This window comes from Ixodes scapularis, unplaced genomic scaffold (assembly GCF_016920785.2).
Source record: "Ixodes scapularis isolate PalLabHiFi unplaced genomic scaffold, ASM1692078v2 PGA_scaffold13__105_contigs__length_92229423, whole genome shotgun sequence".
NCBI classification, from domain to species: Eukaryota; Metazoa; Arthropoda; class Arachnida; order Ixodida; family Ixodidae; genus Ixodes; species Ixodes scapularis.
The window spans coordinates 67,623,696-67,695,519 of NW_024609839.1; the positions used below are offsets into that span (position 1 = coordinate 67,623,696).

At 45.2% G+C, this 71,824-nt stretch overlaps 2 protein-coding genes across 2 annotated transcripts; both read left to right on the forward strand.

Moving 5' to 3' along the window:
- Nucleotides 1-22,849: 22,849 nt before the first annotated feature.
- Nucleotides 22,850-36,567, forward strand: LOC8030783 (guanylate cyclase soluble subunit beta-1). Its single transcript, XM_002402763.5, has 8 exons — nucleotides 22,850-22,925; nucleotides 26,796-26,896; nucleotides 28,342-28,616; nucleotides 29,842-30,536; nucleotides 32,081-32,318; nucleotides 33,298-33,438; nucleotides 35,461-35,618; nucleotides 36,368-36,567. Exons 2-8 carry the CDS (start codon nucleotides 26,815-26,817, stop codon nucleotides 36,501-36,503), a joined length of 1,725 nt encoding a protein of 574 aa, XP_002402807.5. The 5' UTR covers nucleotides 22,850-22,925; nucleotides 26,796-26,814; the 3' UTR covers nucleotides 36,504-36,567.
- Nucleotides 36,568-39,325: 2,758 nt separating this feature from the next.
- On the forward strand, nucleotides 39,326-59,606 carry LOC8030785 (acylglycerol kinase, mitochondrial). Its single transcript, XM_029986545.4, has 14 exons — nucleotides 39,326-39,637; nucleotides 39,696-39,815; nucleotides 39,962-40,037; nucleotides 40,201-40,293; nucleotides 42,572-42,604; nucleotides 42,693-42,793; nucleotides 43,210-43,279; nucleotides 48,359-48,510; nucleotides 49,328-49,385; nucleotides 51,723-51,867; nucleotides 53,965-54,074; nucleotides 54,983-55,050; nucleotides 59,271-59,364; nucleotides 59,463-59,606. The coding sequence occupies exons 1-14, from the start codon at nucleotides 39,528-39,530 to the stop codon at nucleotides 59,589-59,591; spliced, it is 1,359 nt and encodes a 452-aa protein (XP_029842405.3). The 5' UTR covers nucleotides 39,326-39,527; the 3' UTR covers nucleotides 59,592-59,606.
- The last annotated feature ends 12,218 nt before the right edge of the window (nucleotides 59,607-71,824 follow it).

Here is a 71,824-nt window from a genome sequence, read left to right on the forward strand (position 1 = left end):
AGCGCATGCACAAAGCGTGAGTCTTCAGAAAGGCAACGCGCCGTCAGAAGGCGTAGACAGTCTTTTCGGCTAACCGCTCCGGTGCCCCGTAAACTTTTTCTGCCGACTTTACGTTATCTCCTTCACGGATAACGCCACCCATGGCCCACTGACGTAAATGTCTGCCAACGAAGAAGTAAAGAATGCTTCAATTATTTCGCGTTATTCTGTCTCGCGGTGTCTGCCCACAACAACCGCGTCACCAAAAAAAGGGAGACACGAACAATCCCTGCTATCTAGGGGTAGGAGCTAGTCCCCCCTTACTACATACATTATTATTACTCTCCCTGAGGTGACAGGCCTGTTAAAGAGGCAGCCGGCTAAAACCTTAGACCTCTTGGCTTCGTCGTCTGACCATGTCAAACGAAGGGTGTGTACCTACATCAACGCGGATGTAAAGAGCCGTTAAGCGTGTGCGGGTAGCACCGCGATATTGTTATAATTTGCGGGCTTTTAAATTGGCACGCGACGCTTGTCAGAGGCTCAGAGCTGATGCGCCTGATGCCTAGTCCTGTCTCTGTGGTACGTCGCCGAGCTGGGAGGCGCTTTAATTTAGCTCACCGTTGCTCCAGCAGCAGCACACGTATTTCACGGGCTGTCGCTGTGATTGAGTCGCGTCCGCGAAGACCGTTGGCGCGCCTCGCTTGTCACGTTAGACCGGTCAGGCCGAACAATTCGGTAGGGTTGAGAGGTCCACTTGGGAGCGAATGCACATTGTGATGCATATGTGCGTATATATAGGTATAGAGTTTGCTTCTGCAACTTTGCTGCTGGATGGACAACGCCATACTAACACCAACCAGTGTTGGTTAAAGGGATGGTGAACCGAAATTTAGATTTCATAAAAACAATGCAGGAGATGTAGGCGGAACGCTACAATCCCTACAACACTACTCGTAAGGCGATATCTCGAATGGACGGCCGTATTTTTGGAAAAAGTGGTCGAGATTGAACCAGGTCAACGAGGCGCGTGACGTGAAGATACCTTGTTTCCACCTCTCTTCGCTTCGCCCCCTCAAGGCAGCGAGGCGGTGAAGATGCGAGGCCGTTCCTTCTCCTTCTCGGAGAAACATGACGTGAACATTTCTGTCAAATGCGCCTCCTTTTCTTGAAAAATACGGTCATCCGTTAGAGATATTCCTGTATGAGTGATGTTTTGGTGTTTGTAGTATCCCGTTGCATGCTTTTGCCGCGTGTTTTATAGAATCCAGATTTCGGTTCAGCAGCCCTTTAAAGGGATACTGAACCGAAATTTCGAGCTCGCTAAACAAGGTTGGGCGGATAGCCGGGAAGTTGCAAAACCAAAAAAAAAAATATCACTTTTACTCGATATATCTAACGGATCGCCGTATTTTGTGGAAAAGAAGTGCGCGATTGAACCCGGCCGACGAGGCCCACTAGACAAGGCACGTCACGATTCCCATTCTCTCTTCTCCTCGCTACGTCCCGTCAAGCTCATTCTCATTCTCAAATTTTCCCGGAGGACAGTTACGTCAAAGAACTCGCTTGATCGCGCACTTCTTTTCCAAAAGTACGGCCATCCGTTTGAGATATCGATGGGCGAGTGATGTTTTGGAGTTCGTAGCGTCCCGTTCAACAATTCTGCAGCCTTACTTTGCGAAATCCAAATTTCGGTTCAGTATCCCTTTAAAGTACATCTCAAAAGTACTTAAAGTTAAGTACAAAGTATATCAGAGGTGATGTACTTCAAGTAAAGTACTAAGTAAACTGGGCGCAGTGTACTTGCAGCAAAGTACCATAAATACAGTGTATTTTCAAATTAAAGTACAAGCACTTTTTAACACAATCTTTCATGATGCCCTTTCATTCCACTATTCAGTGATTTTTTAACTAGTATGCATTGCCACATGGGCCATCGGAAGTGCGTGACTTATTTTGGGAAATTTCGGCATATATTGGGTAAAATAAAGTGTTCACAGAGTAGTTTTTTTCGAAAAGGGCGGCCAAACTCAGAAATTCCTCCAACTTCTGAATTTGGCGCCGCTTGCATTGGCTTGTTGCACCAGGGGGTTAAATAGACTAAGAGAGGGCATGACGGTAGCCCCGTACCTTCCGCAAGCAATTCTCTCGTGGATGAGTGTCCTCTCCTTAACGAAAAAATAGTGAGTTGTGCAGGCGAGTTGGTGATAATTAATCATAATATGACACCTGAGACTATGGTGCAGAAAAATTAAAGAACTTTCAAGTCGAAGGAAAAGACAATAGAGGAGAATGTATCAAAACATTGAGACGGTCTCCTTTGTCGTATTTTTCTTTGACTTTAAAGTTTCTTCTTTTTTCCGCTCCCCGGCCTTAAGTGTTAAATTATGATTAAATCCCCTCTCCTAATATTTTAACCTCCTCGCTTGCGCTGGTTAAGCGCGAAATAGCGAGTGTTCGAAAAGCTACGGGAGGAGGAGAGGAAACTTTTATTGACGTAAAATGGAGAATTTCTTAGAGTGCGCTCCTCGTTGTGGCCTAGGAGGCGATGACCTCCTTAGCCCTTTCCACCAATGCGCGTTGCACCTCAGGGTCGGAGCTTTGGAGCGAGGTTCCCCGCTCATCATGGGATCAGATTGGGGGAAAAGAGTCTTGTCGGCACGCCCAGATTATGTAGGGCAGAGTGGCTTTGTCTCCACATAGGGGGCATTCCGATGTGGGGTACAGTGAGGGGAAGATGTGGGTGATGGTGGCGGGGTTGGGAAAAGTGCCCGTCTGGAGTTGGCGCCAACTATGTCCCTGCTCCAGGGTAAGGGACTTGTCGGCTGGCGGATAGACCTGACGGGAGAGGACGTAGTGTGTGGTGATTTCATTGAAGCTGGATAGACGGTCCCTGGCGGATCTGGCCCCGTGGTAGGAATAGAGCAGACTAGGCTCTGCCCGCATGAAAAGCTTCGGGAAAGCCGCCTTCCATAACAATCGGAGCGATGCGTCGTCTGCTTGCGTTCCTCGTGGGGGGGTATCCCTCTCAGTATTTCTTCAGAGTTGACAAAGCATCCTTTTGTTATACAAATTTAACAATACAAAATTTTAGGAATGTACTTCGAGGTTGGGAGTTGTACTTTTTCGTTGGCAAGTACTAGAAAAATTACTTAAAGTAAAGCACAAGTTCATACTTAGAGAATGTACTTCAGGTAAAGTACAAGTCTAAACCTAGTACTTTAAGTACAATGTACTTCAAATACTTCCCAACCCTGACACCCACACAGTGTTTCCAAACGAGCCCGCTTCGCCCACACCAGGGGTGGGCACTACGCGTGTGCCGAGACCGAATTCAAAAGGAGAGAAGAGCCTGCGCATGCGCAGTATTGGACAGCAGCACCACCGCAGTGGCGTGACGTCGGTGAGTTGAGTTTGTATATACTCCGTTTCACTTTAAGGCCGACCGCAGCCGATGCTATATACTATTCGATGGAGCAGCTCCAAACGTCTGTCGTCATGGCGCTCGTCATCTTGACGCGTTTGCTATACAACCCGGCTAGACCAATCACGCGCAGTGAGTGCGCCACGATCCTGCGTCACTCGCGTCGCAGAAAAAAACCGGCGTCGCGGTGGCGTGCGCTAAAATCCATGATTGGTCGATAGGGTCACGACGTCACAACCACATGACCTCGCGCGGGAATTTTGAACAACCCACAACACTCGCGTGAAACGTGACGTCACGCGTGCACTTAATCAGGCGGGATTTGAACCCACGACCCTTTGGTTGCGAGCCAGACACCCTACCGACTATAGGCCACGCGGGGCAGGCGCTACACGGCTTGGGGACAAGCAACGAAAGCGATGTTGCGGTAGCACTACCGCGCTACCGGTGGAATGGTGTCGTCTCGTATACCTGAGGACGGAGCTGCGACGCGGTTAATTCTCATAACCGTCGTGTTTGGCGTCGTGAATGCCACGGACGACCGCCACCAGTGCTCGGTGATCCGTGCGGTAAGTCTGTAAGCCCGGTGCAAGTTTCTAAAACCATCACAGATTACGCGTAGCAGCTAGGTACTGCCGAAGTGGGATTTCGCATGACGCGAGTAATGTTTGAAAACAAGTATTTCAAGCAGACGACACAGAAGACTCTCTCTTTGTCAAGTCTTTACTGGCGGGTTCCCCTTTTTTCTTTGTCTCCGCGCTGCGCGGCCGACGGGAAAACCCGACTTCCCTGGCCTCGCGCCTAGAGCGGAGAGGAGGGTTTCTCCATTGCGGTGACGACAACCCACGAGTTCGAAATCTCTGCAAAACGTCGCCCGTTAAGCTATCGTTTTAAAGAATTATTTGAAGCCCCAGATTGAGCGCGTATTTTACAAAAATATTTTTTTCCACTGAACCGTTGTTTGCGGAATGTTTACGCCGGCAGACGCAATTTAGGTGAAGGGAGCTCTGCTTTAGGGTTTAGCCTGTTGACTTAAGAATCATTATAACCCGATGGAATATAATTATAGACAGGCATGCGAGTGTGCATAATAGTATGACCTATTGGAGGTGTGTATACGGGGATCTTTGTAAGATTAGACTCAGGGTGTCGAACCGGAACCGAACCGAACCGAAAACCGGAACCGAACCGGTATTTTTTCCGGAACTAAACCCGAACCCGAACCGTTATATTGTTATCGCGATAAACCCGAACCGGAACTGAACCGGAAAAAAAATAACGGTTACCGGCTCATGTCAAAACGGTTCGGCCACGCGCTGTTGACAATGAATGTGCTATCAATGCCATTTGTTTTTTAAGTGCCGTCAACTGACACACACCTCGCTTACATATTTTTCTTCTCCACTCAGTCTTAGGAATATAAACGCTGCATCCATGAATCTTGACAAACGCTGCATCCATGAATCTAGACATAGGAACCAGTATTGCGCTGGTCGCGGTTGCACGGAAGAAAGAGAATTGGAAGGCTGGGCAAAAAAAAATAAAAAATCGCGTCACGGGATTTCATTTTCCTACAATCTCGTAAATCCTAAATGCTGCTGCGTGCTCATTTCATAACACGTTTCTAGAACGCGCGAGTTTTTGAAGCTTGCTTCCATCGGAATGAGAAAAGAAAAGGCTGCGGAGTTTGATAATAATGCATCCGGTTTCGTATAGGCACTTAGAAGCTAACATATTTGTGAGACAGCGAACTCTTCTATTTTAATATTTATCCTATTACGTCCTTCTGGCGTTGCGTTCGGTGAAGTGTTTTTCATATTCCGTATCTTGTTTAATGAAAACTTCTTTAAGGGTCTAATTTGAGTTACCGAAGGCTAGTTCAAATAAAGAAAGCTGTACTTTCTCCTCACTGTTCCTTCCATTGCTTACACGCCGAGGTGGCGGGATAGTCAGCGAGTTCTACTTGCAAGTGGGTTTGTAAGGAGGTCGCGGATTTTACAGCTACTGCGTCGGACCCAATTAGATGAAGTCCGAATGCGTAAACGTCGGTGAGGTAACCTTTGAGTGCACATAAAGAAACCATTCCTGGTAGAAATCCCTGAGCCTTACACTACGATGTATCCCGTTTCGTATGTGCTGATCTCAGATGTTTTATTTGTAATTTATTTTGGTGTTGCAATTTGTCATTTTTAATTTCCGAACCGGTTCGCGAACCGGTTCGCGGATCGAATTAATCGAACCGGAACTGAACCGGAACAAAATAAATTTACATGAACCTGAACCGTAACCGAACCCGTATTTTTTTCGGTTCGACACACTGATTAGACCGATAATGCACGTTAAGTTTGTCCGTGATTTAAGCTAACTTTGCGCCGCAATGCAGGGGTTTCTCCAGGAATCAAAATTAAGGGGCGGGGGGGGTCTAAATTTAATGGGGGGGGGGGGGGTTAGAAGGGGGGCAGTGAGAATAGAGAGGTCGTCTTGAATTAAGGGGGTGCCCTCGGAAAAACAAGGGGGGGGGGGGGGAGAGTATACTCCCGTAAAGGGGGGGAATCACTGCCGCAATGGTAATTCGTGCAAATAACCTATCCGATTGCGCATTTTATAGCCGGATGAGGAACGAGAAATTGTCGTGCATATACAGTCACAAAAAAGAAAAAGGAAAAGAAATTCAAAAAGTATGATTGAAAGGCTAAAAGATTATCAATGCGTGGTCAACTACGCACTTGACACGAAATTGGTTATGGGAGGAATGCGAATTGGGTGAATAAAGTTCTTATGGTCACCGAGAACTTCAAAAGTGAAGGGCGTGGCAAGTTCCGAGCACCATATGATTGTTCGTTATCTCATGATGTTGTGGTATTAGCCAGTACGGAGCGCCCGTTCGTCTGATTCTTGCTCTGAGGTTGCGGTGACATCAGAACTCCGAACTCTGATCGCCTCGATTGGAAGGATAGTGGGTAGGCCTCAGGGCAGCTAGCATTGAGGTCTACCCACTATTCCCCCAACCAGAGCCAATCAGAACACTGCGTTCTGACGTCAGCGCAACCCCTGCGCAAGAAGCAGAAGAACTTGCTCTTTGCATACCTTCTACCAAACATTTTGTATCATTTATTTCGTAGCAGTCTGCACGAACATTTTGTACCGCGTTCGGTAAGGTTTTTTTGTCACTTTTTCATTTTCACGATTTCCCTTTTCTGGAAACAGAATTACACCCTTTTGATTATCGGTATCAAAACAGATCCCCCTTGGACACCTCGGACGGCCTAAGCTAAGTTCCGGCATCCCAGCGTAAAACACGTCGAGGAAGCCGCTGCATCCTGGTTGATCTCCGAGCCGCTTCGAAACCGTTGCGTCTTCTACACCATAACTTACTCGGTATTTTTATCCCCCGTTGCTGCTTTAACCGTCGCCTCGCGTGTTTTCATCCCCGCCTTCCCTGGCCCTTCATCGTCCATTGCATCCGCCACCCTCCGGGCTCCGTCGGACGCGCGCACCCTCTTTTAGCGGCATTTCGGCAGCCAGTCGGTCAACACTGGGGCCCATTGTCCTTTGTTGACCCCCGCCATTTTGTGCACCTAATCAGAACCGCGACTGCGGTGGCTGAACTGCCTCTCGTGATTGCCACGATAATTGAATAAGCCTTAATATGGTGTTTGTCGGTAGCGACGTCTGATGGAAGCTTCAAACTGTTTGCGAACATTATTACGCTGATGTGCATGCATTTTTTTTTATCTCTTCGTATCGTTTGCGCAATCGCGGAAGCAGAATGGGTGACATGGTTTCCAAGAAGGAACTTGGTTTCCTTTAACAGATGTAATAAATTTAATGGTATATCTGCTTACAGGAAGAGTATATGTGACTGATGGGTGTGTCTTACATGTTCAATGACTCTATGTTAACCTTACGTCGGGCACGCCACCGCGGATTATAGAAGACTTGGACTATAGAAGATGCCATGCCCCGAAGCCGGGGTCACACTGCTTATACATCCTAGAAAAGACAGTCTGCATACAGATTCGAACGCGAGTCACCGCTAGATCCGAGCTTCGAATGTCGCGTGGCAATGAGTTCAAGGAGGAAATTTGGGCACGCGGCTTTCGAACTGCAGAGATATTAGCGGCGAGATGTTTTGGTGGCGCCCTCCTATGGTTCCCCTTTGTGACGTCATTACCTTGCGAACAACAAGTTCGATGGTGCTTGTAAATAGCATGGTGGAAGCCTGAAATCATTGCGCTCTCAAAGCAACACTGCCAACACCGTCAAAATTAAAGTTCTTTCATTCCTCTTATTTCCGTCGATGGTATACCCTTTCCGACGTCATAGTCAGCTTTTCGGCCAATCGTGGAAGGCCAACCACAGCGACGCTTTCGGTCGCGCACGTCGCCAATTGTGGTTTCTCGTGTTTGCAGACTGTCTTTTGTATGACGTAGTAGGAGTGTGATCACGGGTGAAAGGTAGCTTTACACATTTGCGTTCGACTGTGATCGACTGCACTGCGACCGCTCGTACTAGGCTCACGACGAGATGACCCGCTGGCGCCATCAATTGGGTATCCCTAAAACATTTCCTGTGTGTATATTGCTCGTTGTTCTTTCACCATGTGCTTTAAATAATTCTCAGTGATATTAGATAGCATTTTTTTTAGCTATCGCGTAGGTTTGATCCATGATATACTGAAAAACCTTAAGTCGGAAGTTACACGCATTGGCGCTATAGTGTGCTGTCTCGTCGTAAGAGGTCGCACAAGCAGTCGTAGCGCAGTCGATCACAGTCAAACGCGAATGTTTGAATCAGTTATAAGCAGGTGTCACGGGTTCGCCTTTTCGCAAAGGCACACAAAATTAGCGTGACTATTTCTAGACTATATAGACCACTCTAAAAATGACATTTCCAGTGATCTTTTTCAGAAAACTCGGAGGTTCTATTACTGTAATTTGCTGAAGAATATCGGCAAAAGACGAAGGCAAAATAAAACAACAACAACAACAACAACGTTTTGACTTAAAACTGAACACTGCAATGCTGGTCAGGGATGCCGCTAGCATGTGAGATGTCATGTTCAGTGCCACACTGCAGCCGTCGTTTTGGCGTTTTGCGATGAACGAGTTTCCTAGCCTCTTTATTCGTGCACTCTTTTTCATCATAACTTCACACAGGGCGAAAGCTGCAGCCCCCGGCGAGACAATCAGAGCGATGGATAGAAACACACAACAGTTCCACGCAGGAAGAGGGTATACCCCGACAGGTATACGTTGTCACGTGACTAGAGAGTTTTAGTAGAGCTTTCCGATACCTTCGGTACCCCCGATAACGATACGATGCATGCGCAAAGGCGGCAGCGGGTATCGTTACCGTAGTCATCATTTGAACGATCTACTCAAACTCTTTAATGAGTCGCGGAGGAGGCTGCAGAGATAGCGCAACTCCCATTCCGACGCCAATCGTAGTTCGGTCTTTAGCCGCTGCGTGAAGAAGACCTGCGCATGCGAAGAACTTTAAGAAGGACTCTTCCACAATCACGCTTTGCGGTATTCACGCATCCTAACTATCCCCCACCCTCTACGCCAAGACAATTTTGCGAATTCCACGCCAATCTTCGGTACAGTTGCTCAACGCCCTAAGCCAAAATATGTCCACAGCACCCCGCTCCCCCCCCCCCCCCCCCCCCCCAAACGCCTTCCCCCCTCCCCTTTTTTTTTTTTTTTTGAGAGGAGGAGGAAGGGGAAGACTTTGTGTACACGTAAACGCATGCCAGGGTAGAATAGGTGTGCATTTCGGACCAGAACGGTCTACACCTTTGGCTAAGCCCAGCATAGCGCTGGCAGCTTCCACGCCGTGGCTATAAGGGTGGCCGCGATCTAGGGCGACAGGTATTACGACTGGGCGTTTCGTGCAGGGGATGCACTCTTCTCCCTGCGGGGGCCCCCCCACAAAAGTCAGCCGGGGGTCACGGCGAAGGTGACGTCGAGAAGGCGACGTCTTCCTGTTGTTGGGGGCCTGACTGGCCGCCCCGTTTTCGCCCTCCGCGGACCGAGGTGTGATGGACGTGCAGCTATGTAGTCTTCGAGGCGCCCACGTCTCCGCACCGTTGAAACGGGTTGACCTGCCTTCTTGCGGAGCTCCTGGCCTCGGAGGCTCCACTGTGTGTGGACGCTTCGGGAGTGTCTTCTTAGTTATCCGCGAAGACGTGTGCCGTTCACACTGGAAGAACTTTTACACCCATAGCTGCGGTCACACTGCTAATACATGTCATTTGAAAGACAGTCTGTAAATACTGTCTGAGGCGTGTCTTTTTGCATGTCGGTTCTATAACGGTGGTCATACAAAAAAAAAATTGGCTGCAGACATGCCCGAAGCATGCATATATGTACCAATGTAACTAGAACAACTAAGTTTGTAAACTGCCTGCTTTGAAAAAAGTGGCTTCGGTTCGTACTTGAGAACCGAACTAATGGCGATCGCCCTCCATTTCTCCTGCAGTGGCCACTCCGGGAACAAGATGTATCGGTTCAGGTCGAGTCGCGCAAGGGCCAGTGGAGCCATCTCGCGTAGTCATTCCGCAGTAGCAGTATAAATGAACTTTCATGTTTTGACTCGTCGCTAAAGGGTTGCTCTGTTATCGTATTTAGCTGGGTTTTGGTGGACGCGAGCGGTCCGGGTCGCCATGATTAGATTATTATCGCGTTCCGGCACTGCGCTTTCTACTCGAGTGGTAACTTTGGTGCGCCCCCGAGTTTCCCACAAGCTTCAAGTCCTTCTAAAATTGAGTGATATAGTGGTTTTCGATTATGTCGAGCATGTTTCTAATTAAAGCCATATTATTATTTTTACTAATTAAAAAGTTAATTAAGGACGTTTAGGCAAAAATTAGCCACCCACATAATTTCTCCCTGGCCGTATAACTCACATGCACAAACCGCATTAGTGCATCTTTTACGAATGTTTTGTTAAAAATATGGTCGGGTTAAAATGGAACACCCGGTATATGGCGCCCGCGGAGTGCGTCTTCGACTGGTGTGCATATCCTCCTGTGCCGCCCATGCACCGAAGCTCAACAGTGATTCCGATGTGCCAAAAAAAAAAAAACGAAAAAAAAAACGTCACAGGAACCGGCGTGTCATGTTGTCGGACGTCGCAATCCTGGCGGCATGTTACAGAAGCTCTGACAGAGAACACAACAGAGCGCGAGCGTATCCGTAGTCGCCGCGTCCCAACTCCTCGACTGCTGAAGGTTCCGAGGATTTGCCAGGTGGAGATCGACCTGCAGCTCAACCAGGCGTCGGCAGCATCCACCACCTCTGTTGCGCCTTTGCCAGCATTGCGCAGGCGACGGCATGACAATTCTATGACGTCATGAGGCCGAAATTGGAGAACCACATTTCTGGACGCTGTAAACGCGCTAGTCCGAGGCGCGCTTTTGGCACCATATATTGATGGCAAAGGAAATTCCTCCGTTGTGCAAGGTGGAATACCTCTAGTTACATCTGAGACATCCTGAGGGACGTTCAAATCATTGGCAGTGCTAAACTCATGTTTGAGTCAAATAGATTTGTGGATAGTATACTTGAGGCACCGAAATAAGCATACCGTTTTTGTTGTTCAGCGGAGATCAATGCGACTCGGTCGGGTTGCCATTGCTACGTAAGGATTTTGCCATTGACGAGGCTCCGGTAAAGTACCAAAATTGGGAGGTTTTTTGCTGGAAGCCACTGAGCACCATGTTTCACACGCTACCATGCGGCGGGTGGTCTTACAGAAGATGTTCTCACAACTTCGTATTTCGTTGAAGCATTTTTGAAGTCTCGATAAGTAGACTGCAACTCACAAGCTCCAGGCAGTGCTATAAAAAGCACAAGAGAACGACAACTGAGTCACTGACGGGGTGAAAACGGCAGAGTGGCCATCCACTTGTCTCACGTCCAGCGCGAGCTTCCAACCTTCAATAACACTTCGGCATTTCGTGAGCTCCGAGCATGCATGCATGCACGACGAAAACCAACGAGCGCGTGGCAACCGTAAGACACGCTCTACCTTTCTCATCTTGTCGGTGACCATAACTTGTTTGCATAATTCATTCATCTGAGTACTCGCTCAGGGAACACACTTCTATAAAACGACGTAATCCATCTGCAATGCAGCTTCCTTCAACACTCGTTCAAAGGAAGTTACAAAAAATCCAATGAGTTACGCAACTTAACCAAACTTCCCTCATGAGATATCTAAAGCACCGCACGTGCAAGTCAACCCTGACTATATGAGCTCTGCCACCGCACGTCCGCATGCATCAGACCCGCTTATCTAGCTTCTCGATTACAAGCCACAACTTCTCTCAAAACCAACCACGTCCCTCGGTCGGTCAAGAAAGAAAAAAAAAGGTACCCGTCTATAGTTTTTGCGACGCGGCACCGCACACAGTGAGTCCCCACAACAACGGAGCCACCCGAGACAATGAGCCAGCCGCGATAAGCGTCTTCACTCTCACCGGCGGACGGGCCACTCTTGCATATGTATATACGCATACCGCTTGACGCACACTTAGAAAAAGGGCTTCTTCCTACAGCGCTATTTCTGGTCCGCTACAGAATCGGTCCATCCAGACGAGCTGACTCCGCACCGGGCCACTGATGCCTTCGTGCCCTGCACTTGTTTTCTGTTCGTTCTTTTTAGGAATGAAGAAGGGGGTGGGTAGGGCTTCTGGTCGGCTAGTTATCATAGACTAAGTGGACCAGCTTGCGGAGTTGTTCATATAGAAGACACGCGAACCCGCTTTGGCGACGTTGGGTCCTTTGTGCGATTGGTTTCCTTGTGCCGCGGGGACCGGAGTTGTTGAGCCCAGTGTGTGTCGCTGCTCGAGGGCTTGTTGTCGAAGTCTTAATTGGCGTCGTGTGTCTGGCGAACGGAGGCTTTGCAGTCGACATGAGCATCGCTTGGCTTTTCTTTGGCGTGAGGCGGAAAAATAATAATAATGGCAGAAGCGTGGCGGGCGCCGCGTGTGCACAATGCGCGCGAGCTTTGTCGAGTCCGCGAGCGGTTTCGGCAAGGCTGCGAAACAGTGTTTTAGTTTCCTGCCGGTATTTTTTTATTAATTTTTTTACGAGACGTCTGCGACCTTTCGGTGACAAGGAGCGGGTGCAGACCGGCTGTAGAACGCGACAGTATACTGCGTTTTCAAAATTCCGTAGAGTTTAAGTTTGGCTCGTGCGCGCTGTTTACGCTGCGGTTTCAACTTGGAGTCCTTATGGGAAAGGGGAAGGGTCGGGGCACTGATAACTGAGAGACCATGTAGGAGGAAAATATTACGTTTAGATGCCATTATAAAAATAATTTCAATGTGCCTGCGGGAAAAAGTTTACAGTCTGGTAGCTCCTACGTCGGCCAGTCTATAGAGTAAATAGCTTTTGTTCTTCTTTAACGGGTTTCCCAAATGATAAAGAACGAGTCGGCCATATTATAATTTATATACACAATGTTGCATACTGTTTTTATTCGAAATATTACTGAAAGCTCGTATATAAGAATACAATATAGGCAGACGATAAAGCCAAGCAGTTATCACGTGACAAAATAGACACGAGACAAAATATCAGTAAGATATTTTTTTTTCATACAGCCATTTTCGTGATTAGTTTAGTAATAAAGCTTTTAGCTGGTCGCTGGTTTAGCTATGATTTTTTTCCCACCATAGTGATTGTCAACCTTGTAAAACCCGAGACGTAGGACTAAAGGAGAGGAAAAAAGGGGACAACACTGACACAGGTCTCAAAATCTGAGGACCTGTGTCTGTGTTGTCCCCTTTTTTCTTCTTTTGTCCTTTCGTCTCGGGTTTTACCATGTTGAAAGTTCGCCAGCTCGCTTGCATCTTCTCTGTAATTTCTATAGTAATTGTGTTGCGTGTATGCATATACAGCCGGCGGTTAGTCAGACTCAATGGGCGTCTGGTGTTTCAGCTGTAGACGAGCAATTTAACCAATGCGGTACAACCGCTAGCATGGGGTCTTTTACCTGTACCACGCTGTAGTGATATGCGACCGCACGCCGGTGCGATGCTCATCCAGATCGAAACGGGCAGGCGTGGCGATTGAACCCAGAATCCATGGGCTCCTCAGTGCGAGTTTTCACCCCACGTGCTCCGAGCTGGTGTGCTCTAGCCCACTCGGCCACCAATCCCCCACTCCCGTCATTCTGTAGATCCGTATTACGCAACCAACACCGATTTCGGTAACTTACGATTTGCTATTTTCTGACGTGGCCTACGTTCAAGCAGTGTTGTACACGTTCTTCAAAAAAAGGAACGAAAGCTCGTTCCTCGTTCCTTCTGATTTTTGGAACGCGATCCCGTTACAAGTTCCATCTGTGAGAAAGGAACTCGTTCCCTTTGCAGTTAAAACAATGAAACGTATCGTTACATATACGTTACATTCGCATTTTGCTGATTACCATAATTAGTTAGATCAAGCAATTTTTGTTTATCCCATTAAATAGCGGCATACGAATTAGAATGCAGTGATGGTCAGGGCAACAGGAAAAGACACACGACAGCAGGGTTCTTTTTGTTGATATATTCAAATTTAAAAATCTCTGCGTTTTGCCATATTCCTGTTTGGGATGGGCGATTCAGACGAGCCAAATGCACTGTTACCCCACATTGCACGAGCTTTTTACAACAACCTCAGACGTTTCAATCTAACAAAGTACCTTGTTCGAACTTAACAACGGTTGCTTCTCGATGTTGGCGTCTGCAAGACGAGCAAGTGAAGAAGAGGGCACGGTTTTTGAAGGTCAGTCTTGAAAAATACAAGTCCTTCTCTGTGAAGTGTAGATTCGTTGTTCTGTTTGAAGGTTGGGGACAAGGGGAGACGTAAAGATTAATTCTTTCTATCATTTAAGTGACCAATATTCGGGATACAAGGGTGCGTTCGATGTCAGGTAACCTGTCCTTTCGTTGTAACTGTATGTCTGCTTGTGGAAGTTCAGTGATGGCTGTAGTCGGCCTTAGATTTCTGGGTGTATGAGTATTCGTGGAAGAAAAGAAAGTGGCAAAGTATAAAACAGTCCCTCTTTCTGTGTCTTTTCTTTCGACTAAACGTTTTTGCGTTTCGTACCACACTCTCGGGCACTGCAAAAATAATAAATGTCCACTAGCTCTCCTGCACCCGACTGTTACCAAGCGAGGACTACACAAAATAAACCCTAAGTAACCAAAAATTTAACGACACCCTGCTCTTTGTAAAGATATGGTTTGTATACTTTTAAAATTTCCCTCTTAGAAATAAAATACAAATTACCACACTGGGCGGAAAAAAAGGAACGCCGTTCCTTCTTCCGTTTCAGTGAAAAAGTAACGAGTTCCCGTTCCAGTTCCACTGATGAAAAATGGAACGGCGGCGTTCCTTCGTTCCTCCTAAAAGGAACAAGTTCCAGGAACGCCGTTCCTTGGAACGTCGTTCCGTACAACACTGCATTAAAGCAAGAACCGCGCTCTGCACATTCAACCCCAACAAGTTGAATGAGCGTCGTGAGGCCCCAGAATCAAAAGAAAAAAAAAACACACACACACACACACACGCGCAAGCCAGGGGTCGGATAGTTCGCCGACCGGCCGCGACGGGATTCGACGGCGCCGTGATCGCGAATTTCTGGCGCCCACAGATCGATTCCCCGTCTCACGGCCGAAGCCAGCCTCGCCGGAGCAGAAGAGTATATACCTCGTCCGCAGCTTCGGAAAAAAACAGAGCCCTTGCTCTCCCGTAGGTGCATCTTTTCGCTTACAACCTGATCGGCGAACGGACGCAGACCCCTCGAATCCGCCATGGTAAGATCCCTCCTCCTTCCCCATCTAAACGTGTACCTTTCGCGTAATTGTGTGTTGTGTGTACGTCTGAGCAGCGTGAGGTTAGTCGGCCCTGCCATGGGCGTCTCGCGTTTCCGCCGTGGATGAGAAATATAGCCAGTGCAATATTACCGCTAGCCCGGGTACCCTTCAACGTGCATCGCGCAGTATAGTAACTGCACGATCGCACGCCGCACGCCGAAATGGTCAGGGATGGGGTTACAGTTTTAGCGTAAACGTTAAAAGCCCTGTAGGTGATGATAGCACATACAACAGCGCGGTACACAGTGGGAGCGTTTATCCGACGTCGGCGCGCTTTCGCATTGTGTCCGGGCAAGATATACACTGTTTCTAATGTTGACAAAACCGCAGTCCAGCGCGCGACATGTTCACAGACCCAGCACACGCATGTTCGGCGCTTCGGAAAGCGAGCGGAGCACACGCACCATCTACGCACGGATGATGAAAATGGCACCGGCCAGAAGCCAGTTTCTGGGAATGGTCCATTGATGAACGTAAAATTTTGCCGCCTAATTTGGCGACCTGAAGGCACAAATATACCTCGTTAATATGAATCCGGTCACTATGAACACCCGGCTGTGAAGAAGACAACATTCTCGGGCACGAACTGCGGAAATACTTGCATTTTTTGCCTCGTTATTATGGAATACTAATATTATGAACAATTTTTGGGAGAGTTGTGGGGCTGTCCGGTGTTAGCAAGACATGACTGTAACAGATTCTTTTCGTTGTGAAAGAAAGATAAACTGAAAAACAAAAGGCAATCACCCGTTCCTGATAGCAATGTCACGCTCTGTACAACAGGGTGGTGCACCGACCTTAATCCCGAACCGAACCAAAATGACGACCGGTTCGACTACCTGCTTAATGTTGATCAGGACAACACGCTCGTAGGTGGTTCGAAACATACTTCCCGAAGATAGCCTTTATTTCGGCGAGTCACTCGATGTGTGGGGCAACACGAGCTGCGTTCCATTGTCGGCTTTGCGTTTGGTTCTTTTGTTTGGAGAGATTTTAACCAGGGTATCGACAACCTTGGATAAATGCGTAAAAGGTAATAATAAGGAAGGACTCTTAGAAATTTACCTTTTTATGATCACTAATATTTTGGGTTTCTTGGCGGACGACTAGCGATTCCACGACATGAATGTCTTCTCTCAATGCGCAGTTGCTGCTATTGCAGCAATAAAGTTGCCTGTAGCTCACTGCCTATTAAGAATGTTGGATGTTGCGGTGAAGTAGGAGTAAAAAATGGCATGCGTGTAGGTTTACTTTGTCATACCATACATGTCTTGTCATAACTGCGGCTCACATACTGTTCACGGCGTTCGCGGGCCGATTGGCAAATGTATGAACTGCCTCATTCACACTCTCTAAAAAAAAAAAAAAAAGAATCAAGAAAAAAAAAAAAAAAACTCTTGATTAGGTTGTGCGAATCTTTCTAGAATTGAAGTGGACCTTTTCAGTCGAATATAGGTATCTTGTGATTTAGCGTTCGAACGTACTGCATCAGCCAACATAATTTTGCAGCAAATTACAAATTGATATGGACGAACGTACAGCTGACCGGGAATGTAGGGAATCTACACGTTCGTCATCCATTTCACCAGACTTCTTAAATAAAAAAATATATTTCTCCGAAGTAATGTAAACGCCTTTAATGTGTATTGAGTAACGAGACTCTAACCTTCCTATTTTTCTTTGCCACTGTAAGGATTACTAAGTTGAAATTATGACGATGTGAAGCAAGAAAAACAGAAATACCTGGAAACGTTATGGAGACTGATTGTGTTTTTTTATTGCTGGAATGATTAAATAAGCACCTGGATAAAAACAAAAAAAAAAAGACTTGAAGAGAAGAATGACATACTACCTTTGAATTCTACAATATCGTGTCACATTGACTATACAAAATCTTATTTCTCGGGATAAAACTTAATTTCCGGTTTTCCGCCTAATCTAGAAATTGCAATCTCCGGTTCTTTATTGTGCGGTAGGGAATCGGTGGCCGAGTGGACAATAAAGAAAAAAAAAAAAAAAATCGGTGGCCGAGTGGACTCAAGCGCACACCCAGCTCGACGCGCGTGGAGCGAAAGCTTGCGCTGCAGAACCCAGGGATCCTGGGTTCGAGCCCCACCCCTGCCCGTTTCGATCTGGATGAGCATCGTACGGCGTGCGGTCGTGCATCACCACTGCGTGGTGCACGTTAAAGACCCCAGGCTAGCGGTTGTACTGTACTGGCTAAATTGCTCATCTACAGCGTGTGACTCGTCGCAACTTTAATGGCTGACCAACTACACGCTGTATAAATATCCCCACAACCCCCAATCATTACTATTGCGCGATAGTTTTATTATAAGTTTTTTTCATGAAGTTATTTGCTTTTTGGCCACGATGAGGTACTCGTTGGGCTTGCGGTATTTGACAAAGCAAGGTAACACAGTGGCCGACTTCTCCGGAGTAATTTTGTTTTTCAAGAAAATACTTGTCTTCCGGTGCTGAATATTTATGTTTCTCTTTTTAATTGAGAACATATAGAATTTTTCTCGGGTCGATTCATACGCCCCTTCGCGTTCACCTTTCCGTATAGAGTCAGGTATGGCACGCCAAGTTCTCAGCTAGCTGGCTTACTTTGAAAACGAGAGAAATGTATTCTAGTAGTGCCTCTCGAAACCGCGTGCCTATAACTTATTCGTCACTTCACGTTTATTTAATTTTGTTACTCTTTTGCATTTTGGCCCATTTTTCTAGCACATTTGTTTGTTTGTTTGTTTGTTCTTTTTATATTTGTTTATTGTTAAGTAATTTGAGAAGCGGGGCGGCCGGGGAATTTTCTGGGTAAGGATGAGAGAAAAGTTATTCTAAGATACAGCACGCCGAGAAAAAATATATATATTTTCTCGCGCGCTCATGTGTCCACAGGAGCATTTGAGTGCCAGATTTCCCATTATATTGATACCTAAAGAAGAATATTCCAAACGCCGATGAAAGTTTGAAGAGCCGCAGAGACTTTATTAGCCACAGGCGTTTAGGGATTTCCTTTACTCAAATATGAAAACCCCGCAGTTGTAGAGCGTTTTCTTGCATCAGGTCAAGGTACAAGAGAAAGAAAGAGAGAGAGGGGGAGGGGTTTTATCATCTCTCTCTCTCTTTCTCTGGTACCCTGATTTGAAACAAAGACGCTCTCCAGCTGTAGGGTTTTCACGTTTAAGTAACTCCCGAAACATCTGTGTCCAATAAAATCTATTTTAATGTACATTTGAAAATCTTCTGGTTCACTCCTTTCTTCGCGACTACGTATGCGCGAAGTAAAACCCGATAACCTCTCGTTCATTTACTTTTTTTTTGTTTTTCGCGATCAAGCCTTTTGCTGCGTGAGCCAAGTCGGGAACGACGCCCTTTGTTATTGACCGCGATTCTCTGACGAGACCAAGCTCTAGTTCGCCCTGTTCGAAAACAATCGGCATTGTACAATCCCTAAGAAATCGAGAGAATTCCACACCGTGTTGTCGCATCATATGTGCGAAGCGATTTTTCCCCTATCCGCTTTTGATGAAACCTTTATTTGACCTTTCACTCGCGATTTTTGTTTCGTCCCTGACTAAACAAACGTTCTTCTGCGCATCATCATCGTCATCACCATATATTTTGTGGGAACTCGAATGGTTACTATACGAGAGAGTTGGCATAAACATGTAAAAACAAAATCAACACCACCTTGAACCCAATATTAAAACACCGACATCTTTCTTTTCTCGTCTTCCCAACCAGTGACCTTTTTATTATGTTTTCTTTTAAAAAAACGGTCAATTCGGTGCCGGTATATGATTCTTTTTTCGTCTGATGTCTCAGTCAATACGTTGCGACTAAAACGTGTATATACTTACCTTTGAAAAAGGTTCGCCGCCATCCTCGATGAGGCGGCACAGTGTGCTTTTGCGAAGCTTCGGTCAAGAAACCTACTTTCTCAGCGAACCGGGCAAAAGCCGCCGCGAGCCTCTGCAACTTTTGTTTACTTATTTATTTTCTCGAGTCGTGCGGTCGACCGACCGAAACCGTGGGAGTTCGGTGAAAGCGCAACGGATGCTCAGGCATGCCGTCCATTGAACGGCAAGTTTGGGGGGGGGGTGCAGGGGTGCACTTTTCACACGGCGAGCGTGCACGCAAGGCGAGCTTCTCTCTCCTCCTCGCCCAGTTTGCCCAAAGGAAGTGGGTAAATAGATGCAGAAGATGCAGGAGATGCTTGTCTCTATTGAAAAAAAAAAAAAAAAAAAAGGCAGAAGGTGAACAAAGCTTCGCTAAATTAACTGCCGGCTTTGTTTACCTTTTCTTGCGTGTGAATGTTCGCGAGTCGCATACGGAAAATCACTTTTTTGTTTTGGTTTGTTAGCGCTTCACTTTCAATTTTCACTTTGTATTCCACGGTGTTTTACGGCTACGGGGTATTTTCGCAGCTAACGCTTTTGCATGCAGAATTTTAGCATGGCATTCCACACGTTTTGTTCTTACGAGAAACAGCTTCTTGAAGCCTTTAAAAAAACTTTCGCTAAAGATAGATCCCCCTCCCCCCCCCCCCCCCCCCTTAACTTCGGTACGTACCTTAATTAGATCAGGAAACTTATCTTTACAATTTATCTTTTCTGCATTAAATTTTTTTTTTGCGTAAATTTCTTAGTTACGCGAAATCTAGCAACCCTGATATTCACACGCATTAGCCGCATTCCTCAATGGAAGACCGAGTAATGACGACGTGCGCGACGAATAGCGTCCTTATGATCGGCCTTCCACGATCAGCCAAGCGCTCACTACTACGTCCTGAGTAGGATCATTTCTGCTCTCATCGACGGAAATGAGAGCAAAGTCAGACTCTCAATTTTGACAGCGTTAATTTAAAAGCGTGACGACTGGGCTTCCACAGCGCTCTTATGCACCATCGAACTTGTCGCTCGCCAATAATCTTGGTCGGGACATCAAGGATAGGAACCACAGGGCCCGTTTCAAACGGGGCAATTTCTCCCAACAACTTCATGGAAAGCTGGGGAACTGCTCGCCAGCAACAACTGCTTTGAAAGTTACCCTGTCTAGGGCGACCTACGCAGTAAAAAAAAAAAAAAAAAATTAGTTTTAGAAGAAGTTTAATGGGGCCTTTGACTTTTCCATTTTTTACACCTAAAAGTTGTTTTGAGCACCTCCTGAAAGGGTTTTTCGCAAAAAACCTATAAAAGATACTTTTCAGCTCCTTTGTTTTTATACGAAACAGTTCCTTATTGCCCAGTTGGCGTTCTAGTGCGCCAGTGGGTGATATTGTTTGATGAGAAACCGTTCTTCACGAGCTGAAAGAGTTCTTGAACAGTTAAAAAACTTTCAATTAACTTTTTCTATATCTTTTTTTTTAGAGACAAAAGGCCCGTTTTAGACGGGCAATATCCCCCAGCAACTTCAGTTATTATCTACGAAAAGCTAGAGAACATTAACTCGCTATCAACACTGAAATTGCTGGGAAAGTTGCCCTATCTAAAGCTGGCGCCCACTTCAGACACGGCAATTTCCCCTGCAACTTCATTTAGGAACAAGGGAAAGCTAGAGTACAACTCGCTATCAACACTGAAATTGCTGGGAAAGTTGCCGTGTCTGAAGCGGGCCTGTGGGCGCCACTGAAACATCTCGTCACCAATACTGACAGCTTCAAAGACGCAGGACGTGTTGAGTGCTGAGCATTGTATTGTTGCTCTGATGCAAACGAGATCGTGCCATGAGCCGTTTGCATCGTGCCATGAGCCATGAGCGAATCATGAAGCATGAGCGAAAGAAACCACGTCCGGCGTTTCTTCAGCTGGCAGTAACCATACTCCGTTCATCCCTGAGCTGACCGTGCAGTGGGAGCTACGAGCTTGCCGAACCAATCAGCCGCCTGCCTTTCATCACCTGACCCCACATTCTCCGCGTGGCGACGCGGGGGAAGCGCAATCACGAGGCAAATCATAGACGCACTATACTTGTAGCCGTTTATACTGAGAAAGTTTGGCCAGCGTAATAACGTAAAAATACTAGAAAAAACGCGATTTCTTTTGTTAGTAAATGGTGTTCTTGCGGTATTTGAAGGCACTGCTGTTTTCTCAGAAAGAAACATTAGAAACGAATACAAACACAAACACTACGAAGCACCGAACACCTGAATCACAGCCCCATTGTCTGCTCCAGGACCTTATATAGCCTACATATTGAAGGAATTAATTTGGCCGGTGACCACCTCAACATGTATTAAGGTTCCAACTATTTGATCCTCTCCTCAGGAGTCTGTCAAAGGGAAAACAGTATTTGAAGTTCGTGGACGGTATCTCTTACGAAAAAGCATTGGTGCAGCTAATAATAATTCGGCACAGTTGCTAAAACAACATCCACAAAAACGGCTCCTAGAAGAAATATTATTGTTTCTCTGCATAGCACCAAGGCAGTTTCTCCACTTTCAAATAGTTATTTTGTGTTTCTTTAATAGTTGACTATTTAATATGGTCATTAAAGTCGCTATAGGCACTTACAAAGTCAGAACGGCAGGGCATGCCTTTCGAACGCCTGGCCTCCAGCACGCGCCTTATGCCTTCCGTCGTGCTTTGACTGCACGAGCGCGCTCGACGTGCTCGAACGCCGAAGCGTTGTCGAGGGTAGTAGGCTGGCGCTGGAGGCGGGACAAGTGAAGCTGCTTCCCGTTCTCATCTTGTCAGAGACTATTGAAACACTTAGCGACTTTTGACATCTAGTCGAGGTGTACAATGTTCAATAAAAAGTCAACAGAAAGTCTGTACTCTTCTATTGACACTGGCTACAGAGAGTCAACGGCAAATTTTCAATACGAAGTAAACAGAACGTCTGCAGTCATTCTGATGACACTGTCAACAGAAAGTCAGCAGAAAAAAATCAGCATAAAGTTAATAGAAAGTCAAGAGCTTTTATTTTGACTCAGGCTGTTGAAAATCACCAGAGAAGTTTCAACACAAAGTCAAGAAACTTTCTGTTGATCATGTCAACGGAAGCTCAAAGTCAAAAGAAAGTAATCAGAGTCAACAAGAAGTAAACACGTTTTCGATAAAAAGTCCAAAATCATTTTTATAGGGGTCAGACAGTTGCTTTTGACTGCGTTTGACTGCGTTTGACTGCGTTGCGGCTGTGAGGAACCAGGACATCCCTGCTGCATATATCGCGTGCCCAGATGATTCCTTGAATTGGATTCCACGCTTCATACGAGGCACAGACGTGCCGTTGACTCACTTTCGTTTCTCGACGCAACGCAGTCAAACTCACTCAAACGCAAGTGTCTGAACCGGCCTTTAATCTTCTTTCATCGGCATCCACCAAAGGCCGGCATTCCGGGCCTTTTGCCCACACAAAGGTGATGATAGGTATCAAAGTGGCCAGACTGAATTTCGGATAGGGTCTATTGTGAGTGGCATGTTGTAAATGTGCCTTTAGACATTGGTCCGCCGTTGTCCTTTCCTTGCTCGCGGTCTCAGAGTGTCTGTTATCACCATGTACTTCCTTAATCGCCCGCTTTCTAACAAGGTCACGCACGCTGCATGCGCCATGTGTTTTCTCGCAGTACGGGTTTGTGAACCACGCCCTAGAGCTGTTGGTGCTGAGAAAGTTCGGCGCCGAGACCTGGGAACAGATCAAGTGAGTATGATGTTTCTTCTTCCCCGTTCTTTTAACGACATCGCCGAAACATCATTTAGCACTGCGAACCGCGTCTTCCAGCGGCGCGGCGGTCCACGGCGGCACCGCGTCTCCGCCTACCAGTCCACAGGGGGGCTCGATTAGACATGTCCTAATGGGGCCGCTTCTCTTGCGTGGAACACGTCATCATCCGTGACCTTCGCCACCGCCGTCGGAGACATTGTCCAGTAACTATTGTCCGCCGCTCGTGGACAGGTTGATTTCAAGTGCACGGCAAGGTTAGGCTGCAGCTCTCGAGACGTGACGTGTGCGGTTAAGGAAAGTCTTCCTTAAAACTGACCGGCCCTGCCGTTACGCTCGCATAATCGGAGGTTGTTGGTATGCAGTGGTAGAGCTGTAACGTCGGCACTAACGACACTGACTGCACTGTTTGACGCCGAAACGGCTGTGGCAGCGGGTGCTGACGTCATAAATAGACCTCCTTGTGTCAGCGTAAACGTTGCCTGAAATCGTATCGTCAGACATCAACAGAGGCAGCAAGGAAGAATATAAAGGCGCGCTTACGGTCCTAGTAGACAATACAAAAGGCAGTCTGCAGGGGCTCTGAGGCGTGTTTATTGCTTGTATGAGGGTCTTCTCACACTGGTCGTACAAACATTGCCTGCAGAAATGTTCCAGGCCTATACAAGGTGTTTCTTTTTAAGCTTAACATATTTGTTTAAGAAAAAAAAAAAACGTCGTGAAAGCTACAGTAATGCGGTTTGTACAGGTGAGTTAAGCGACCAGGGGGGACATAGTAAAGGGCGCTAATCGTAACGATCAGTTGGTCAGTAAACTCAAATAGGCTAATTAACTTTTTTTTAATTATCAAGCATGAACGTGTGGTTCTAATCAAAAATGTAATAAACGTAATAAAAAAAAAGTCAGCCTTTCTACTTTCATGAAGAAGGAAGAGCAGCGGAGCTTTAGCTTCTGTTCTCGGCGGTGGCTTTCCAGGCGAGCGATGTGCTCTTCTTTCGCAAGAAAATCTAAAGCGCTCCACGCAGTGGAACTTTAGGCGATAGCGGCCTCGCGGCGGCTGCGGTAGCATTCGCGCTGCTGCGCACATTGCCGCTCGTTCCTTTCCCGCTCTTCTTCCTCCGAAGAAATGTTGCCGCGATCTATGAGCGACGGAAGCAACCAGTTGTCTGGTTGCCTAGGATGAACAGCTACCGCCATCTATGAGTGACGGCGGCACCCAGAGTGGCAGTTACCACTCGTACAGCAGGAACAAAGGCTACCGTTGCGCCCGCGCGGTTTTTCCGACTCTTATCACTACCCCAGCCTTGTGTCTGCTCCACGGGTGGTAGCTTTAGCGCGCTGCTACGCTTCCCATGCGCTCAAATTCTTTCTAGAAATGATTCATCTAGTGGTTTACGAAGACGCGCAGCAGGTTTCTAATTAAAACCATATGTATATTTTCACTAATCAAAAAGTTAATTACCATGCTTTAGATGACCATTCGACTTATCGTGACGTTTAGCCCCCTCTATTATGTTCCCCTGGCCGTATAACTAACGTGCACAAAACGGCATTATGTAGCTTTCACGTTTTTTTCTCTTTTTTTTTTTTTTACAAATTTGTTAAGTAAAAAACAAGCACCCTGTATATGGATAAACTAAAAAAAAAAAAAAAAAAAATCAGGCTTTGAAGATGCACGAGGCGCTATCTGCAGAAACATTTGTGTTATGCTTTCGGCGATCACTGTGTCTTTAGTATCATGTATGAGCATTGCGACTACAGCTTTATGTAACCAACGTCTCATGGAAGTTTGTGTCACGAATATTTTAACTTCTCGTGACGTCAAAGGAATTTTGCGCACGTGACGTCAAGAGCGTACATTCGGATTTGGCCGAGCGCCACGATATTGCTTATCCCGTCTCATCAATTTCAACGTCTGCACTGCGGTTGCCCTGTTTAAAAGTGAGCATTATCTTGCACGATTTTTTTTTTTTTAAAACGTATCAAAACCTATAAAGATGAAATAAGCCGTATGTTCATATACCAGTCCTTGTGCCATCCGACGGGTTCCACGTTTATTGCACACATTTGTATCACTTTCGTTCACTAGTGCTCTGCATCGCACAACGTCTGATAAGTCACCAACATGACTGCAGACTTAAAAATGTGATCTGCGCAAGATTACTTAGTGCCTGCATGCGAGGCAATCCAAGTACCCCGGGAAACTCAGAGAGCACCAAAGTTCAAACCCAATAAAAAAAGTATGCACAATAAAAAAAATGCCAATGCGTTTGTTTGCCAGCTAGGCAAATGATGATACCGAAACAACGTTTTAGGCATAAATGGGAAGTTTCCATATGACACCAAGCATAGTGTTTTATACGCTCACATCATATTATTCGTATCACATTGCAGTGAAATTTTTCAGAAGAACCGTTTTCCCGCCAAGTTGTTCGCCAAGCTTTTCTCAAATATAGTACTGTGATAGGCTAATCGGGTGCCTTGAGATAAAAGTTTCCACGTTAACATTTTTTTTTTTCAGAAGGCGCATCTTTTTGCTGTTAGGGACACTCACTTGAGGTGTTGGTAGTGCTCCTAAATATATCAAACAATGTTGGCACACGTATTTAGAACTTTTAGCATTCAAAATAGCCGTTCTGGTTGATTAACGCATCAGTGACTGGTTCTTTTGTTTTTCTTTGAACTGTGTTTATTGCGCGTAATGTTACTCTTAATCGCGTTATTTTCTTTGTATCTGGATGCCCGTTTGCGCTGGGCAGCGCCAGCGCCGTTGAGAACGCAGCTTCACCGTCGTTCATAATGCAAAATCCCCCCGAACTAATTATGCCACCCCAAAGAGACGAACACCGTGGATTAATAATAAACTGCACGGTTCATAACAAACAACGAATATGGAGCAGATGTGTGTGTTTTCTTTGATGGCGCATAATTCAGAAGCGTTATGGAACTACATAAATGCATACACGGCGTATGCAATGAGCAGCCCTGCCTGGTTGCGAGATGGACATGTAACCGCGTCTCGTATTCGCGCGTCATATTTCATCTCACTATACGCTCACCACTTAACACTGCTAACTGTATTACTTTGATGATGTAATTATGTGGGGGGGTGTCCACACTTGATCATAGCGCTGTCGAACGCGCCGGATATATTGGCGCCTGCACACAGGTAGCTCAAACTTGGGTCGAACGTGGATTTCGGTAGTGCATTATACCTGGTGAAATTTCAAGACCCAGCTCCCTTCCTGTGAGAAATAAGATCAACAAACTTGCCAGGGTGAACGGCGAACGTGTTCGCAGGTGACCGAGTTCACGGTGGTTGTGAATTGTAGCGCCATCTACCGATAGGCGCAGCGAGCAGACGTCGCATGCTGTCGTCTGTTCGCTCAATAGGTATCCGACGCATGGCTAAATGATTTGCGTTCTCTACAGCTGAAGAAAGCAACGCAAGTTCCTTGGCGAAGCTCGGCTGCCAATCTATGATTAACCCAAAATACCTATTGGATTAGGAATAAATTTAGGTTAAGAAAGTAACATTTTTTTTCTTTTTTTTAGGAATGATTACTTTTTATTAATCGAGCTAAGAGGCTTTAGCTGTTTGGAGCGAAAATAACCGGACGATGATGCTCAAGTAACGGCAAATTACATTTCTTCTCAAGTAATCAAGCAATACAATTGAATACGTTTTAACCAAGAGTAAGTGTAATTGTAACCGATGAAGTTTTTTGAGTAACGTGTACAAGACTGCGGCCCAGTGACTCTGGATTGTTTGCTGGTAGATAAGCGCTGTAAAGGTGTATACAATGCGCAGATGTGGTAAGGAACAATTGACATGGTGACTTGTTGCAGGCGCGAAGCTGAGATCGAAATGGAGGGCCAGTTTCTGGTTCGCCTGGTCTACGATGACGAAATCACGTACAGCCTGGTCCTGGCCGCAGAGAAAGTACTCGGTGAGTGCCGAGGACTTTACTCAACAAATATCAACCTCCCGAGACATTTTGGCGAAACGTCGGACCCTCTACGATAAATTAGAAGGCTCGGTCGACGTTTATCTTGCATTCATCGTACATTTCGCTGGATCCCGTCTTACCTGAAAAAGTTTAAAAGGACCAGAAAATATTCTGTCAGCTAACGTGTTTGTATATTAGTAACACGACGTGATCAACTCCGGGAGCTTTTTTTATTAATGCGAAAGCATTAACTATCCCAGGTAGTTGAGCCGGTGGCGTCTGTAACCGCAAAAAAGAAACGCGGAAGAAATGCCAATTCTCTCATTGGCTGAGCCAAATGGCTCCTAGATAGCCATTGGCGGCCGCTTCACGAGAGCGCGCGCTCGGCCGCCGGCCACAACCTTGGCAGTAGCGAAACATGGCCGTCCACGCCGGTACACCGCAGACGAACTAAGAGAGCGGAAGGACGGCATTCATGCTTTCGCATTCACAACTCATAAGAAGTGCTTCGGTGTTTTTGTACTTTACGATGTACTTTACGATGTACAATACGATGTGTTCGCCAAAGGCAGTCATAACGCGTTTTGTTCTCTGGTTTGCAGCTCAGAGATGGATGACATATTGAACAGGCGGATCCCAGACTTTGAAAGAGAAATTCGCATTTGTATTTATTTACTTTCGTCTTGATCAGATAGAGTGCGGTAGGAGGTCTCGGACTATAAGGATTAGTATAAAGGACGCTAAAGTTCTCGTAATTAGGTTCTTCTTGTTTTAGTGTCCATCGTCCAACGGGAGGCGCATCGTGGAATTGGAGACTGGAGCCTCACTTCTTGCATTTTACTGTCGTTACATCGTTCACCGGAATCAACACGTCACAAAAGTACTCCGATGGTGGAAGTTGTAGTGTCGTCCGCGATTAATCGCACCTTCATCACAACAACGGTTTTCCTTCGTTAAGGTTCCCCTTGGTTGCAAGGTGCTATCGAGTCTCGATAGGGTGGTCTGCCTCCGACGTCGGTGCTACTCCTCATGCATACTGCTGCTGACGACAGCGATCTTGCGGAAATAAGCAAAACAAATCAGTTTAATCACAAGACGACACTACAAGAGTCAGAGTACTTCTTGACTCCCGTAGGCTTCAGCCGCGGCCAGACTGTCAACACATAATACAAAGGACATTCCTGCAAACACTGCATGACGCGTGTTTCTTCCTTGCATGACAGTACCATCATATTAGTCATACAAAGACTGTTTGCAGACATATTAGGAGCATATATATTAGATTAATTCAACATGCTTCGAAGATGCTTGAGGCGTTGTCCGTAGATAGTTCTGTCATCATGTCTACAGAGAAACTCCATGTCTTTTGTATGGTATATGAGAAGTGTGACTCTAAGTTTACTCCTCGTTTTCGTTTTTGGTTTGTTTGTTTTTTTCTTTCTCAGACACCCCAGCGGAGGAGATCCTGGAGATGTTCGGACGCATGTTCTTCGACTTCTGCCAGGAGTCCGGCTACGACAAGATCCTGCAGGTTCTGGGAGCCACCCCGAGGGACTTCCTACAGAACCTGGACGCGCTCCACGACCACCTGGCAACCATCTACCCGGGCATGCGCGCGCCCTCGTTCCGTTGCACCGAGAGGCCCGAGGACGGCACCCTCGTGCTCCACTACTACTCGGAACGGGAGGGCCTCGAACCCATCGTCATCGGCATTGTTAAGGTGCGTAAGCTTCTCAGATGTCATCCAAACATTATTAAAAAGGCACAGTGTTCGCTGCAGACATGCGTAGAACATGTCTGCGTGCAGTTTTTGTTCGACCAATTGGACAGGACAGTCATACAAGAAACAAACGTGTCTCGACCAGTGTCTTCAGACTGTTTCGTATGATGCATTAGCATTGTGACCGCGGCTTAACGCTTTGAGTATATATTTGCGTTGTTCAGAGAGATGCAGGAATGGAAGAATTTTGTGTGGAGCGCAAGTTCGTCTGCTTCTTGCACAGGGCTTGCGATGATGTCAAAACGCCGAGCTCTTATTGAATGATCAAAAAAGAATAGGGGGTAGATCTCAACGCATCTTGCGTTGAGGACTACCTACTATCTTTTGAATCCAAGCCAATCAGAGCTCCGCGTCGTTCTGACGTCGCCGCAACTCCTGCCAAAAGAAGCAGACGACTTGCTCTCGACATATGTACAGAGCAGGTGTATCTGCATTCCTAATGCAAACATTTTATGAAATATTTGTTTTATACGAGCGTAGTGGCCCTATGTCATGTTGCGTAACTTTTTTTAAATATTTTATTTAACGCTTGCTTGCACGTAGTTTCTATCGAGCTCCAGTTCTTACGGTTTGACCGGCCTTTGGAGGATTTGGCGTGCAGGTCACATAACTTCTCTTTCATCGCATGTTCGTCCAGATAGCGGATTCGCGACACGCTGCCTAGTAAGATACGCCCTTAAATGCCAAATAAAATAGAGTAATCTTCAACCCCTGATCGAAATTATTCCTCGGTTCTTCACTGAGACTTACATTTCTTTCGTTGGCTCGGCACGTAACACCCCCCCCCCCCTCCCCCATTCGCCTTTATAATAAACCTCAGTTAATTATTAAAGCAATCGTATAGAGAACGACGTGACAGTAGCAGCGCGTTCGAAGACTTTTGATGTGTCAAAAAGTTAAAGTTCCTGTAAAGACTGGTTATGTTAATACATTTGTGTCGGTTGCGTTCACAGCATTGGAAACGACAGAAACGACAAAGTCACCACGGGGAAAAGTGTTGGGCATACATGACGTGGGAAGCGATGCAAAAGGTTGCTTCACGAAGCAATTATAAGCTACGGTTGTTCCGTTGTTCTGGATTTTTGTCGTCTTGGTTGTTGCGAACGCGACCGTCACATATCGGTGAACCAGCCTTATTCAACATTCGGATTAACGTGTCTTACAGGCCGTGGCTAGCAAGCTTCACCACACGGAGGTCCAAGTGGAGCAGATCATGGGCAAGGAAGATGGACTAGACCACGTTCAGTTCGCCATCCGCGAAACGGGCCAACGGGTCCGCACTCCGGAACCCGAACTCGAAGACTTCCTGGACGCCGCATCGCTACAGGAGAAAAAACTGAGTCCAGCCACCTTCTGCCGGGCCTTCCCGTTCCACGTCATGTTCGACCGCAACCTTGCCGTGGTCCAGGCCGGGACGTCGGTGGCCCGTGTCCTGCCGACCTTGACCCAAGAAAACAGCCGCATCTCCGACCTGATGGAACTGGTCCGACCTCACATGGAGCTGACTTTCGACAACATACTGGCGCACATCAACACCGTTTATGTCCTGCGCACGCGGGTGGCTGCGGGTCAGCCGGGGGACCGCGCCACCAGGATGAGGCTCAAGGGCCAGATGCTGTACGTGCCCGAGACAGAGCTGATGCTCTTCCTGTGCTCGCCGAGCGTGCTCAACCTGGACGACCTCAACCGGCGGGGTCTCTACCTGAGCGACATCCCTCTGCACGACGCCACGCGAGACCTCGTGTTGCTCTCCGAGCAGTTTGAGGCGGAGTACAAGCTCACCAAGAACCTGGAGATTCTGACGGACAAGCTGCAGCAGACTTACCGCGAGCTGGAGGACGAAAAGAAGAAGACCGACAGGTAAGACTTCTCTGTCGCATTACAGCGATCGTGCGCTTTTCTACTTCGTGTAGAGCGTGGTTCAAAAGCCCTCGCTGCAAGCGATCGGGTTTCATGAAATCAAGTCTCGCACTTGCCGGCTTTGCTGAGTGGTTGCTATACCGGCATGCGGATCTGAAAATTGCTGGCGAACGGTTAACTACCCGGTAGATGCCACGCCTCCAGAACACACTCGTTGCCGTCCACCGTGCTTTGGCTGCGCTTGCGACTAAGCGTTATCAAAGTGAGAAAGCTCGTGCTCGAGGCGGAGCATCTACTGAGTTCTTGGACTGTCACCGACTATAGTGGTAAAGGTAAAGCAACCAAGATCAATAGTCAAACTGCGCTAGTCATTTTCCCCAGAGTAACGAAGATCGAAGTTTCTCGAACGCAAACCAACGTGGTTTCCGCCGTATAAACATCCGCAAAAAATAATCCCAGATTAAAGTTCGTGTGTCTCACACTTTCTAGTTACACCGACGTATACAAAAGGCTATTTCTAACATTTGAAGGAATGTTTTACATAAAATCAGTGTTATTATCTTAAACAGTTTCAAATAAAAGCATTATCAATACAAGGGCGCGCGAAGAGTCGTGAAACTCGATATACACGTGCTAGTCCGCTTGTACGCAAGTTTTGAGAGACCTACTTTACGTGGCTTTACGACTCACGTGTTTTCTTTACGACTCATACCTTTCTACTTTACGAGTAATATATTTTCAAACAAGCCATTCCTGGTTCGTTCATTTGTCGAGTGACCACCTTGTTCGTCTACTCAAGTTTACAACTATCGCAGCCTACGACGGACCTGTTGTCTGCTCATTTTTACGCTGTTCAGGCTACGAACGTTCTAACCTGGCCGGCACCAGAGCAACGGTAGATGAGCTGATGTACGTATACGTAGAAAGCCGTCATTTTATTTATAAGTGATATACAGCCTTAGCTTGCAGGAATCCACGTCGTGTTAGCATAAAGTACTCTCGTCGCCAGACCTAACTTTGTTGCACACAGAATTGCGATGCTCATCAAGGAGGTGTTCTCTTAGTCTATAAAAGGCTCTGGATATTATTCCCCGCAAGAAAGACTAAACTATTGTATAGGATCTGCATTACGTAGCTGAAATGAGGTGTGTCAACGAAAGAGACACTTCTGCCATGAAAATGGTGGTAGCTATCGCAGGCTTTGTCATCGGGTCAAACACACATCATCGGGAACCAGGGGCGGACGCAGGTATTTCTAGAAGGGGGGGGGGGGGGGGGGGGGGGAGTGTCAGGCGTTGGTCAGCGTATAAGGTTAAGACCCCCCGGTTTCCACGCCGAAATCCTTGCACATGCAGAGTTCAAGAGGCGGGTCAGGTCAACCGGACCCCCTTTCTGAATCCGCCCTGACGGGACCATAGCAGATGTCCAATGACAGCGTTTCTGTTTCATAAGCAGCTTCTGGCACCATTTTTCAATGCCGAACTTCAGAAGTCCCTATCTTGTGTTGGTTAGTGAGGGGGTACGGTGGCGTTGACATCACGCAGGCTCCTCTACTCGATCCTGCCACCGTCTGTGGCCAATGAGCTGCGCCACCATCGTCCGGTAGCGGCCAAGAAGTACGACTGCGTCACCATCCTATTCAGCGGCATCGTGGGCTTCAGCGCCTACTGCGCCCAGCACTCTGACTCCAAGGGTGCCATGAAGATCGTGAAGCTGCTGAACGACATCTACACCACCTTTGACGTGCTCACCGACCCCAAAAAGAATCCAAACGTCTACAAGGTAGGTAGACTATAGTCACTAGCAGGGTGAAAACGGCAGGGAGATACTCCCCGCCCCCAGCGGAAACTGGAGTCTCACGAGCCTCGAGCGTCCAGACGGCAACTAGCACGTTCTGAAGACCGGGCTTCGCAAAGATCCGCCCTGCCGTGTTCATTCTGTCAACGTGAACATACAGTCAGTTGACTATGTGTTCTACAGTTGATCATGCTTCGTGCTGGTGCGAAATCGGTTGTACACCGCGGTGGAACAGCTTCAGGACGTGGCTCATGTTCACGCTTCCAGCTTCCGGATTCCTTCTTCGGCGTCCTTACTCACTAGCTAAGGAGCGATAACAAGAGGCATGGGACGCGCCGCAGCCCAGAAAAAAAATCTGTATCCTTCTTTCCATTGCAAGGAACTTTGGCCACGAAGTATAAGAGCGTGCATACCTCAGGACCATCTTGTGTTGTACTCTAAAGAGGATAATTGGACCGATCTCACCAAGCATTCGGCGCATACGTGACTACGTCTTAACGTTAGTTCGAGGAGGCAAATAGCAGCTGCCCTAGACGGCTCCTGCCGTCTCGTGCTCTGCACGCTCAGAGCAACAGCAAGGTTGCCACACATGAGAAAGACTAAAGTTCCCTCGCCGCATAGCAGCATGCGATGGCATGGCCAAACTGGCGTGTGAGATCGACCGATTACGGTGATGCTCACATTAACGAATTAACTCGATTATTTTCCTAACGGGCGGATGCATATCTTGATGAAATGGCACAGCAGTTGGTGTCATGTAAATTGAACAAATGTACAAATACAGCATGTATTCGAAGCATGACGGCACCGCCATCCCTTCCGACGGCATTCTAAAAAAAAAAATACTAGAAATCGATAAAATATAGCACTTTTTTGTCATTGACATACTGTTTGTAGACACTGAAACGTTCATTCCGTATGAATATTTTGTATGGACTTTGGGCCGTACGTTCGACACCCACAGGTGGAGACAATAGGTGACAAGTACATGGCGGTAAGCGGATTACCGGAACCCTGCGAGAGCCACGCGCGCTGCATCGGCCGCTTGGCACTCGACATCATGGACCTCTGCAAGCAGGTCAAGATGAACGAGGACCAGAGTGTGGTGAGTGACGTCAAGGCTAGCCAACAGAAGGTGATGAGCCTTTGCTTGTTTCCGTTGCTTCTTCTAATTGGATTTTGTCGAAGGCAAATATAGATGATGATCATAATAAATAATCTTTTGCACCAAATGTATATTCTCTAGGCATGTACGAATAGTGGATTTGAAGTTCGAAGCGAATTTGAAGTGAATAGTGGTTTTGGCCCAATATTTTAGGATCGAATATCGAAGTTCGACGAAGGGTTTCACTACCATGCACCATGTTTAAACGAAAAACTAGCTGAACTCGTGAAGGTTGTTCCCAATCTTCCACTTGTCCACGTCTAAGGTCAGTTGATTTTATATAATTGTACGAACTGTGGGATGCAAATTAAATGTTTGCCGCGGCTATCCTAATCGAGTGGATTTATAAATTGGCCTGCTATATGCAAGTATTCTAATATTTTCCAACCGCAACAACAAAGCACACGAATGATGAACGCGGGGTGCCAAGACATCGCTGCTTAACAATAGAGAGTTTTAGTATATCGTGTTTTCAGGCCACGCTATTTGTAGCGGGAGCTCGTGTTGGCACTTCGATGCGTGCTCTGAAGAGCGCGCCAGTAGCAGTAGCAGCCCCGTCGAGCGTGCTTCTAACCGAGCACGTGTGTATTGCGGGGAAGCAATACCTCGAAGCCCGCAAGCTTCGCGAGTATTTCTTCCCCGCAGTGCACAGGGACTAGATGAGAAGCGCACTCAACGGGGCTAACCCGCCGCGATGAACACTTCGAAAAGTTCGAATACCGCAGTTCACCTACAAGCAAATATCGAATAACGTATTATTCTAAACTACTAGCGAAAAGTCGAATAGTTGTACAACGCTATTACGCATATAATGTATCCTCTATACGGAGAAAGCCTGACACTTCACCGCAAGAATGTATATGGTATATTGCCGCGTGCGCAGCGGAGTTGGTTTCCCACGCAGCTGGTACGCGAAGGTACGGGGTTCGAATCCCATCTGTTCAATTTTTTTGTATGTATTTTTTTTGTATTTTTTTCAAAATCTTGTCTTTTCTGGAAAGTTCCAGTTCACTCTTGTCTGGTATCGTGTGTTCCGGTTTAGAACATTCCTGCGCAGGCGCGCGTATAAAAGAAGCTTTAGCGCAGTGCTTCGGGTCATCCTCCTTTCAGTCACCGACGCAGGATGCGTGGTACCTCTCTTGGTTTTAGTTAAAGGCGCAAGTTCGCCTTGTTACACTTTACTCTTATTAGTTTTCACGCAAGCCTATGTTTCTGTTCGTAACAGTATCGTCTGACCGCCGTGAAAGAGGTGGAGTGAATGGCAGATTAGGATCTCCGATACCAGCGCCATGCCACGGCTGCGACCATTCTTTGAAACACATTTCGCCGTCTCGAAATGTGGTTCAGAGTCTAGCCGATGCCGTTCTCTCTGTTGTGCGGTGGGGACCTCTTTTGTTTATCCTCCCACAGTCTCTCAGAATAAAGGAAACTATGTGTTATATCGCATGCATACGCTACGAAGATCAGCTGCTAAAATCGCAAAATGTTCTAATTAAGACGTGAAAAAAAAAAAAAAAAAAACGTTTATTCGGCGTATCGCCGCTGCTGCGGCGTTTTGGAGGCCCAGTGAGCAGTATTACAATGCCGACCTTTCCGACCTGGGCTTTCCACATGTGGACAAACATGCTAGATCGCTCCATTGCGTTCGCCACGCCCGTTGCCACCAGATGCCTGTAGGATGAGTCTTTGTGCCTTACTGTGCCTAGAATGCAGAGTTTTTCCAACTGCTTGATCGAGGTCACGTGGTTTGTGGGCCGCGTTCACCACACGGGCTGTAAGGAGGTGGCGAAAGCGTCAATTGTCTGCAAGCGACTCCGCCATTTAATTGCAAACACTCTCCATGGTGTGAGTTGTCCCCTCTCTTACATCGACAGGCTTTCTGTTCTGTCAACGAGGGCCATGCGTTTTGAACGTGTAAACAGCACGAGCTTCCCATAACGTCCGTGGGCCTGTCTCTCGCAGCAAGTGACCATCGGCATCCATTCTGGAGAGGTGGTCACCGGGGTGATCGGAAAGCGTATGCCTCGCTACTGCCTCTTCGGAAACACGGTCAACCTCACCAGCAGGACGGAGACGACGGGTGAACAGGGGCGCATCAACGTCTCCCAGGATGCTTACAGGTGATCTTCCCACCACCCCCAACACAACAACCATCATCATCATAATCATCATCGGCATCAGCATCATCAGCACCATTTATTCAACTTCCAGAGTTCGTACGGGCATTGCACTGAAAGTGAAGAATCAGTAATAAAAAAAAAAGCCAAAACGTTCTTAGCTTAGATTTCAAGCTATATACGTTTAAATTACACAAAAATTAAAAAAAAAAAAAAAAAAATTTACATAGGTAAGTTTTATAACTGGGGTTATATTCGGGGCAGTTGTTTGTTTCGGGGTTTATTTTTTCAAACTCGGTGTTTTCCGGTGTATATTTTTGTATCGAAAAAGAATCGGCGTTAATCGGGTCTGAAGAAAACAGGACACGGCCGTGCGATGGCCCAATCTCCAGGGCACATGCGCGTGTCCCGAATATTTGGGAAACGTCCCGGTGCCAATGAAAGAAGACCGAAATAAGGGGCATGGTTTCCGAAGAAGGAATCAACCTCTCCGGCAGTCCAGTGCGTGCTATGCAATGTTCCGGCTAAACACAAGCTAAAAGAGTAATTAAAGATACACATATATTCCCGCGTAACTTAACTTTCTCTTATTCAAAGGCAGATTCATTTCGAGAGTTTTTCGGTGCTTCGGATTTCAATACAACCGGCTTGGTTGTCAGTTTTCGGAGTTCATCGGTACATACCGAAACCATCTAAGCATTTTTGTCACTTACCGGCCGTCGTTCGTATTCCAAGTCAAGCGCGTCTTCCAGGTGTCTTCAGCAGCCCCAAAACCAGGACCCGACATTCAAGTTCGACTATCGCGGCCTGGTGACCATGAAGGGCAAGAAGGAACCGATGAAGGTGTGGTTCCTATCCAGGAACAATGTCGACGCCACTGCAGCCTGAAGCTTCACTTCACCGAGGGTCGATGCCGTTTTCTTTTTCCCATTCACCCGCGCCATCGATTGTATTCCGTTTCACCTTATACGATGGACCGCAGAAGACGCTACAAGCCATCGAAGCCATTCGACTTTGCTGCGATGTTTTGTAGCGCCCGCTGTGGTCCATCGTTACATGAAACGACCAGTCAAGTCGTTCGGGTCGTTCAGTCGTCCAGAGAGTTGTATGGTCGAAGAGAATGGCCGCCACGCTAAGCTAAGTATCCTGTTCACTCAGAAAGTCAATTGTGAAGCACACGTTATGCTGGGGTAGACAAATCCGTTTTATTACAGGTAAAAGTGTTCATGGTTCCTATCGTAAGCTTAGGCTAAGAGTTCAGGGTAAAATACTCTCACCTCTTTCCGCTTTAGCAAAGCGAGCGTTGGAGAGGAAGTCACCTCATCTTCAACTTTCTCTCTGCTAAAGCGGAAAGAAGTGGGAGGAGCTTCCCCTGAATTCTTAACCTGTCACCGACTATAATAATCTCGCTCAAACATATTTATTTGGATTAACCTTTTAGTGCTTCATGGTTCTGCACCCTGCGTTGTCTCTAGTTTTGTTTCGCGCGCGTCCTATTCCATCTATAAATTTTGACGGGCGAATGTCTCGCAATAGGGTATTTTCACACGCGTAATTTCGTTCAGCATTTTGTTGTCATGAGCTGTCTGGCGCGTGCTAAGAGCGAGTAGGTAGTGCACACAAAGTTTATGAGTTTCACGCCTTTTAATTTTTTTTCTTCTTATAGAAATGAAACATTTCTCACACACTCACTCACTCTAACAACAAAATGGCGGATTTACGTAATGTGAAAACACCCTATAGTTTCGCACCACAGAATGTACACTATAGTCATCAAAATTCCGGGAAGATCTTTCTGAGCCTTACATTACGATGATATGTCAATGAAATACAGTATCATCCCACGCGGAAACAGGATAAAAGCGCAACATCGTTCACCACACATCTTGTAGAGAAAGCGGACTCTGTGTCGACCCACGATTCCCGATCCCCCCGGGGAGGGAGGGAGGAGGGAGAGGGGGGGGGTAATTTATTGCGAATGCCTAGTACAAAAGGACGGCTGACTCTGGTTATATGATTTTGAGACCTCCAAGCTCTTTTGATAAGATGAGAAATAATGACAAGGGGAATTAACCTGTTAAGTCCCAAGCCAATAGCCGACAACCAGAGGTGTTAGGCAGCTCCAGAGAGGGACCTATACCAGCCGCCTCGGTGGCTCCGAGGCGAGAGCGCCGGCCTACGGATCCCCAGGTGGCGGGCTCGAATCCCGACCGAGGTGCCCGCAATATGACGGAGGCTTATTGCGGAGAAGGCGCCGTGTAACCGAGCTTTCGGTTGCTCGTCAAAAGATCCCCAGGTGGTCGAAATTAATCCTCAGTCCTTCGCTGGGGCGTGCCAGATGCCCGTCGTAGGTTTGGCACGTAAACCCCCAAATTTGAATTTTTTTTTGAGGGACCTATACCTTCCTGCCGAAACAACAAAAACTGCCACTGACATACGAAGCCGGGGACTATGGCACAAAATGGAGACAAGCACAAACTGTCACCATTTCTTTTTGTATGATCGACTGATGGCAAGCTGTTTGTGGACGATCAAAAGTAAGACTACCTTAACATGTCGAGAAAAACCTCTTCTATTCTTGGTGTTTTTTTTTTTTTTTTTTTCTGATATTGATTATTGAGAGTTTGGAGGGCTCAGAGTGCTTCGTCCTAATCTGTAACTTTGACTTGCAGACAAAACAAGAGCAATGCGGGGAATGTTTTGTCGAGCTGTTATACCAGGACCCGATGTTGTGCGTGCTGTTGCGTATATGTGCGTGTTTCTGTCGCTTTCATGAACCGAATCACCACCTGTTGTGTTTCATCCGCTTTGGCGGCGTCCGCATGCGGGCTTTCCCGCTTTAGCTGGTTACGTGTCGAAAAATTTATCACAAGTGAGTCACGATATAAGGGTATAAGCATATGTTGTTGACTGTTTTATTTGATGAAATTTAAAAAAAAGGAAGCATATTAAACTTGTCGTGAACATCTGACTGCGTTTCTTATTCCATACTAGGTGTTTCAACGAAGAGTTCTAAAAATGCCTAAAAATACGGTGATTAAGAAAAAATTAGCTGTCTTGGGGAAGAAACTACCAGTTACGGCTGACGACGATCGCAAAGAACAAAAGGAAGGTGGGAAAAAAGGAAGCAGACGCAACGCTGACCAGGGGAGAGGGTTTGCTCCTCCCCTGCCAGCGTTGCGTCCATTTCCTCCTCTCCCACCTTTCTTTCCCCCACCTTACCTTCTTGAGTTGTGAACTAACTTATCAAACTTTACTAAATGACTTGTTTATTAGGAGAGCTTGGTGGCCAGTACCAAAGGTAAGTTGATAGCTGCAGACAGAACGATCACATATTCGTTTTAAAAACGGAGAAAAAGTCATTCTACGCCCTGCAGCTCAACTAGAAAACCTCAAGCCTTTTCAACAAAATACCGAAACGCAGCCAATAAGAAGCGCAGCAAAGTTTCTTTCGGGCGCGGCGTTTCAGTTCCTAATTAATTTAGGAGATGTTCCTAATTTTCTTTTCAACATGACGTTCCGTGTTTCGTTACACTCTAGGAACATTCGACATTATATCTCCTAAATTAATTTCAGCTAATATTAGTGAGCACGAGACGATGGATGCGGGTTAGAACCAAAACAATTACTTTCGTAACCTAACGTAACGATCGGAAATCTCTGTTCGCCGAAATCGAAACCAAAATGAAACGGGCTATGAACTCGAAGCAGTTTCAGCAGTGGCATTGTGATCTCCAGCACGTTTGCCTGTGTTTGCGTCACGTGGCTTGGATGTCTGGCGTGAATGAGTACGTGCACATGTTATCGACTTTGCGGTGCTGATTTCTGTACCGTCAAAGCTTCCTGTGTGCACATATCTTGGGAACAATGATTGTCTGATCTTGAGCCGCTCTTCACATCACAAAATCTACCATGAATCGCGTCATTGCCGTGTGTAAGACGCTCAGAAACCACTGGAAGAAGTCCACCTTCGCCGCGTGCCTCATCGCCTACGGAGGATGGTACTTGGACGACAGACATCGGTAACGTAGTAATTCCTTTCCACGGCCACTGGAGCGTGATCGAAGTGCCATTTTGCAGGACGAATCTAATGATGAGAGCGTTCTGCGAACACGCAAAGGCGTACGGCGACGAGCCGCTTCCCGCGGGCGCAAAGCCGCGACACATCACCGTGATCATCAACCCGACGGCGAAAGATGGGTGGGTACTGCCATTTCAACTCTCCTTGCGATTGATCACCTACTCCCATATGAGCAAACCACATCACTAACTGCAGTAATTAATAAATAGGTGAATGAACCACCAGCATTGCAGTGATGAATCGCCTTGTCGATCGTTCGTTGCAGGAAGGGGAAAATTTTGTACGAAAAGTATGCAGCTCCACTGTTTCACCTCGCTGGCATTCGAGTGAGCTACTTCACGGTAAGAGAGGGACACAGTTTTGGTGAAGAAAACTTTTTCAGTCAACATTACTATAAAATACGGACATTTGAGAAGCCAACAATTGTAGTAGTTAAAAAATAGAGTATGGATCGCCTGCTGTCGCAGTTGCGTTAAGTTGAAAGATTTCGGACAAACTTTACAGACGGAGTACGCCGGCCAAGCCAAGAGCTTGATGGAAGTTCTGGAGAACACAGACGCCGTTGTGATTGCGGGCGGTGATGGTACCTTGCACGAGGCAAGTGCGTAATTTTTCTGACAAACGTAAAGGCGATGGGTGTCTTCTCTACCAAACGCACAAGTGATATGTTCACGGAGTTCTTAGGTTTTGTCAAATACTACTCTTGTGTTCTCAATGCTGAAGACCAACTTGCCGATTAATGAACCCTGTGATAACGCTCTTACCCAACTTGGCCCACCGTCCTTTTGTACCGTTATGAGAGAGCATTAAAAATGAGCATGTTGGTAAATATACTTAAACAACCGGAGAGAATAAACACAAATTCAGGACAAAAACTGACGCATACAATTTGTGTTTATTCTTTCCGGTTGTTTAAGTTATGAGAGAATTTTGTTACAAAATTGCCCAATGTCCACACTTTGATATTATATAAACAATTGAACCGTCGCAGCTTATTTATTTCGGATGTGACCTTTTGATAACATTCGTTTGTGAGGTAGGTTGAAGCAAATTAAATTCAGTTCGGGTGCAGTGCTGTAATTAGTGATGGGACGAATCTTTATCCGGATCAAAATTCGGAGCCAAATCTGAGGATTCGGAAAGGTTCAGAAAAGTAGCCGAAGCTCAAGCGATTCGGAAAAGTTCGGAAAGATTCGGAGCGTTGGCATGGTTGCCAGATCCTGTTGATCAGAGTTTCAACTTATAGTGATATTAAATTCACTAAATTCTACAAAGTGCACAAAATAATATATTAATATAATATCCTAGTAATAATAAATAAAATGTTCCGCTTTGTTTATATTATTTTGGATGTTCGTCGAGAACGGTAGCCAGACATCGCGGGAAAATTGGTTTCGGTTCGGGATTACGACCAAAATAGGCATGCTTGGTGCACGTGGAAATACAAGCGCATGTTTTCATCGCCGCAAGAGATCGATGCCCTACGTGCTGTACGGTACAGACACATTTCGTTCCCATAATTACTGTCATAGTGGCACACATGACACAAGTGAGTATGTTCGATTCGATTATCTCCAACGCGTGTCCACTGAGGTATTGCTATCGGAACACGGGAAACAATCTGAAACTCCTGGTTTATGCTATGCTATCCGATTTAGTTAGTGTTTGTTTCCGAACAATGAAGTTGCGTTGCACACCCCTGTGTTGTGTTTTTGTTTCATCAAATAAAGTTAACGTATACAAAACTTGCTGCCGACAACGAGCTTGGCTGCCGAGAACGGAGAAACGACAGTGCAACGTTTTTCTTCGCCACCGATACGCGGTCGGAGTTGTGACGAGCAGCATTCATCTCGCTCTCGCGCCTTACAGGTACAGACATACACAGCTCTATACTCCGCGACAACTTTTCTTGGCAATGCAGCGGAAGGTACAGGCCCGCGTCCCCTCTCCCATTATGAGTGTGCGCAGGCTCTCCGCCTCTCCCCGCAAATGGGGGAGGAGGAGAGTCTGCGTACACTCAAAATGGGAGAGGGGACGCGGGCCTGTACCTTCCACTGCATTGCCAAGAAAAGTTGTCGCGGAGTATAGAGAAGGACACGAATCATTTCCTTGCCTGAATATGTATTTATTGTGCGTTGCGCCACATTTTGTAGAATACAAAGCGTTTCGCTACATATTACCGATCACCGCGAAACCGCACAGATAGCAAGGCCGTGCATTGGTTAGGCCTACGTGAACCACATCGATCAGCTCAGCTGGACCTGGGCGCGTGCCAGAGTTTAGAATGACAGTTGAATACATACCATACGTTGAAATAAACAAGACAAAATCTGGTTATATGCAGTAACAGTACCTAAGAAAAGCACAACTGACCGCATTCGTGAGGTTTACGACAAGGTTCATGCTGCCGCCTGCAACCAGCGACGAATCGGACGAATATTCGTCGCGGGAAGATCGGAAATTTCCGAATCTGTCCGAATCCGAATCTCCGGTGATTCATCCCATCACTAGCTGTAATAGTCTGTTGCAGGGTTGAGAAAAGCTAGATGGCTACTCCTACAAACCCTTCCGCCCTTTCTACCTTAGCAGAGCAAATGCTGAAGAGGAGGCAAGTGGAAAGGAGGAAGCAACCAATCACAGGGAGCATAGAGCTTCATAGGAAGGGCCTCTCCTGCTTTTCTTAATCTGCAACAGACTATAACAACAAGCATAAGAAGGAGTTGAGTGCTTCATTTGAATGCTCTTATTCACTGTACTCTTTCTGAACATTTGTCGGTCATGATTCATAGCCCTCCTGTTTGTCTTACACATGATTAAGAACAATCCATTCACTTTAAGAAACAGCCATATCTTTTGTATGTGTCCATCTTTTTAGGCTGTCACCGGCATCATGTCTCGGAGTGACTATGTGAGTACCAATATGCTAAACTCCGCTCAATCTGGTGCATGCGAGTTTCACCGGTAGCATACTAACTTTAGCTGAAATGCGTTGGCAGGCGACGGCGTGCAAGCGTTACCCCATGGGTGTCATTCCTGCCGGCAAAACAAACGCGGTGGCAAAGCAGCTCTTTTGGGAACCTGGGATGAATGAGGCAAGGTAAGCGTTCATCCGCTTGCCTCTCTGCCCGTGCTTAGGCTCTACTCTTTGTTGCTTTGGTATTGTAAGATGGTTTTGAACAGTGACGTCATGCACTTACATGTCAGTAATCTGCACGTGTCTGCTCACCCAGAACAGTGCGCTTTGTAGTAAACACCTGGCAATAAACCAATACAAATTTATGAAAAAGAAGATGTGCAATCTTTTTGTAAAATTTTTATCCAATACCATTGCGCTCACCCTAAAAAACATTGAAAAGAAGTCTTTCTGCAGTCGAAACTGTTTGCCTGTTGCGTTGCTGTGTCGGTGAAAACAACCAGAATGATGCATGCGGTAGCAGGCTTCTGCTTATAATCCATCTTAATCGCTATCTTAATTGCTAATTTGTATGTTTCTTTGTTTTGTTTTTTTCTCAGGTGGATTGCATCCTCAGCCATGGCAATCGTGAAGGAGCAGTTGTCAACACTGGATGTGGCCCAAGTGGAGGTAAATAATCTGCCTTCTTTTTTTATGTCCGCATCCTGCTTATAAAGTTCTAAAAGTATGTCTCGAAGGAGCTATTGGTGGAGGCACGTAAGACCTTTATTTAAGGCCCTTTCAGTTTCACGAAAGGCCTAGCTTTGCTCAGCATGTCGGTGATATATTGGCCTGTGAGCTGGTTACTGCTGAGATTATATTTCGCTGCATGTGGCCATGCAGAAGGAGCATAGAATATAGTGACGAAACCAAGGTACATGCTTGAAGCTCTGGAACGTAACTCGGTTGCACTTGTGAACCATGCTACCGAGACGCATTCCAAAGTGTCATGCTTGCACCAATGCTTTACCACTGCTGTGCCACTTCCAAGATGGAACAAAGCAGTGTGTACTGCATTCACCTTTAAGCTAAAAGGGCAGCAAAGGTGGCAAGCTTTGCTTACTGTTTTAAAATGTACTGTTCTACTGCGAGCTCTTGGGCTTTTTTTCAAAACTCTCATGTCGTGCTTGTAGCATTTGCTGCCCTGTAAGCTTAAGGGAACGGAGTTTAGGAAGCTATAATATTCATCTCTGAGCTTTCAAAGAAGGGGGGGGGGGGGGGGGGCAGGGGGGGTATAAGTGTAGCTGTTTTTACATAGCATATTGCAAACTGCTGTTATACAGGGTGTTTCAGAGAACGCCGGCCAAATCGCTCCTGCGAAAGCTACTCATCACAACGAAAAAAGGCTTGTGGTGTTTTTGTCCTGGGCCAGGGGCCTATTTAGGAAAATGATTAAAGTCCGGGATAATTAAGTCGTTAATTATTTTTGTGGAATTAACTTTTTTAGTATTGTGTTTAAAGGGATACTTCAACGAAATTTGAAATATATCCGTCGTGTTCAAAAATAGGTTGAATATGATCCACAATATCCGTAAATGACAATTGCACGTTTGTATTTTGAGCCTGGTGGCTGTATTTTTTTGTTATAAACAGCCCACTCTAGCAAGCGCTCGGAGAAGGCCCAGCTTAGAGCACGTGACATCCGACCCAATCGTAACGTAGGTCGTCTCGGGACGAGGAAAGCTACGGCGAGGCCGACATCAAGGGGATGGCTTAGTCGTTCCAGCCACCGAAGCGGCTGCTATTGTACGAATTTTAAGTGACGGGTTATGTTTTATAATCTTGTAGGGGGACAATAGCTACTTCTGGAACACACAAAAGGGATTCTCAGGAAGACGGGAGTTCCTCCTTCCCCTCTTCTCTCGTCGTGGTCGAAGGCGAGACACTCACCGTCACTAGCTGTCAAGGTTCCTAGACGGGCATTACAAACGAGGCGTTAGCGACATCCACCAGGTGCTCTTTGCTAATCGTTTAATTCGATTTAAAATTCCTTTTCGTGACTTTTTTAACAAGATATTGGTATGTTCGATGTGATATTGCTTCTTTGAACACATATAGATTATAAAATAAGCGCCGAAATTTCGTTGTATTATCCCTTTAAGGGCATGGTTTAAATTAGAAAATTGCTCATCATCATCAAAAAACACTAAATCAACGAATTGCAGAACGATAGAAAGCACGCGAAGCATTTTACGGCTTTCTGAAAAACCGCCCAAATTTGACGGGTTTTTAAGTTTCGGTTTCCTATCGGAGCTCATCTCGGACCCGGCGGCACCGCGCCCCGTGGAGAGATAGTGCAATCAACCTCTGCTGCACTGTCATCGCGCGTCGCAGCAGATGCTGGTTGCACTATCTCTCCACGGGGCACAGTGCCGCCGGGGCCGAGATGCGCTCCGATAGGAAACCAAAACTTAAAAACCCGTTGAATTTGTTTGATTTTCAGAAAGGCGTCAAATGCTTTGCGTGCCTTCAATCATTCTTCAATTTTTTGATTTAGTATTTTTCGATGATGCTGAGCAATTTTCTAATTTAAACCACGCCCTTAAACACAATATTAAATACGTTAATTACGCAAAAATAATTAACAACTTAATTATCCCGGACAAAAACGCCACAAGCCTTTTTCGTTGCGATGAGTAGTTTTCGCAGGAGTGATTTGGCCTGCGTTTTCTGAAACACCCTGTATGTGTGTATGCATGTATGTATATATATATATATATATAAGTGAAAGATGCGTACTGTCGGAGTTACTAATTCGAAGTTTATTACGACGTTTCGAGCGGGGACCGCTCTTCATCAGGTAGCGAGTATACAGCCCGCGAATGTTTATATACCCCTAAGAAGAAATTAGAGGGAGTAAAGTGCCGTAGAAAATGGAAACAGCGTTGACAAAACAGATAGATTACACAGAAAGGAGAGGGCACCAAAACTTGACAATCATCAAAAAAAAAAAAAAAAAAAAAAAAAAAAAAAAAAAAAAAAAAAAAAAGTTGTTGGTGGAGAGAGTATTTCCTTTCACACACAAAAATAAAAAAACAAAAATAAAAAAGGGGGTGGCTCGTCTTCAAACCAGAAATAGGATACATGTGACCACAGAGACGGAATTGCGGCAGTGATCGAAGCGTATGAACACGCTCAGCACACACTTGACATCGAGGGGGACGTCCTTTCAATTCTGATGAAACTGGTTTTGGAGAACAATCACTTTGAATTTGAGAATAGGCACTTCCTGCAGACCAATGGAACCGCTATGGGAACTAAGATGGCGCCAAATTACGCTAACATATTTATGTCACAACTGGAAACCACCTTTCTCGCTGAACGCCCCACTCAACCGCTGTTTTACACAAGATACATCGACGACATATTCATGATCTGGGCCGGTGCTGAAGACGAACTCATGAAATTTATCGCCGCCTTCAATTTAGCTCACTCATCGATAAAATTTACTCACTCCGTATCACAAAAGTGCATAAACTTCCTGGATGTAACTGTGGAAATTTCCAACAACAAATTAAGTACGAAACTTTACAGAAAACCTACCGATAGACAACAATACCTCCATTTTAACAGCTGCCATCCTCGACACTGTAAGACTAGTCTGCCGTACTCTCAAGCGCACAGATTTAAGCGCATATGCTCAGACAACAACGACTTTGAACAAAACGCTCAGGAACTGAAACGCGTACTAACCCAGCAGAGGTATCCAGCAAATGTAATCGATGACGCTATAAACAAGGCAAGAAACCTCGACCGCTCAGAAATCATTGGCAACCGAATAGAGCGTCCTCAAGAAAGCAGACAGTCTAACCTCATCTTAACGTATACAGGCAATCTTCCAAACATCAACAACATATTGAGCAAAAATTACAATCTTCTGTCACAGAGCGACCGCCTCAAAGAAATCTTTCCCGCCGCTCCTCGGGTCGTCTATCGACGCGGCAGGAATCTCCGGGACGTCTTAGTAAAATCAAAAACTACCACTCCCGCAAACCTAGGTTGCCGACCATGCCGAAAGCCCAGGTGTAAAGTATGCAAGCACATGTTAGAAACAAAGAACGCCACGAGCACAAATTCAGAGTTCACGTGGAACATAAGGGGTAGCTACGATTGCGGCACGTCAAACGTGATTTATCTCCTGCACTGCAATGTCTGTAATAAACAGTACGTCGGACAGACTAATTTGGCTTTCAGACTACGCTTTAACAACCACAAATGTCACGCACAAACACTCCCCGACCTTCCGCTCTCAAAGCACCTGTCTCTTTCTAATCACTCAATCAAGCACATTTCTGTTGTAATTTTGGAATCAGGCTTCAGCACAAAAATTGAAAGAGAGCAAAAAGAATCATATTTTATTTATAAGTTTAATACCTTCAACCAGGGCATTAATGAAAGTCCGGGAAGGCTGTTTAGTTTGCAGCTGGCTCGTTGGAGAGCTGATCCTCTCCGCCCTTGAGCTTCTCTAGATGCACACACTGAAGACACTAGGAGATCTTTAAACTTAACAATCGATAGTTAAACCACATCCTAATACGTTTAAGTCCGAAGAGAACCTCCAAAACGGATAAATGCGGCTCAAGCGGTTAATCTCAGGCAGGCATAGACTGTCACATCCCTACCACTCCTTATCCAAAGAAAAATCCCCCAAAGTGTTTAACTTCGACCTCTAGCACAAAGGAATGTCACGGGATTTGGGGGCGTCGGTGGTCACATGTATCCTATTTCTGGTTTGAAGACGAGCCACCCCCTTTTTTATTTTTATTTTTTTATTTTTGTGTGTGAAAGGAAATAATCTCTCCACCAACAACTTTTTGTTTCTTTTTTTTGTTTTTTTTTTTTGCGCGAGCGTAAATAATCTTTTGCGTTTTTTTTTTTTTTTTTTTTTTTTGATGATTGTCAAGTTTTGGTGCCCTCTCCTTTCTGTGTAATCTATCTGTTTTGTCAACGCTGTTTCCATTTTCTACGGCACTTTACTCCCTCTAATTTCTTCTTAGGGGTATATAAACATTCGCGGGCTGTATACTCGCTACCTGATGAAGAGCGGTCCCCGCTCGAAACGTCGTAATAAACTTCGAATTAGTAACTCCGACAGTACGCATCTTTCACTTATTAACTTTTCCCGGTCCATTGTTTTCATATTTACCTTACTTTACCTATATATATATATATATATATATATATAAGCACACACAAAGTGTTTCGGAAAAAAAGTTTGCAGGGTTTTTATTTACTGCCAAAATAAATCATGCATGGCCGAATGCTCGTTCTCCGCCCAAAGGTAGCGCTAGAGGTTTGAAGCGGATGCCAAAGTTTCAGCGGGAACCAATATTTTATTCAGAAGTTATAAGTGATTTTCTGAAAATTTCAATGGGAAAATGGGGCCCATTTTTACCGTCTTCGGTTTCTAGTGCCATATAGCGTCATGTGTTTAAGAGCTCCGTTAACCACCATTTTCCCATTGATATTTGTCGCTTGAAATTGTCATTTTTAAGTTATAATAACAGTGTCAAAAGCTTATTCAGCTAAAAAAAAAAATTATGTGCAAAAAAGGAACTATACAAAAATGTCAGGTGTTCTACGGCTACCCGACAGATGGCACCACTGCATTCTCTTGTAAAAAGTTTTAAGGCACACAGTCGTAAGCAGTCCCAAGCGTATGAACCAGCCTCAAGGGTCGAAACTCCGTGACTGGTTGTCGAAATGCAGCTCAGGCAAGACGAGACTGCCAAAGGAGAGGAAGGTCCCGACGACGTCGGTCACCCCAGCGTTCCCGCCGAGGTCAACAACCCCCAGGTTGTCTATGCTCTGGGACGGCTGGAGCAGGGCGCCTTCCGAGACGCGCGCTCCACGATCCCAAAGTGAGCGACACGCCCTGTGATCCAAGCCAAATTCGACGTTCGCGTTTAGGTGGCAGGGGTGGGGATCGAACCCAGGTATCCCGGGTTCGATCCCCACCCCTGCCTGTTTTGGTCCGGACGAGCGTCGTGTCGGCGTGCGGTCGTGTGCTACTACTGCGTGATGCACAGTGTAAACCCCGGACTTGCGGTTGTACCACAGCGGCTGGATTTCTCGCCTGCGGCGTAAACCGGTGTCGCCATACTTCGAAGGCAGGCCTACCTTATGTTGTCTAAACGCAAACACTAAATTTGGTTTTGGTTTGCTCCCCCCGCAGGAGCGGCAGTTCACGGGGGGGTGTGCGGTGAAGTTTCGTTAATGCAAGCACCTTTGTTCCCCCCCCCAAAAAACGTCCGTAATGTGAGTTGTCTGCAAAGGCGAGACAAAAAATTGTGTATTAACCCAATTTGTTCCCAAAATGTTGTCCTTATAGGTGGGTATCCATGTTAACAGGGTCCGTATCACCTTGTTCACTTTTTCTTTGGGTCGACGTTCTTTGGTTGTAATTTTAGGTCGACCCCTTATAGTATTTTGCTTTGTTTTTTATTTAAGGTTACATGTGCATGTATTTCCTGCCTTGACATTCATCATACAGAATGCTCGCAGCATAGACTAGGTAATATTAATGGATTGACTCGTAATTTAAAAAGAATGCATCTTCAAGACAATGTTGAATTCACATTTTAATGCAGTTTTCCTTGGTCATGTTGGCTTTTTTAACTGCGGCCCTTTGAAAATTAGATCAACTTGCTTCTACTAATGACACGCCCATTACTGCAGGTACTGGTACTTTGGGGCACTCAGGACGAGGGCTGCTTTCTTCTTTAATGCGCTAAAGGTTTGTCTCAACACTTCCTTGTTTTATTGTTTCTAAGTGGCCCTTTTAGCCTTACTCATCTTCAGTATGTCCATCCAATACTACCTGAAAAAACTGTCAGGGGCCTCTACAGAGTTTGGGAGTTGAAGAAAAGGGGGTGGATTCCCCTTCCTTTCCCGTGAATTGTTTACTAAAAATTTAAAAATCCTTGGGAGCAGGAGGGATCCCCCCCCCCCCCCCCCCCCCCCAATCTGACACCACTGCCACCTATCGAATATTGTGGTTCGCTCAGACCCATTACTTTATTGTGTCTCTTTTTCATTTCATCTCATTTATTTAACCTCAAAGAATAATATGAAAGCAAAAAAATATTAGTTTTCGTGGTACATGTCTACCGTAAAGCCCACCTAAAATCGAGAGAAAATTGGGTGAAAATAAGAAGTGGGCTAAATTTCCGTGTGCAATCTAGAAAAGGTGAAAAAATTTCGAAAATAATCCTTGGAGAAGGGGAACAAGAGGGACAAAGGACAAACACAAATCTCCAAACACAGCTAGGTGACTGGTGCGCGACCAAAAAGATCCGCCTGGTCCGGGTATCGAACCCGAGACCTCTCCCATTACAGCTGGAGCGCTCTACGAACTGAGCTAACCAGGGGTTAGACGTCCGTAGAGCAAACGGGTGTTATCAGCTGCCACCAGTCTAACGCCAACAAGGGTGAAGCTTGCAACTTAAGGTGATAATTATGATGCATTTAAATGCAGTGGTGCAAGCGAGCTGGACAGTAATTACGAAAAATTATTTTCGTAATAACTGTCCAGCTCGCTTGCACCACTGCATTTAAATGCATCATAATTAATAAATGAAAAAAATTTTATTTTTAGATCAAGTGTCCCTGGCAAACTTGTTATCGTGGCAGGGGGCAATGAAGCAAAGATGACTGTACTTTCCAGTCAGCAATGTTCACTTATATCCCGCAATAGCTAACTAGATGCATTCACGCCAGGGTCGTCATTAATCCAAACACTATGATTACTAGGAGCGGGCTATCTTCCGGTGTTAAAAAGGAAATAGTAATTCAAGCCAAAAATAGGGATGGGTTACCTTTCGGGGGTGGGGCATCTCTCGGGACTTACGTGTAAACAAAAATTTTAACTTGTGGGAGATGTCGTGGTGTGTATATTCAACATTTATAACAAGTGAATTGTCATTTGTTGAAATGTAGCGATGTTGAAGAATATGAAATGCGAAACATCCAAGATAAGTAGATACTGTCAACGTAACTGAATACACCAACAGGTGCAACAGAACATTTATTCAAATCTTAATTTCAAAAGGATAAAGCTGAAAAGACTTGCAGATTAAGGCCCGTTCACACACCCACAACCGAGTAGGACCGGCTGACACAAGACCGGTTTTTAAGTCACTTGCGACGGCTTAGGACCTGCTTCGCAGCAGCACATCTGGTCCTACCCCGTCGCAAGAGGCTTTCTTGTCTCACCCGGTTGTACTTGGTTGCAAGCGTCTGAAGGGTCCTTTACTGGTCTTCAACAGCGCAGGAGTCTTCTTTTAATCGTAAAATATATTCTTCGAACAAATTTTTAAAAAATCGTCTTCAGTGCCTTGTGTGAATACATAATATGTTTCGCAGAGTACATAGCTTGCAGTAGAGCTCTGCACAAGTCAAGGTAACACACATTATTTCCAGCCTTGGTCTGGTCCCGGGCCGGGTAGCACGGATTCTTTCTGGTCTTGGGCCGAATAGCACAGATCCTTTCCTAGCCCGGGCCAGGCTTGGGCAATGGTGTAGCACATTTTGTAAAACGTTGAGAAGAAAATGCTAACGCAATGATCATATAGATTCGAAAGAAAAAAAAAACCTGAAGTGCAAACTGACGAACACGTAAATACTGAACACTTTTAGTTTATTGTGACTTCAGTTCATACTGGACTGCGTAGAATCTGTGACTTGTATATGCTCCATAATGTCTCAAACCTTTTCTCCATCTTTTAAACAAGTGCTATTAAAATCTCTATTTTGACACTCACAATTTTATGCAGACGTATAAATGTCTTGACTGTGTCTTTCATGCGAATTAGGCTACACGAACCAAATGCACTAACACCTTCCTAGGGCAGCTTTGAAATTAAGAGATGAAGCACACCTTGGCCTCTCACCGGGCCGGGCCCGAGCCGGGCCTGATTCGGTAAGTTTGCCATCAAGCCTGGTCAGGGTCGGGTAACACTAAGAGTCAGCGGGCCCGGACCAGGCCGTGCCGAGCCTCAAAAAGTAGGCCCGTGCAGTGCTCTAGCTTGCTGCCTCCAGCTGACTGATCTGATCTGTGTTGTTCGTTTTTCAGGAACTACCAGAGGCGACGGCGGCGAGCTTGTCGTACGTCGAACCCTGTACCGGGTGCTCTCGCTGCTTCGTCGACGAGGTCGGGATGAGACGGGCCGAGAGACGACGATGGTGGTCCTCTTTTATGCCAAGATCTGCGCCCCAAGGTCAGCGTCAAGCTCGGGACTGTTGGTTGTGCTTTTTTGGAGCGGCAGCTTTATGTGCAAACCTTGCATAGGCCTTGCTTGCTCGTGTTAGTCACACGGCAACAAAGGCATGGGAGAGGGTATCAGCAGTGGAGTTCAGCTGTTGGCTGAACCACACAGCATGCTACTAACGAAGCTGCACTACGCAAAGTGTGAAGGTATGCGGAGTGCAAGTTCGTCTGCTTCTTATTGGCCGATTGAGAAAAATAGTGGGTAGGCCTCAAGGCATCTAGCATTGAGATCTACCCACTATCCTTTCAATGAAAGCCAATCAGAGCTCGGCATCGTCCAAACATCACTGCAACTCCTACAAAAGAAACAGACGCCTTGCTCTCCGCATAGCAGTGTGCTAACGCTCCTCAACCCCCTTACCGCCCCCCCCCCCCCCAATTCCAGGAAGCCACGAATTTTGTTTGAATAATCAGAAATTCATTTAAATATGATATAAGACAAAAATCGTGACTTGTTATATGGATGCCTACAGATACAAAGTAGGTATTTGATGATTTCCTGTACACAGGTATACCAGTCATAAGCAGGCATGCCACATGGGAAACATTGGTGAAACGTATGAGATATGTTTGTTCCATCGTGTGGGGACTCTTTAGCCAGCACATCACACCTCAAAACAGAAATAAGTTTGTTCATCCAACAAAAAAGTTGTGTTTTGTGGACTATTAGCGCTGTTGTGCATACTTCCTACCACGTATTGATGCACTGCAGAGAAGCAACACCCACGGGAGCGAGCTCGGAAACGCTCCCGTGGGTGTTGTATAAATTCCCGGGGTTCCGGCGCTCGGAAACGAGAACAAAAAGTATGAATTACGCAAAATTGTCGTTCAAATTAAGTGTCGTATAAATACATGAAAAACATGGCGGGAGAACCAAAATTTTAAAATTTGATCGAATTTAGTAGAAGTACAAAGTAGCATCAGAGTTTGGATTACGGTGAGCCTATTTATAATCTAGTAGACGTGAAGCCATTTCGAAGTGCTGTTCTTTGAAAACCTTACCAAGTGCTACCAGACTGTCATTGCCTTTGACAAAATGTCCAAGCCACACTATTATTTTTTTTTCGACCTGTGGTTAGTTTGTGAAGAAAGGGTTCGTGATATTTCTTTTTGTTTCCGTTAGAAAAATGTACTGACATGCCAAAACTTCAACAAAACAACAAGGCACTTTTCCCAGCATGCATGCCTCTATAGTAATGACTTATAATTCTTTGTGATACAGCAAAGATATTGATATCCTTAGTGAAGCTAAGCTGACTTGCACTTTTAATACTGATGTAGGCATTGAGGTACTTAGCTTGGATCCCAACATAGTGTGGAATTTTCCTCCAAAAACTTGACTAGAAATTTGAGTGGTTTTAGTGTATGTGCCGTATAGGCAAGAAATATCCGAGTTGAATATGTAAGAAATTTATAAGCTAAATCTTTTAGCAATCTTTGGGCAACCGTTTGCGGAGAGTGCAAGCGTAATTTCTGTTGGGGACAAGAAAAAGCACCAAATTCTGCAGTATAACGTCCAAGGATCTTTGCTTCGGCCACGGTGTAAGATAATACTCTTCGGGTGAGGACAGCGTGCTCCTCGCGACATGCTGATAAAGTTCGCTTTTCACTCTCTTTCTTTTTCTCTCTCACTATGATTTTAAGCGGCGCCGGCAGATGACTCGTCGACCCGTGGGTACGTAAAGCCCCTCTATGGGCACGGTGTAAGACGCAGGAGGCAGGCAGCAGTGCACAAGACGGCTCGTGCCGCCTCATGCTCCACATGCGCACAGCTCCAGCGAGGTTGTTGCACATGCAGAAGGACCACGGTGTACCAGGGTGTCATGGCAACGAGATAATTTTTTTTTTCGCTTTCACACGGTTTCGCCGTTTGGCCGCCGGCGACTCTGTCCGCTGCGGGCACGGTGGCCACGGAATGATGCAGCCTTTCAGATGCCCGTCGAACGAATTCTATCTCATTCCTTGCGCCGCGCGTTCAGCCCCGCCGTGTCCTCACCTAAAGAGTGTATCTTACACCATGGCTTCGGCCAATGTCTTCTTTGTGCAGCTTCGGAGCCACGCACGGACTACAGCAAAGTCACCAACCCGGACTGTGGCATTCAGCGTCACAGCGTTCTGGGCCACTGCCAGCTCGACGTATCCGCAAACTTCAAAAAGGTCAGAAATGATCCCTCAGCACTATAACGAACCCAAGTTAGTCCCTAACTTGATTTGGCGGTTTACGAAGGCTGGGAGCGAAAGCGGAAACAGCTTTCGAAAACGTAAGCTGTTTGGGCGCTCTCTCGCACTCGGCAGAACTTGGGAAGGTATGAGCTGATGCCTGCAGCTTTCTGGTACTTCGGCCATGAGTGCTCAGCACGGGGTGCTGGATGGACCAGTTATGTGCAGTTCTCACGAAGGTCAAAAATACCACTTCCTGTAAAACAATGTGCACAAAAGGTGCTTAGTGAACAAAAATGGAATTCATGTGAATGGCAGATATAAATGAACATGACAAATGCTGGAGACATTGAGATGTTGGTGTGGTATGACTCTACAATCATTGACAGGATGAGAACACTATGATGGTCCTTCAGTTGTTCAGTGTCCAGTGCGACTTTCCTGCATTCATTGACGCTCCGGCGTTTCTTGAGCGTGCATGCGGATATCACATATCCCAAGGAGAATGCATACTGTGTGAAGGGACGTGACTGACTTTCACATGTAAGAAGCATTGCATAACTTGTGCTTTTCAGAAAGAGGAAAAATTTTCCGTGAAGCTAGGGCAATTAAAATGCTTACTGGGTAGAATGCATGAGCCCTGGGGTCTCTTTAGGTTGTTCAACGAAAAAAAGAAAAAAAAAAAAAAAAAACTCTAGTCTTTAGTTTGTGGAGGGGCACATAGCAGTTGATCCAACCCTTCCAGAGAAACAAAGCTTAGAAGAATTTTTGATCAAGTGGAAAGGTTTTTTTGTAAATACTATAAAGTGTAAACATATAATTTTTTTTTTCTTTGCATGAGGTGTTTTTATGAGGGCGTCGCTTTTTTTTATTAGGAGCTAATTTTTCGTATCTTTTCATTTCAGGATCTGCATGCCCTGAAGCTAAGTGTCAGTCCACCATCCTCAGGGAGGCTGCAGTTCTTCTCAGAATGGTGAGTCACATTCCCTTTCACAGCACTCACCCCTTCACAACACTTACCTTGAGTTGAGAAGGGAGCTAACATTTGGCACAAGCTTTGCCGGTTTTGTAGGCAAGCTGATGAAGCTTGTGCCAATTTTCCATCTCACTACATGAGTGAACAGCACAAACTTTTAAGACCATGTCTACCATCGTTTTGCCAATACCAAGGTTTCATTTCACAGAAAAACAATTGGTGCCTTATTAGTGTCTGCAGAGGAGCAAATCCAAGGAGGTAAATGGCAGTTAGGATAATCAATTTCTGAATTAGTTTTGCATAACTAATTGATCAAAGTAAACATGTAGTTTTTCCTATATATTCATTTTAATTAAGTTTCTAAATAAAACTGTTTTATGTTGTTGTTGTTTTTTAATTAAGCTAAATTAATAGGAAATTTTATTATCTTAAACACTACATATACCTCAATCTTATTTCTGTGTCACGCATAGTTTTTATATGAGGCATTATGGAGGACGTTTGGTGAAATGCCTTGTATAAGAGTTTGCTGGTTATTGGCAGTGTAGGCCCTCCACTCTTTGTGGAACAGATTGCTGTTCAAAGCCTTCGTTCTTTGTTATTAAAAGCCAAGAACCAAACCTGCAAAATCACCTATTTCCTCCTCCCTTGGCTTTTGAGAGTGGGAAAAAGAAGAAGGCTCACATGCATTCGCACCTTGGGAATTAAAATAATTCTCCATGGGCACGCGAGTAGCGTTTGTTACAGCTCGATGGAGTGTGGTCGAGTTTGGTTTGCTCGCCTGTGACTCTCAGAATAGAGGTATATTCAAATGTGTTTATTTTCCACCTTGTAAAAATACAGATGGAGGGGCTATGGAAAAAAAAGCTGCGCTTAGCAGCTTGACGAGCCCACAGTCTCTGTATTAATGGCAACTAAGCAGCACTACGGTCGGAAGAATGAACATGCATAAAAAGGATAATGACAACAAAAACGCAAAGGTATACGGGCGTACAAAACAAACATCATACTCCCATGGTTAAAGACATTGCACGGAGTTCACTGTACTTAAGGCGAATAAATCAAAATGCATAAGGTGATAAGCGTTTAATAATGACGGAAGTGTGTAACATAGTCATTCTTTTCTGTAGTTTAAACGATGTGTAGCTACTACCCAATTCTCTCCATGTCTTGTAGTATAGTTCACTTCTCTAATTTGTAGTTGTGCCAGATTTTGTATATTATTTATATTCCTCTGTGTTTCCAGCTTATACCGTACACTCAATCGATGTTTATATAGGTTGTATGCTGGGATCACGTGGGAACGATAAAAAAAGTTTGCACATGACGCTCTGTATGGCGCGTTGTAAATATGTCTAAGACATTTTTTTTTTGTACCAAATAAACAAGTTGTAAGTTTAAAAATGTGGTTGTCCCCCACACTAGTTGACAGCAATTCAAATGGGAATAAAAGAGTGAATTATGCAGAAGTAACTTGATTCTTGTGTGAAGAAGGTATCTAACACAACCTATTATTCCAGTTATCTGAGCTATTTTGCCTACTAAATAGTTCATATGACTATCCCACGACATATTTGTGGAAAACACGACACCGAGACATTTAAAGTGCTCCACAATTTCGATTGGACGGGAATTGAGGAAAATATCTCTATGCACTGGAATTGGCTTATTTTTCGGTCTAAATAAATCTGCTTTTGTTTTCAACTCATTTATTTCTATAGAATTAGATTTTGACCAGTTCTCCAGTGCTTTCATTGCGTGATTACATGTGTCTACCAATTCATGGATATCAGTGCCGGCAAAGAAAATACTAGTGTCATCAGCGTAGATAATGAATGTGGCACTAGGGTTAATTTTTACAATATCATTAAATATTAAATAGCAGTGGCCCTAATATACTTCCTTGTGGTACACCACAAGTCACGGATAGAGCCTTAGAACACATGTTGTTTATCTGAACAACCTGTTTTCGGTTTGATAAACAGGATTTCAAAAGCAATAAAACCTGTCCACAAATACCATAGTAACTAAGTTTCCCCAACAGAATATCATGACTCACTAAATCAAAGGCCTTGGAAAAATCCACAAATACACCGCTAGATGCCTGTTTTCAAAGGCCTCCAGCGACGAAGCTTTAATGTGAAAGCATTAAAGGGGCACTGACACCCCAAAGGTCTTTTTTTGTTGTTGTTGTCTAAAACGATGCAAGTTATTGTCACGGACACACAAAAAAATACCACAATGCGAAAATAAATGTTCCCATGCATGCGCGCCTTTTTATTTTTGTTGTTTTTCTCTCCCGCTCCTCACCTCCTTCTTTCTTTTGATTTGTGACGTCAAATATTATGAAATTCAGAAGGTTTGTAGGCTACATTTCTATAACATTTAATAACGGAATTCGTAGAATGCCGTTAATAAATGTTAAGGTCAAAGCAGACGTGCCACATAAAAAAAACACAAGGAAAAGCCCAGCAACATAGATGCATCGTCACCGAAGCCGTGGAGCCGGCGGGGCGCTGCACCTGCGTGGTGGAGAATGTGATGTCACCGCCGGAGTGCCCTATGAAAAAGGAGGGTGTGGCACGCTGCTTGTAGGAATGCACTGCATGTAGGAATGCTTTTGCATTCCTACATGTAAGCAGCCGTTGGTGTCTTCGTTTAATTTTTTATAGTGCCTGATCTGCCTTAATGCAAGTAAAAAAACTTAAATATTTTGTACAAAAATTTATTTTGTGTTTTATGGTGCTTTATTATTTTTAAATCTTTATATTTGATGTATGAAAATAATTAGTGTCCGTTAGGATCGCGAAATTAGTCAAATACGCATTTGAAGACCTCAAGGCAACTTAGAATGGCATGAATTTGAGCCATTTCTTTCTTCGTGGTTCTTCGAATTGTGACGTCGGCTGCCATCAGATTTTTGTTGCCAAGTAGGCTTAGCCCTCTCCTCCCCATTGCAGTCTTCTGTAGCTTTAATTTCTCACGGGAATTTATATTATTTTCTGCACCGCTAAGCAGCTACACATCTGTAGGAGCATCCTTTTCGCGTCACCTTCACAGTTTGTGCGCAAGAATTTCTGTTCTTAATATTGTCCTATCACGGCCAAATTTGGCATGAATATACTTTATAATATGTAGAATGCAACTACCTAGGTTTGGATAAAATGTATATTTTTGCTATATTTATGAAAATTTAAGAAACATTAGCCCTTTGAAAAGGCATTTTTGTTTTTTTTAATTATTTTAACATGAAAGCATTGTACACAGTATTCTTGTTGTTTATTGCACTCAATGGATTAAAAGGAGCGAATCAGTTTGTTTTACTAGGCTTTTTTAAGCGTGTTGCCATGCCTCACGTGTGTGAGAAAACTTTTTTTTTTTCTGCATGTACATTGCATTGAGAACCTAAAATGCAAGCTATATCAAATATAACACCAGATTTATAAAGAGAAGATTATGCACCATAAAGTGAAAAAATTTCATTTCAAAATTGTGAATACCGTGCACCCGCCCATTCCGCACTAAGTGCCCACCCCCAAAATTTTAGACATCTGAAAAAATGTGCACTGTACATATATACGTAAAATTGATGACCTCACGTGCGTTCATCCCCTATTTTCTTGCGATTATCTTCTAATTTTGAGTAAGCGCTCTCTCAATGTTTTACGGTATTAAAAAGAAATTTCCTGGCACATGTCCCTTTAAAATTGGTCCAGCACATTAAAAAACACACCTGAACTAGTAAACCAAATTACGATCACGGTAAACTGTTTTGACAAAGTTATTAGTCTTTTAAAATTGGTCCGAGAAACACTACTGGCAACACGTGAAAACATGACGTCAAATCTTGTAATATGGGGGCAGTGCAGCTTGGTCCCAAAGGGTCACAAGAAGTTTGATGGTATGTAATGAATGCTAAAAAAAATCATGCTAGCACAAGGGAAAAAGAAATATTGTGCAAAATACGCTTCTTTTTTAGACCGCCTGCTTGAATCGCAGATGATAGTATAACATGGAAAGCGCGGGAAAATGCCAAGGTTAGTTTCGGCATAACTTATGTTTGCCGTTTTCTCGATAACTAGGTATGTTGAATTTAGAGATGACAAATCGCATGCCGGGAGGAGCAAAGCCAGGGTATTTCGAAAACATATTTAGTTTGGGTGGCTGAAAAAACCGCCAGAGTTCCCCTTTAAAGGCATTGATTTCATTTTTTGCAGTATGCAAAGGCAAGCTGGCTCTCATAAGTCGCTGGCACTGAGGGAGCTGTTAGCGCGCGAACTGAACCTGGAATTCCAGAGCGGCACTAAAAAGGTGAGGTGTTCCACAAACGCCTTCGTCTACAGCGGGTTATCTAACGCTATCTCTCCGTACGAGATGGCCATCTTTATCGGGCTTTCCTTTGTCCACAGGAAAATGGCACTGGCAGCCAGGGAACCACAAGGACAGTAAGCGTCGACTCGGTAGAATACCAGGCGCAGAAGGTCTACCTCAAGCTGATTCCACGTGTCTTACATGTGTACTCTGCAGTAAACTCCTGAAGTAGTCCAAGGTCATTGCTGTGTTTCACATGTGCTTGATAGGAACCTAGCAATATGGTGATGAATGTTTTTCTTAACATCCTTTCTTGTTCGTTGCTTTTGTGTCAACAGTTACAAGCTCATACATTTGAATCTTCATCTTTCCTGCTCAGCGTTTGCGAGACCAGCATTTGAGGTGTTTGGTTATTTAAAGGATTTAGCTTTCCGGAGTTTCTCAGAGTTGGCAATGTGATCAGTTCCAATCGCTTGCTGAGCTCTGCACGTTCTGTTTGCTAACATATGTGCAAGCTTCGAACGCTGTGTGTTCTGACACAACACACATCGCGCTATTCGTTAAGTTGGAAAGATGCATTCAAGCCCACTCCTGCAACTGGGTATGTTCCTTTTGCTTTCGGAGAAGGCGGGAAACGAAACAAATTTTGTCTGACCTTGATCGGAGGATGCGAATCCCACACACGGTTCTTTCATTTGTTCTTTGCAGCCATTTCACTCAATTTCCCACCTGTACTTCTACTGGCCGGGTACATTGCCATTACGTAACGCTAACGCTCATCGGAAAAGTACCGCAGTTTTGACGTTACCCAGAAAGGCTATCTCTTTTTTTTTAATGCGGCAGCACACGTGATAAGGCAGCTGTCATAAAAGTGGGGTGACAAACGGGCGCGTTTTCCGTATAGCTATCCCGTATGTTGTGACAGACGCTCGGCCGCAGTTGGTGTAAAATCAATTGTTCCTGTCCGGTCGAAAGTGGAATGCAGAGGATCTACATGTACCGGCGTTCTCCTGGGCTCATCGTCGAATACCGATACGTAAGTATTTCAGCTTGCGTTTGTCTCTGTGTAGTCGCGTGTACTGGCTGCCTCGAAATATTTTCAGCTCTTTGCTAGATGACGTAAAACAAAACTTAAGAGAAATAGCTACAGGAAGTTTGCTGTTTCCTCGTTTTGTATTACAGACATCCCAATTTCAGATTGAGAGTAGAGTGCCCTGTTTCTGACATCTGTTCTCTGCCTTTAAAATGGTGAGGTCGTTATTCTGCCACAAACCCCTCAAGCACCGCCGTCAAAAAATAAATAAATACATGCGCCGCAAGTATGTGCACGCGGCAGTTGTAGCATCTATAATGTGTAGTTGTTTGTCTCGGAGCGGTCCGTCTGTTTTGTAGCACACATGTCTCAACTCCCGTGTCGACTCTGGAGCACACGAAATGTGTCTTCCGGCTCCAGCTCTTAGCTGCCAGCAGTTCACCACTATTTCTAGTCACGGTATCGAGCACATCTGTGTAGCCGTTGTTTGATTTATACACACACACACCCTGATACACCTAATGGTAAGTTTTGAAACTTTGACACCTGGGCCCAACTGCCAGCGCTACATTTGGGCCAAGACCAAGACTTCAGCGATGTGTCGTTCATATGTGCGTGAACAAGAGGATGGTTCTCTTTTCTCCAACACACCCTGTAATTTTGTTTTAGGAGAAGCAGGACAAGACCCTCTCACAAAGCTCTCTGCTCGCCATGATGGGTGCTTTCCTCCTCTATGCTCACTTCCTCTCCAGCATTCCCTCTGCTGAAGTGGAAAGAGCAAAGGGTTTTCTGGAAGGATCTTGTCCTGCTTCTCTTATCCAGCAAGACTATGTAATGGTCTTAGTATAGTATATATAATAGTCTTAATAGTATACGACCAAAGCTGTAATGAAGCATTGCCGAATGGAAGCTAATCGTGTGTGTCGTCTTTCTTTTATTTTTTGGTATTATTACTAAAAATACCAGTGCTCTACCATGTGCTGTTTTTCCGTTTATCCCTCCCCCCTCTAGTATATTGATTTCCCGGAAAAAGTACATTTTTTTCCTTCGAATTGAGTCGGCAAAACACAAAAAGAAAAAAAAGCTAGTGGCCTTTATTTGCAACACGTGCCTACTCTCGGCGAACATGTGGCTCTCCGGTTTATTTTTTTATTTTTTTTCATTGACTTGTCGAACATAGGTGCCATATGTTAATACGACACACATCTACAGAATATAGTTGCAGCAGTCCACCTCTGACGGAGACTTGGTTAGAGGACTTCTTGGTGGGAAACTCGAAAATGCAAAAATATTTTTCATTGAGAGATTAGACGTTTGAGAGAAATTTTAACAAAAATAGAGACTAATTAATGCACATACATTTCGGAAAGAGTATTTCCTTCACTTGAAGAAGGAAAGACTTTCCGAAGCATCTGTGCCATTTAAGTTTCTTGTTATTCAAATTTCTCTGTAGGAAACTCCAGGAAAGAAAACGGGGTAATGGGAAGGAAGGGAAACTCCATCTACCATATTATTGGATTGCACTAACTTGGGGTTGAAAGATAAACACAATCGGTACAAAATCAATTTTGCAGGAACTTGCTAGCTTGAAGAAATGTTCGTGCTCACCGCCACAGTCGGCTGTGACAAGCGTGCACGGCAGAACAGCTGTAGCTGCGCTACTGTGCTACTGTTCACAGCTAACAGCTGTAAGCAACCAAATTTCTTTTTTCTTTTTCTTTTTTTTGCTTGTGACACGTTTTCGCTGCGAATTGGCGAAATCATCATGCATAAATAGACTTTGGGTCAGTAAATAGCGTTCAGGTATTGCTCGTACGCAATTTCCAACGTTAGAGGAACATCTTCCCAGTCAACACACAACATCCTGAGGACATCCTCAAAAGGTCCTATCATCCTCGTCCGCTAAAAGTAGTCCATGGAATGTCCGCAGGATGAATCCTACGGGCCATCCGGAATTCGTCATCAACGTGGAGTCCTAAGGACATCCTCAGAGGGTCCTTGCATCCTGGTCCGCTAAATTCGAGCAATGCCTTGCAGGTTCTTCGAATAAGCTTTCGAGATCAAATATGGAAAAAAAGAAACCACAGCAAAGCCAAAATGCTGCTAAAAAGGTTAAAAACAGTTTAAACCGCCGACCAGCGCGCGCCAAGTTCAGACAGCGATTGCGTGATGTTGTCGCAATGCGGCTTTTGCTTTAGAGCTTGACCCAAATGCCAAAACGTACACCGGCGACTAGAGAGAACTTCGGCGCGCACTTTATTGGATGAAATTTGGTGACGTCACGACCAATAGGAGCACGGAAACAGACGCGGTCTCCTCAACGCCCGGAGAAACCAGAGAAACATCGGAAACATCGTGCCTGACGAACCGTCGTCGAACGAAAGGTGAGTGGTTTGAGTTTTCCTGTGATGTGATCTCTATGTGTGTTCGTTCCACGCGTCCGAGCTCTTTCTTCGTTTCAGATCTATTTGGCGCCGCTGCGTACATTGTTTGAGCCTGCGTTCACGATTAAAACAACCATCGCAGAAAGCTGAAAGCCCGCCGAAGAACGGCTGACTTGCGAGCTAAACCTAATTCAACAAAACCATTTGATCCGACAGAATAATGTGCTTGATCTTACATTTCATGTCAACAAAGAACTGCGCTGTCTGTCTTCGTCCCTACATGTTTTATTTCGTGTTTTTCAAATCTTTACCAACCCGCGTCCAATCGAATGCCCCGATCACAACAAATAGTTGGTCGTACTCCGATGGCCCTTATCATCAGCCGGTAAGGCAGTTACGTTTTTCGTTTCTGTATTTTGACCCAAGTAACGTCATATTCTCAAACTGAAATTCTATCACCACCTCTAGTTTCACATTCTGGTGCACCGTGCACTTGCAGCTTCCTGCACCCCTGCGAGGTTTCCTGCGATCGTACCCTGTATATTATGGATTTCTCGCCGCACGCGAGTGCTCTCGAAGGCGTGCTATACACTCTGTAACATAGGCTGTGTGCAGAAAAGGCACAGGCCCGAGCACAAAAGCGCCCTTTTTGTACGAGCAGCCGTGCAAAAAGAACATTCTGCGGAGCTACGCACTCGCACCCGTGCCTCTGCTGCACACAACTTATTAATAACCGAGCCGTTCTCGTTTTTGTTTTGCATATTACTGTGAAAGAAGTGTCATTGTTGTTTTCTTCTCAAACAAAACTCACGCGCTAGACAAAAGCAAACAGATAGGAGTCTGCACATTCACACCCTTTTCTCCCTTGTGCGACAGGTTATAGCTGGTCGCGATTCAACACCGTTTCTTTTGAAGCTGATGGGCACCACAAGGCGTGAAAGAGGTGACTTGCAGCTTTGCCAAGGCAGCAGCAAAACACTACAAGCCTTCGCATTAACTGGCTAGCCAGTGCCGCTCTGTTCTGAACAGCTCTGCGTGCCGTGCAGAGGGTTTGTGCAAGCTCGCTGGGTGGCGACGCTAGCCACGGTAAGTGCATCCTATGCAGCTTTCTTTTAGGGATATATGTGGCTTGCAGGCCATGTCGTGCATGTGCCACCCGAGGGACAGCAGTGGCAAGGCTGTGCTGATGGTAATCACCACTGCACTGTGTTTTCATTCAATAACTACTGAAAAGGAACCAAGTACTTCCGAAAGAGTCTCGGTTGTGCTTTGATGAACTCCAACTCGCTTATGTACAGGTGGATGGCACAGCTGGCCTTTCCTAATGGACTTGATGTCTGTGTTAACAATGCAACGAGACTTCTTTTTAGTTTGGGGCATTGTTTCTGCTGCGGATGACTAGCGTTGCAGTAGAGAAAGATGCAAAATAGTGTGATGCTTGCATTAGTTACCTAAATTAATGGCGGGAATAACTGACCTACATTTCCACCGACAGCATTTCTCAGAGGAATAGCCTGGACTAGATAGCTCGCTGCACTATGTCCTTCCTCCTTAGCCTGAACGTCTTTTCCTGATTGTCTTATGTGGCTGCTTCTGTGTTTGCCTAGGCACTCGGTTGAAATAGTGAAAGCTGTCTGCATTGCACATAACTGCCATGAAAGCCAGTGTGGACGTAGCTGGGGTAGCCCCCAATATGGCTTCCCTAGCTCGACACAAGTAATGTTCCTACCACTGTCGTGTTCGCAGAAAAAAGACCTGCTTAAAAAATCCAGCGATTTTTTGGGCAACCCCACCTAACCACATTTTCAAAATCGCCATCTTTTACTCTTTCCGGTATGCTATTTGCTATCACGAAACTCAAAATATTTATTATGAAATCGGCAAATGAAAATGACGCCAATACCAAGATTCAAATACCGTAAAATACTGGGCAAGCGCCTACTCAAACTTTGGAGATAATTGCAAAAAAATGGGGGATGGGCGCTTGTCCGGTCATCAATTTTACATATAAATGTACTGTACGTATTTCCTCAGATCTCACAAATTTGGTAATGGGCGCTTAATGTGGAATGGGCGGATGTGCGCGGTATTTTACGGTATACTTGTGCTTTTCATTGCCGTGACATCATGGAAGGCACATAACCAGGATTTTGTTTCGAGGGGGGGGGGGGGGGGGGGGCCTGTTTATGACAAAGTGCTGTATGAGGGGGAGAGGAGGTCCCAGCAAAATGGAAGATTTCGGGGTGGGGCCCACGTCCCATGGCCCCCCCCCTGCCTACGTGCCTGCGTCACGGGATGGCAGGCTTGCGGTTCGAGTGGGCTATCTAGAAATGATCTATGCCGAGCATTTGTTTCGTGCTGCGCGGGAGCTGGAGCAACCTTCCAAAACATTCTTTTAACGCCATGAAACTGTTTGTGGTCAGTTGAGAGCAAAGTCTACAGCCCAAAGAGTGAATGAACCCCTGCCTTCCCATGATGTAACTATTTCAATGTTGCCAGTAGAGCTTTTCACTTTGAAAAACACGATGATGACCCTAATTGTAAATTCTGTAACTTCGCGAAAAAAAGTTATTTTGGCCAAATATTTGGGTTACTATTTTAGCGATGTTCGTTGGTGTGTTAAGCAAGGTTTTAGGCAAATCGGGGACAATGAAGAAAATGCCGGGTACCCCTTTAAAGGAGAACTCCGACTTTTCGAGCTACCTAATTCAAGGGCATAATCTGAATGCGGATGGCTTCCTGATTCCGAAATGCTATCGCATTCTCCCAGATTCACTCTAGTTAACCGAAACATCATTCTCCCTAGTTTTTCCCCAGTTTTCCCCACCGCCCAAGCGTCACGTCACTTTGTGCAGCAAGGCGTGCGGCCGGCAATCGGGTACACTCGCGCCCGCCTTTCTCGCGTCTAACAGCAAAAAAATCTGGGCATTCGTGCTGTCTAAAGTTGATAATTATATATATTTGCACAAAGTATGGCCTTGGTCTATGTGCATAACTATAAGAACGTAAAAAAAAAACAGGAGCAATTGGAATTTCATAAAACCACTTTTGCAACTCGCTACGCTCAAGCCGCGCCTCGCTAGTTTCGTGATATCGCTGGTAAATCGATTCTTTTTTTATTAGAAGGTGGCTGGTGAAAACAGGTCGAAGAGTCACGCAATAAATTTTTTGTGAATTGCCAAAGCACCGCGGAAATTGCTCGGAATGTGGGTACAGATGCCCCACACGCTCATATGACCTGAAGGAATGTGCCATTTGTTTTAGATTTTCTTTTGAAAAGTTACTGTTGCAGGCGTCAGCACGTGTGACTACTCTTGTGGCATGAATATGCTCCTTGGTGCTTAAGGGGGCACACCCCCTAGGGGGTCAACTTTTTAACCCTTGTTTTAAAATTAACGAAATTTACAGGGTAGGCTGGTGGTCATGCTAGAGGGTGTATGACAAAATTTCAGGTCTGTCGGTTAAATGAGAAGGAAATAAGAGTAGATTCTATCAGCAACACGCCTACGTTGTTTAGTTAATCTATCGTCGGAAAACTATTGCGATATTAGAGATTTTTAATTGCTAGATATGTAGCAGAATGCCTAGAGGGTGCGGCTATGGAACATTTTTTCTAAAAAGTAATTCATTTCTATAAATTTTCTCTTCTGCAAAATTGGTCAACTTTTTGGTCTTCTGTGCCTTCGCCAAAATGTCAACATTTTTTACAAAAGACATCCGTAAAGTGACAAAAAAGTTCCATAGCCGCACTCCTTATTAAATTTCAGTCAGGATAAGGGAAGAATGCGCTTTCCCTGTTTTGCCATTATCAAACGATAGATTGACTAAAATGGAATTTATACCAAAAAGTGGAACGGAGAAAAATGTGTTCAAAGTGCTCCAAATCCTACCTTTTCTATAGCTTTGGTGGACGGAAAATAATTTATAAAAAAGTAACTATACAGTGAAAATTAATGAAACTTTTTGGGAATACTCTCTAGATGTTGGTGGATGTAAAGATGTCATTTTTCAAAATCAACTTTTTTTGCAGAAATTTTTTTTTCTGGGCAGTGTCTCCCCTTAAGTAATTTAGCAAAAGATCTGTAAACATTTTCTGAAAAGCGCTTCTGGTCGATGCCATTTTCAGCGTTCATGCGTGTGGCACATACACTGCTTGCCTTCCAAAGCGATGAACATGTGCATGCTGGGCTGGGACCTAAGACATATAGACTGTGATTATCGTAAACAATGAAAAGTATAGAATGGAATGAACTGCGTTCGTGTAGATCAGATGGCAGGTTACTGGTCATGACGATTGTGTTAAAATGACGATTAAAAGAATTTCGCAACCACCAAGCCAAACATCAAGGTGCAGGGAAATGCATATAAAATACACAAATACACTGTTCATCTCCAAATAAAGAATATTTGCTTGAAGATACAATAGTGCGTGAGGTACAGAAAGACATTATAAATCTTTTAATTCAAAATAGGGAAGGGGTAATTCTATGTAAATTTTTTTTAAGTTAAGTTCATTTGGCACAGTTTTCATCAGTTGTAAATTTGCATGCCTCCCCTTAACAACATTAATATTTTCATAATTAAAAAAAAAACAAAAAAACTTTTCAGCTCTATATAAAATTTCTTTGCAATATAATAAATTAGACATTTTCATCACTTCTTCTGCAGCGAATATTGCACGCCAACCATTTGACAAACCAGGCAAGGATCTATCGTATATTAAAGGGGTACAAAAACAAAAATCGAAATATTCAAATTTCGTTCGGAAATGAGTCAAGCATGACAGATAATAACCGTAAATGATAATCGCACGTTTGTATTTTGAACGACTGGCTATATTTTTTGTCCCAAACTGTGCACTCGAGCAAGCACTCAAAGAGAAGTGAACGGAGAGCGCGATGCGTCGTGGGATATCCGACGCAAACAAAAACAGAAAAAAAAGATTCCCCGCATTGGTGACATAGCAAGGCTGGCGTGGTTACGAGCTTTGCCCTTGGTGGCGTTGTCAGCGTTATGGTGGTGTTAGTAGTGTCAGCGCGTAACAACCAAGCCGTTCGAAGTACCCGTGGAGCGACAAGCATGTGGCTGGCCCAAGGAGCACATAGCTTCCACAACACTGTCAGGTTAGGGCTGAACGTTGTGGGGAAAGCAACTTTTGTTCGAGTTTTGAGCGACGGGCTAATCTTCTAGGGGGACAATGGATGTGTCCGGTTGCACGAACGAGGGTCCGAGAAAGAGGGGAGTCCTTCCTTTCAGTCTTCTTGGATTGTTTGGTACAATGCGCGATTTGTGAGTTGAGCTAGGAGGAAAGCTAGAAGGAAAACGTTGAAATGCCAAAGAGCGGCGCTGCTCCGAAAGAATCTGCTATGTCACGACTACGTAGCAAGTTTCCCATTGTCGCTAGATTACCTCCCAAATAGGCTCCGCATGCATCCACCAGGTGCACATTGAAAGATTGTTTATTTAGCTTGAAAATTAGTTTTCTTGTGCCTTTCAACGGAAGACTGGTGTTTTTGAGGTTAGGGTGCAAGCTAGAAAATGAGCGCTGGAATTTCGTTTTCCTACCCCTTTAATGGAGCTCAACACCTGATCCATGGACTTCTGTAATAGCAGACAGGAATAGCAATATGTCAAAAGTCATGTCTAAACTCAGACTGGAACTTCGTTTATACATTTCTCTTCTCGTTTTCAACATATCGGCTGCGTGAGTGAAACTCCTAGAGTCGCCCGAGCTAGATTCGACGTCCCAAACAAATATAGTGTTTCTAAAAAATTAAAAAAAAAAAAAAAATTCTGAACTAAATGGGAGTAACAAATGTGACTTTGCAAAATGTTGACTATAGTGCTAGATTCTGTACTATTTTTCTCGGTTCTTAGCGCTCCTCTTTGGACGGATGTTGTAATGGTCACAGCCGGCTTGAGTTTGCGCTTGCCACTCTTGAAGCTGTTCCAGCTGCTGAAGGATACTCAACTCGCAGCACGCGGCTATAAAGTATTTCGAGCAAAAGTGAAAATGTTTCATGTGACACTAGTTCTCTCGCCACACAGCTCGTGCAAAAGCTCCTTGACATGGCTGGCCTCCATTGCTGCTGGGGAACACTTTTTTTTTTTCTCCCACGAAAACAAGGGCAAAAAAGAAGCTTTTTCCCGGCACTGTTTCTATAATCTATAGCGGAGCACAGATTGCAAAGAAACTTTCAACCTTGAAGCTGCGAAAAAATTACCTCGATCGCTGGCGTTCGGAAAGCCACTTCGCGGCTGCCCGAGTCGCTCGTCCGCCTGCACATCCGTGACGTACGTGGGTAGAGAAAAATAGGGATTTTTCATTGATGCCAGTAGAGTGTCGCCTCCTGGAACCGTCCCGGCCGGCATAACTTGAAAGTTAAATAACTTCACGGAAATATATATATATTTTTTTTAATATTTTGGTTATCAGTTAAAAAAGGCTTATTGATGCGGTCTGCAAATTTCCAGCCAAATCGAAGTCTACCAAAAAATCAACGGAGTTATCCCCTTTAAAACATAGAATGCACATAGTACACAATGGAGAAATTGCTTGCCAATCATTCTCTTAGGAGTGCGAGTCGAGCCCCTTCGAGGCAGTTTGCTGCCGCAGCGTGCTCTGTAATCCCCCCAAGAAGAGAAAACAAAATGAATGACCAGTAGGATTTCTTTGTTCCAAGGCTTCTTGAGGCAGGAAAGGCTAGGGAACCAGTATTGTTGCTTCTTACTACCCGGTACGAGACTCAAATCCGACAAGCAGGGAAGTCGAAAGGCCTCTTGAAGTGCCCTCTTTCTGCTTCCTTGTGCCTTGAGTTTTAGCTGTGTCTACAATTCACGCTCGCCTGCATGCCTACTCTTTTGGTCTCTTGGTTTTAAAAGCGCACAAAAGACGAGGACAGAGTAAGAAACACAAACGACGGACAAGCGCTTTCGTTTGTGTTTGTGTTTCTTACTCTGTCCTCGTCTTTTGTGCACTTTTAAAACAAAGATGAATAACTACCAACTAGCCCAACTTTCCACCCTACTGCAGTTCTTTTGGTCTCTTTTTTGTTCACCGTGTTACTGAAGTTTTCTGTCGTTGCTGTCCCAGAATTGCTTTGTGGATGCACAGAAATACAATGTGCTCGACGCCTGCGGCTAATTGGTATTGCTTTTCCCGGTACCACGGTATGAAGGAGGTGGCCTCTCTCCCTTCCAAGCAGCTGCGATATACTATAAGCACTGGGTTACAACTGCAGCTAGCCCATGGGTACCGTTCTGCATCCTGCACTACATGTAGTTCCGAGAGCCATGTGAAAAGGCAGGTGTGACCTTTTTAGGCACTGTCACTTTGTTTTGTGTATTTTCTGCCGTTTTTTCGGGGCAACTTCTTTTTAAGATTCAAATATTAGAAAACAGACTCAAGTGAGAGAGGGTTTTTTCTGAGAAGACTGGCTTTTTTGCTAAACCATTGGGACTGGTATTATATCTATAGAGTTCATGTACACCTTACGTTATGTACATTTTCTTTAGTTTTATTTTACTTGGTACTTATACTTCCATGTTACACGACAGCCACTAAAAAATTAAGAAAAAACAAAAAAAAATGTTGACTTGTCGGTTTTTTTGTTTTGTTTTTTTGCAATATGTTGGAAGAGTCAATGATGTGGTCGGTCATTCATGTTATTTTTTCTACACGCATGTCCAGCCTATGTTTACATAAAGCCCCAATTGCCTCTTAGCAACGGAAATAATCTGTGCGACAGACTAGGCGGCAGCATTGTGGACGGAAACTGGCCTGATTATATCTGCCATGTTTAGAAACTACATTTGATGTCAGGTTATGAATTCAGTGGCGAATTCCCCCCAAAAGAATCTACGTCACTGCCAGCCAATCGCTGCCGTCAGTTGTCGTGACGTCACATCCAGCAAAGAAACTGCAAACTAGTATTTTTTTTTTTTTTAATGGTAGGCCTCTGCTGTTGATGCCACATAGCACGTCAACACTCAAGCAATTCTTCCGCTCTTGACCTCTCCGGTTTCACCTTGCGAAGTCGTGATTGTGTCTGCTTTTGTTTGCGGTATTTCCCATGTGTCGATGTGAGAAGGCAGCGGTTGTATCGCCAAGGAAGTAGCAATCAATCTGTGCATTTGCTCCAGCGGCACAGTGTTACAAACAGGACTCTTTCACCAAGGGCAAAGTCTAACGACCGGCCCTACAGTTGCCAGCATCGTGCAGCCGTGAATGCGTAACTTGTCCGAACGCTTTTATGCTTTTGTCTGTGTACAGTGACAAAATGACTCGCTGAATGCGAAATGCCGTACAGCAAACTACAGTAGAGTCTCATTAATTCAAACTCTAGGAAGTCACAGATTTTAGTTTGAATTATCAGAAATTCATATAAATATGATACTAGACGGCATTATGATTTGTTACATGGATAGCTACTCATACAAAGCAGATTTTTGCCAGTTTCCTCTACATAGGCCTAATTATAAGCAAGTACAGGCATAACACATTAGTGAAAGAGCTGTGACATTAAGTTTATTCATCCGGCAAAAAATTTGTCGATTGTGGACTGTTTAGTCAGCACATACGATCTCAAAATAAAATTTTTAATACCAGCCAACACAAGTAGCTCTTTATGGGACTCTTCCTTTGCAGACAGAAACTTCCGGAGCTGAGCGATGTGCTCAAAGCTATGGCTGTGACAGTTGGTAGCAAGTCATCCCTTTCTTCATCGTCATCTTCACTCTCACTGCTGCACTTTGCTGGCGTTACTTCCTGTACTATGTCCTCTAATGAGTCATCACAACAAACACATACATCATCGTCAAGACTAGCATATTCCGCCAGCTTGGCGTTCACATTATGTGGTTCAAGGCCAGAAAGCATGATGCCAGTGAGCTGGTCCTCATCCTCGATGTCGTCTTGGTCATCATTGCTAGTCTTGAAGCACATAATGTGAACGCTGTTTTCCGCTAATGTGTGCCCGCTTGAGCCCCGTTGAGTGTGCTTCTTTATGAGCACCGGTGCACTGCGGAAAAACAACACTCGTGA

Coding starts and splice junctions, on each gene's coding strand:
- LOC8030783 (XM_002402763.5), top strand. CDS start 26,815: ATGGAGGGCCAGTTTCTGGTTCGCCTGGTCTACGATGACGAAATCACG. Junction 28,617..29,841: donor TCGTCATCGGCATTGTTAAG/GTGCGTAAGCTT, acceptor CGTGTCTTACAG/GCCGTGGCTAGCAAGCTTCA. Junction 30,537..32,080: donor GAAAAGAAGAAGACCGACAG/GTAAGACTTCTC, acceptor GACATCACGCAG/GCTCCTCTACTCGATCCTGC.
- LOC8030785 (XM_029986545.4), top strand. CDS start 39,528: ATGAATCGCGTCATTGCCGTGTGTAAGACGCTCAGAAACCACTGGAAG. Junction 42,794..43,209: donor CCTGGGATGAATGAGGCAAG/GTAAGCGTTCAT, acceptor TTTTTTTCTCAG/GTGGATTGCATCCTCAGCCA. Junction 48,511..49,327: donor GCGCGCTCCACGATCCCAAA/GTGAGCGACACG, acceptor CCATTACTGCAG/GTACTGGTACTTTGGGGCAC.